Raw genomic sequence first — 72,089 nt, forward strand, 5'->3', positions numbered from 1 at the left:
CACTCACTCTTATCCCCTTTGCCTTTGTACAATGGCACTATGCACGCATTCCGCCAATCCTCAGGCACCTCACCAAATGAGTGGGAGATGTATAAAAGAAAGAGACAGGAGGTCAAGAGAAAGGTGCAAGAGATGAAAAAGAGGGGAAGTGAGAGTTGGGGTGAGAGATTATCATTAATTTTAGGGAGAATAAAAAGATGTTCTGGAAGGAGGTATATAAAGTGCGTAAGACAAGGGAGCAAATGGGAACTTCAGTGAAGGGAGCTAATGGGGAGGTGATAACAAGTAGTGGTGATGTGAGAAGGAGATGGAGTGAGTATTTTGAAGGTTTGTTGAATGTGTTTGATGATAGATTGGCAGGTATAGTGTGTTTTGGTCAAGGTGGTGTGCAAAGTGAGAGGGTTAGAGAAAATGATTTGGTAAACAGAGAAAAGGTAGTAAAAGCTTTGCGGAAGATGAAAGCCGGCAAGGCAGCAGGTTTGGATGGTATTGCAGTGGAATTTATTAAAAAAGGGGGTGACTCTATTGTCCAAGCTTCGTCCCTTCGATGTATATCAACTGACTGTTATATTTCTCTCTTGTGTCTCCCCTGATGATATTATTATTACACGAAAGTGCACTTGGGAACTTTTCGTGTTTCATTTTCCCTGTGGACTCACAGGAATATCATGATCACGCGCAAAATTGTTGTTTGCTGATGATACAGCGCTGGTGGCTGATTCATGTGAGAAACTGCAGAAGCTGGTGACTGAGTTTGGTAAAGTGTGTTAAGAGTAAATGTGAATAAGAGCAAGGTTATTAGGTATAGTAGGGTTGAGGGTCAAGTCAATTGGGAGGTAAGTTTGAAGGGAGAAAAACTGGAGGAAGTAAAGTATTTTAGATATCTGGGAGTGGATCTGGCAGTGGATGGAACCATGGAAGCGGAAGTGAATCATAGGGTGGGGGAGGGGGCGAAAATCCTGGGAGCCTTGAAGAATGTGTGGAAGTCGAGAACATTATCTCGGAAAGCAAAAATGGGTATGTTTGAAGGAATAGTGGTTCCAACAATGTTGTATGGTTGCGAGGCGTGGGCTATGGATAGAGTAGTGCGCAGGAGGGTGGATGTGCTGGAAATGAGATGTATGAGGACAATATGTGGTGTGAGGTGGTTTGATCGAGTAAGTAATGTAAGGGTAAGAGAGATGTGTGGAAATAAGAAGATCGTGGTTAAGAGAGCAGAAGAGGGTATTTTGAAATGGTTTCGGCACATGGAGAGAATGAGTGAGGAAAGATTGACCAAAAGGATATATGTGTCGGAGGCGGAGACAACGAGGAGAAGTGGGAGACCAAATTGGAGGTGGAAAGATGGAGTGAAAAAGATTTTGAGTGATCGGGGCCTGAACATGCAGGAGGGTGAAAGGCGGGCAAGGAATAGAGTGAATCGGATCGATGTGGTATACCGGGGTCGACGTGCTGTCAATGGATTGAATCAGGGCATGTGAAGCGTCTGGGGTAAACCATGGAAAGTTCTGTGGCGCCTGGATGTGGAAAGGGAGCTGTGGTTTCGGGCATTATTGCATGACAGCTAGAGACTGAGTATGAACGAATGGGGCCTTTGTTGTCTTTTCCTAGCGCTACCTCGCACACATGTAGGGGGAGGGGGATGTTATTCCATGTGTGGCGAGGTGGCGATGGGAATGAATAAAGGCAGACAGTGTGAATTGTGTGCATGTGTTTATATGTATATGTCTGTGTGGGTATAGATATGTGTACATTGAGATGTATGGGTATGTATATTTGCGTGTGGGGACGTGTATGTATATACATGTGTATGGGGGTGGGTTGGGCCATTTCTTTCGTCTGTTTCCTTGCGCTACCTCGCAAACGTGGGAGACAGCGACAAAGCAAAATAGAAAATAAAAAAAAAAGGGAGCGGGGGGCTGGAAGTCCTCCCCTCTCGTTTTTTTTTTTTTTTTTCCAAAAGAAGGAACAGAGAAGAGGGCCAGGTGAGGATATTCCCTCAAAGGCCCAGTCCTCTGTTCTTAACGCTACCTCGCTATCGCGGGAAATAGCGAATAGTATGAAAAAAAAAAGAAAAAAAAAAGAAATATATGTATATATATATATATATATATATATATATATATATATATATATATATATATATATATATATATATATATATATATATATGTGTGTGTGTGTGTGTGTTTGTGTGTATGTGTTTGTGTGTGTGTGTTCGTGTGTGTGTGTTTGTGTGTGTGTTTGTGCGTGTGTTTGTGTGTGTGTTTGTGTGTGTGTTTGTGTGTGTGTTTGTGTGAGTATTTGTGTGTGTGTGTGTGTGTGTGTGTGTGTGTGTGTGTGTGTGTGTGTGTGTGTGTGTGCGGGCTCTAATTCTTTGCACCATGGGGGTACTAAGAATCTCCGGGTTCCTACTTTATTTTGTTGCCATGAAGAGGAAGGTTCAGACTAGCAGTAACGGCCCCTCCCACAGCCTTTCTGTGATAGAGCAGCCTTTATTTTTCTATTAACTGTACCAATATGTTTCATCTCTCTAGTAAGGTTTCTTCTGTTGAGCCCCATCTGTCTCGTACCTCTGCTGTTTTAGTTCCCTCTGAGACCGACTTTGTCTAACGGTGTTCTCACTTGCCCTTTTTTTAATTTGCAGCTATAATCTTCACTCACAATTTCGGTTCAGAGGTGGTGTCTGTGTTTATATCAACATTAACACACCTGTTGCACGCCTCGAGGACCTTGAGTTCCCAAACTATGATGTAATATGGCTCAAGGTCTGTTTCCCAACTAGCACACTTTTCCTTTGTTTCGCCTCCTGCTCTCCTAATTGTACAAAATTCATATCTTTCTCCAATTATGTAAACTCTGGCCATGAGACAGTGGCATCCCCCAGCCGCAAGCTGGGATTCTCTACTTTGGGGATTAGAATTTTTACGAAAGAGATTGGTTGAATAACTCTCATACGGATAGTGAGGGTACTGAAGCCCTCACTCCAATCTCAGTGATCTAATGCAAATCATCTCTTACTACACCCATATTCTGACCGCTGTGACTACTTTCCTAATATTCCGGGTGTTTTTCACCTCTAATTCTGGGGCTTCGTTCAACTGACCACAATCTCTTAAGAGTATTCTTACAATACCTTTCCCTCTAGCAGCCCCTTTTAAACGTAAATATTGGCATCTCAACAAAGATGACTAGAATGAAATTTTTTTTTCTGACTAGAGTACGGTCTCTTATACAGTGATACTTATGTTTCCCCAAAACGCATAACAAATGTTATTGTTGCAAGAATGGAAGCATTTGTCCCCTTCCTCCTCCAAGACGACCTCTTCATCCAATCCATGGTTCAACCGTCCCTGTTCTGAGGCCGTTCGAGCAAGGGATCAGGAATGCTGGGCTTGGAAAAACTCTCCTTCCCCGTCTCCCATTCAGTATTTACCACTGCTTGTAATCATTGCGAGTGCGTTATCTGTGAGGCCGTGGGCGTGCTGGTGGCAATCCTTGAGATATGGGGGTGGCAACCCTGGGGATGTGGGCGTGCTGGTGGCAGCCCTGGGGAAGTGGGCGTGTTGATGGCAAACTTGGGGATGTGAGTGTGCTGGTTGCAGCCCTAGAGATGAGGGTGTACTGGTGGCAGTTCTGGGGATGTAGGTGTACTAGTGGCAGTCCTTGGGATGTGATTGAGTCAGTGGCAACCCTGGGGATGTGGGCGTGCTGCTGGGATCCCTAAAGATGTGAGTGCGCTGGAGGCATCCCTTAGGACGTGGAAGTGCTGGTGGCAGCTCTGAGGATGTGGACGTGTTGAGGGCAGCCCTGGGTATATGGGCGTGCTGGTAGCAGCCCTGGAGATGTGGGTGTGAGTGTGGCAGTCCAGAGGATGTTAGGGATGTGGGTGTGCTGGTGGCAGCCCTGGGGATGTGGGAGTTTTGCCAGCAGCCCTGGGATGTGGCCTTTATGGTGGCATCCTTGAGGATGTGAGCGTGTTTGGTGACAGCCTTAGCGATGTGGACGTGTTGGTAGCAATTCTGGAGATGTAGGGTAATGATATAATCAACTTTCAAAAGGTTATTTATTTGTATCACATAATTCCATTAACCAGTATGAGGCTGAACCTAACATTAGGACAAGACAATGGTCATGCATTAAATAGTCTCTATGTGATCTATAGTACACTATATACACTGTACACTCGTTTAACTCGCCATCATCACAGCTGCTGCTGCTTCTTCCATATATTTTGGTGCTACAGCTGTATGATACACATCTACTCCTTCAACCGCTGCAGCTGTTGCTGCTACAGTTACAGCTGGCGCTCCTTTGTACACTGTATGGGCATAACGCCCATGATACCCGTTGTGGGCGTGGTCATGAAGTTGTGAAGCTCAGCAACCGAAGTTCTCTCTCTTGGGGCTTGAGGCCCAGCAGCTTATGTCCTCTCCCCTGAGGTGTGAGGTTCAGCAGCTGATGTCCTTTCCTCTGGAATGTGAGGGTCAGCAGCTGATATCCTCTCCCTTGGTGTGAGGCTCAGCAGCTGAGGCCCTCTCCCTTCGGGTCACAGCCCTGGGAGAGCTCTCACGCGGCCACGGTGCAGAAGCCTGAGCTGAGGCCAAGGGAAGCGGCAGAAGCGGCAGCGGCCGAGGACAGCCCTAGGCTGCCCAGGCTGCCAGACATGGCTGACATGCCGTGCATGGGCGGCGCAGACATGAAGCCGCCCGCCATGGAGGAGCCGTGCATCTGCCCGCCGTACATGTAGTGTGACATGGAGCCAAACCCGGATCCTCCAGTACCGAAGCCCGTGAAGCCGCCCTTGTCCAGCGGTTTCAACATATCCGGGAAGCCCAGCATCCCCTTCTTCTTCTTGGACTTAGAACTCAGCTTGCGGTTGCGGGTCTGGATGCCTTCCTTCTTCATGGACAGCGGGCGAGCAACCTGATGGAAACAGAAAATGGGTTCTTAAAATGAAGAATACAGTTGCAGTCAAAGAAATCATCTTTTGGCAGAAGCAGGCTATTTGTTCCACCACATTCCAAGTTCTAAAGCTAAATGAAACCCAGCCATATGCCCGAATCCCGTCTACACCTCTCCGGCTGGAGGCTTCACCCCCTGTATCAACCATATAACTATATTTAGTGAAATAATGTGACCAAAACTTTTAATCATACTGGAATCATATACGAGTTGTGAGTGTTGCGTGAGGTCCTATTGTAGAATACGTGGGGCTATGGGCGTGGGCGGGCAGCAGGCGTGGGGGTCAAGGCAGGACTCTCCATCAGTGTCAAGTTAGCGGCCACGGGGCGCCTACTTGTCCCCTTGCCAGAGGCCCCTCCCCCTCATCTTATGTCAAGATTAACTTCCAGCCGGCATCTACGCCAACGCTAATAACGTCCTTACTACCGGTAGCAACAAGGGCCATAACACCGGGCCTTCAACCCCACTGGGTGACCATACAGGCGTCAGGTAGAAGTGGGCATCATTTGAGAGTATTGTGGTGGTGTGTGTTGAGGTGGGCCCCCTACAGCGGGGTCGCGGCTCCCCCCCTGGGGAGGACCTATTGTGTCTCGAATGACCCCCCGACAGGGTCCCACCCGCTTCCACGCCCACACGCACCTGAGCAGCTACCTGTGCCTCGTCCGCCGCACTCGGCTACGTCCGCGTCCCACCCACAGACTTCAAGCTTTAATCTACCCACATAAAAGCAGCGTGTCATTTCTCACGTCGAGATGGCCGCAGTACGAAAGATGATGTCATGGATGGACTGCCGGTCGTGCATAGGAGGTGCTTGTGCGGTTGAGAGGAGTACCTACCTATGAGTACCTGAGATAGATATAGAGATAGATAGATAAATAGATAGATAGATAAACAGATAGATAGATAGATAGACAGATGAGAGAGAGAGAGAGAGAGAGAGAGAGAGAGAGAGAGAGAGAGAGAGAGAGAGAGAGAGAGAGAGAGAGAGAGAGAGAGAGAGAGAGAGAGTTATTCACATTACTTAGAGATAATGTTATTCACATTAGTTTACAATGAATTTTAGTTGCCATTTACTGGTAGACCAGCTAGATAATTTTTGGATATTTCTTCATCAACTCTCGAATATTTTCCTGCGTGGAGCTTATGTATCTCAGTAGATTTACTAATATGTTATGCAAATAAAAAGAAATAAACCAGAAATGAGCCTTGCATCACACCAGGTTACTTTTAGGAATAATTTTTTTCCATTCGGTATTATTCGATAACTTCTGTCAGTAACCCAGTCCTTTATCAGCTTGTATATTTCAATACAAATAAAATGGATGCTATCATGCATATCAATTTTTCGTGCTCGACCCCATCAAAGTTCTTGTAGTCTGATCATATGACATCAGTAAATTGGTAGGGAAGATCACTTGCTAAGACAACCATGCTGACTATCAACATTTCTTCTTTTCCTAAAATTATGTAAATTTTTATCGACTGACGGTTTCTATCTCCCGTTGTACTGCCGCGTTGGCAGCCCAACTGGACGGTAAATTATTGCACATTTCTTATTACCTTTCAGAAATATTGCAGTAACATAGAATAGCTTCTGTTTCTCAAGCAAAGAGAGAGAGAGAGAGAGAGAGAGAGAGAGAGAGAGAGAGAGAGAGAGAGAGAGAGAGAGAGAGAGAGAGAGAGAGAGAGTTCAGTACCGTCAGAGGTAAATCGAACAGGTACGTTAATTAGCCCAGTAGCCACACGGACATTGAGTTGGAGGCTTTCTGGGCGGAGGGTCGGTATTGTGAGGGCGTGAGGCGTTGGACGGGCATTGTATTGACCTGTCTACGTCTGTCTGTCAGCTTTACGACCCACCACACCCTAGTTTTGTCATCCACCATTCCCGTGTCCGCTCGGCTCGCTTCCAGGCCGCTGAGCCTTCTTTGTTGGCTAGAACCAAGTCAGAATGAGTCGTTACTCGGCCGCTAATCTCCAGCCGGGTTAAGGTGGGCGGAGGAGACTGGGAGAGGTTAACTTTGCCAGGAATGGAGGGACCATGAGGTGACAGGGTATGTGGAAGGTTCTTATGGAAAGGGGTCAAGTGAGCCAACCACAGGTGTAGGGTTGAAACATTTGTGGATGACCCCGAAATGGTTACCTATAAGAAATATACTGCTGAAAGGTTGCCTGAAGGAAGCAATTCATGAGGAAAGTTGGATCATTGGGGTGATTACAATGTCGAGAAAAGTCATCTAACTTTTACCTTCACGGTGTAACTTGAGAGGATATACTTCCAGTAGGATAAAACGCTTAAAAGATATCTGGGAACCCAATGATATAGAGGGGATGGTGGTTGCAGGGTTCACTATACACCAGATATATGGCTTTAAAGCGAGAACTTCAGGATTGCTTTACAGTGAGGTCAACGGTCATCCCACTGATGCCCACACCGGGAGTTTCGGAGGCCATTCGTACCTTACCACCATAACGGAAAAGACATATCATTTTTTAAACGATGTACACCTGTAGATTCTTAAGAAAAGTCTTCCTTAATGCAAAGTATATAACTATCTCCAACAAGAGATAAATGAACATAAAAAGTGTCTAAATATCCGAGTCTAGCCCCTTGAAGACTCTTGCGTCGTACTGCAGAATGTATCAGACGTTTGTACAAATGGAGACAATACTAAACACTCGTATACTTTGTAGGAAAATACACGATCGCTATAAAGTCGATACCTTTAGAACTCAAATCAGAATATTCCCGTCATACGATGAAACTTACTGACCCCCCCCCCCCCCCATCCCTTCCAAAAACAGATATACATTTTATCAGCTGAAATATATTCCCATAGAAAATTATAATCTATAAATTAAGAACGTTAATACCAGGAGTGGTCAGCAGTATCAGGAATCATTGGCTGTTTCTGTTACGACTTTCATGTACCATATATGATTCACTGAAAAAAATGAAAATGTCTAAATGCCGTGGGACCGGGCGGCAAGCACATTAAAACGCATCCTGCTTCTTCCTCATTTTCTTTGATCAGTCTTGTGGCTAATTAGGAGTGGAGGCTGAAAGGCCAGCGAAGAATGCAGGTGGGAGATGCCTCGATAAAGAGAAAAGATAAGAGAGGGACGCCAATGTGAGAGACGTGACTAATATGAATCTTGTTGGTGAGAAATTATAGTAACCTGTTCAGCAGGTTGCCTAGAGAGGGCGAGGGCAGCAAGGCGGGAAAGGTTGCGCGAGGGGTGGTGGGAGAGGAGCACGCAGAGGGTGCTGGGCTATAACAGGATACTATGTTATGATGATTATATTTCTGTGTTTTTTCACAACTGAGACGTGGCGGTAATTTCATTATATCATTTCAAGTAAACATCTTGATAGTCTGACGGCAAATAAATTTCTCAGACTAGATGCATCATACAGATTATTTTTTTCTAATGCTAGGCGTTAAAAAGAAAAAAAATATATATTACTGGCTTTTTACTCATCCTCTGGGCGGACTTAATGATAAACAGACGGACCGAGAGCCATTACAATCTTTTTGCAGGAATTTCGTGCACCATTTCAAGTGCGCAGAAGAGCGCCGTATCAGAAAAGGGGCTGACGGAAAGCCGTACAAAAAGGTAAGCAGGAAGGAGACATCAGATCATCCGTGCATAATGCGTCCCTCTGTGAGCGAATAAGCCTCGCTAAACATCGCGGCCAGTAAACTCCTCGACAAACTGACTACTTGCTTCCCTATTTCACCTTGGAGAAAAAAATGACAAAAAACGCGTCTCCACCTTTTCCGTTGATTCCCGGTAATGGAGTTTTCCTTATGGTATTTTTCTTTCTTTCTAGGGTCACTTTATTATCAGGCCTCGTGGACTTACAACCTGCTCGGCATCCGAACAACACGACAGGAAATACGAATGTAAACAAGATAAAATGAGTAAAAAGTCAAGACGCAAACTCTCCTCGACTTCAACAGAGCCGACGTCAAAGAGAGATAGATTGTCCCATTTCAATAGCCATCTCACAACGCTAATTATTTGACTAGCAAATATCCAGTAAAACTCGATTCATACCACTACTAAAGTAAATGAATACATTCTTCGCTTGTATATACTTTTCACGAAGGTACAATATATGGTCATAAAGTAAGAGAAGGAAAAATAAATGCGACGGAGCCTAAGCCTTTGCCATGAGCATGGATGAGGAGGCAAGAGCGTGGCGCCAGGGCGGTGCGAGCATCGCCAGACTTACCAGAAGCATGACGGGTAGGTACGTTCCTCAGTGATGCCACACCACTTTCCTGCTACACTTCACATTTGCAATACGTCATGCTTTGTAGGATTAACTAAATTCGCTGATGGTCTGTTTTAGTACCACTTATTTTGCAGTAATCTTACGGACAAAATGTCTTCTTACGTAAAAACTCTGGTTCGGTACCATACAACTATAGAAGCATAACTGGATGTATTTTCCCATTGGGCGCCGCACTTCAAGTCTCTGGTAACACTGCAGGTGCGAAAGTCTTACCAACGTGGTTTTTCCTGAACAAAGTCACCTTGAGCAGTGTGGCATTACTACGGATGCAGCTTTTACCGGATGTGTCGCCCGGGAAGAAATGCTGTTATTGAATGAAACGAGAATGATAGTTATTTACATAAAACAACTGTAAACTAACAAAGAAGAAAGCCATTAAGAATATTCTCAACAAGGAATAAAATTAGAACTCAGATCTAAAAACGGGGAATAAGGTATGATCCTTGACGAATCAGGTGAAATGACATGAACACATAAATAAGCAGAAAGCAAACACATGGTGTTTCTGCCGCCGTTGCGATCACTGGGTTGATCTCGGATATACTCCAGGGTCAGAGAGAAGTATCACGTGCCGCGGTCAAGGGACACACAGAAGCCTATACCAATAAAGACATTTAATCATAGTGTCACTGGGCCGAGGTCTCCCTCCTTGTGTAACACATACTTCCTCTCTATAAGTCCAGAACACGTTTTAACGTCCTAGACCAGTGTCACAGTAACGATTAAACAAATGTTTCGGGATTAATAAGTGAGTTATCAGGGTTTAAGCGCGGGTCCCAGGACACCAAAAACCGTAGCTGTAAACAAGAGGTACTGAGCAGCTCGTCTCGACTAGACCCAACAATGTTGTTCTGCGTCATTTTCAACGTAGACATTTACATTTATTGCTGTAAAAGCCAACCTAAAGTGTTGGGGACATGAGATAGAAAAGGGAAACAATGAGGCAAGAGAATGGAAGGCAGAGGATGAAAATCTGATAGCAACTGATGTTTTGATAGAGGTGAAGTTTAGACTCATCCAAGACTCAACGACGGACACTCAGAGCTCGAAGACATTATGTGAATACTTACATGGATCCATTTCCAGTCAGAGGTGGACAATAGGTCAATTTTTTCTTCTTCAAGTGATTGAATTTAAAAATTCCCAACCGCAGCAGTGAGAGTAGCAAGACAAGCAGCAGTAATATCGAGTTTCAGACCGGGCGCCACAACTTCTGCGGGCCTGCCTCCTCCCATCCTGATTTTTTTCGGCATTTTAGCTTCCCCTTTGAAGTCAGTCTCGCATTTTGTTCCGTTACTTTACGGACGCTGTTTTCATCTGCTACGTATGATAACAACTGACCATAATTCCCGATATATTTCATCCATAATATAAAACGGGAAAAGATAATACATTTCTTTTTGACAAAAAGTAATAATTTTCACCCAACCTTACCGAGAAATTTGTCACAAATAATAAGAATAATAATGCTAATGATAATAATAATCATAATAATAATAATAATAATAATAATAATAATAATAATGATAATAATAATAATAATAATAATGATAATAGACTAACGTTTCTACACTTCCAGGTTCATTCATATCCGTGACTCCTGTCAGTAACCCGAGGCCCAAAATGAGGGGTTTTGGCCATGATAATTACTGGAGAAAGAGGGGTTAAGAAGGGGAAACGAAGGCACATTAGGAGAAAGGGGAAACGCTGACGCCAATGTTTTGCGGTCTGTCTCAGCGAGGGGAGGAAAATAATGAAAAAGTGAAATGGTCGAGGGCAAGACATCAGAACCAGTTGTGAGAGATAAGTCTGACAGCCGTGAGAGAATATAATGATTCCGTGTGAAATTATTCCAGTTAACCTAATAACAGAATTAAATAGAAATCAAACTTAGAGAGGAAAGCTCGGACGTGGAGTGAGAAGCTGTGGGTTCAACAGGGCATGTGTCGGGCGGGAGGAGCTTCACCACTTATCAATATACGGACACCTCACTAATACATTGACTGTTATGCGCAGCGCACTACTGACAGGCACGGAGAAAACGGCTGCTGGAGACGAGATGGGCGACCTGAGGCGACACTAGTGCCGTGAGAGTTGATAACACACGTAGCAAAGTGGTGAAACGTCTAGAAGCCTATACACGAGTAAAGGCGACCAGACAACCTGCAGCTGATACTCATGAATGGATACAATTAGAAGTGAAGACGATCAGCGACATCCCTTACCTTACCGAAGCCAAGGGAAACGACCCGAAAAGATTCACAGCAAGTCGAAATTACAGGATGATTTAATCTGACCAAGACTCACCGATACCAGCAGGACGTTGGACACTCGCACAAGATCGCTAGAAAATGTGTGTGTGTGTGTGTGTGTGTGTGTGTGTGTGTGTATGTGTGTGTGTGTGTGTGTGTATGTATGTGTGTGTGCGTGTGTGTGTGTGTGTGTGTGTGTGTGTGTGTGTGTGTGTGTGTGTGTGTGTGTATGTGTGTGTGTATGTATGTATGTGTGTGTGTGTGTGTGTGTGTGTGTGTGTGTGTGTGTGTGTGTGTGTGTGTGTGTGTGTGTGTGTGTGTGTGCGTATGTATGTGTGTGTGCGTGTGTGTGTATGTATGTGTGTGTGTGTGTGTGTGTGTGTGTGTGTGTGTGTGTATGTGTGTGTGTGTGTGTGTGTGTGTGTGTGTGTGTGTGTGTGTGTGTGCAAGGAGAGGCGCGAGCGATCGACGTGAGAAGTATGTTAAGTCTAACCGTGGACAGATGTTTGACGGCAGACGTTATGTTTTACATTGCTCAGGAATGATTACGTCCTATACGACAGCCAACCTCGTTCAAGAAACCTGAGTCTTCTGGTAGGAGACATGAAGGGTGGAAGTGGATTACCATTTGACGAGTCACATGGAAGCTTCTGGTTTTCAAGGAACATGTTTTTGAAGGGCGGTGATGTATCTTCCATTTCTTCTGAATAATTATGCAGTGGGTGCCGCTTCTCTCGGTAAACTATATTAGTCTTAATAACGGGAGTCTATTGTGTCGAAGATTCATACGAAAGTAGGCCATTCACAGAGCTTTATGGTAGCAAACACTCATAATTTGTAAGAATGGGGCGATGACAACTGTGAGCCACAACGCACAAAAGGCTTAGTTTTGTACAGACTGTCAGAGAGAAACTCACACTTAACGACTGCTGGTAGACGAGTCGGGGGCGTGGCATGCACACATGACTCACTTGTCTGCACCGTGGTGGTGGGAAGCAAGATGGTGTCGTGTCGCAGCTCCGCGCCAGGTGGCCATCTCCACCTCCCTGGCTAGTCACGCCGCCCGATACTTTTTGTCTTGCCACAGGTGCCTCACTTCCCTGGGTATCCAGCAGGTGCCTCACTTCCCTGGGTATCCAGCAGGTGCCTCACTTCCCTGGGTATCCAGCAGGTGCCTCACTTCCCTGGGTATCCAGCAGGTGCCTCACTTCCCTGGGTATCCAGCAGGTGCCTCACTTCCCTGGGTATCCAGCAGGTGCCTCACTTCCCTGGGTATCCAGCAGGTGCCTCACTTCCCCTGGGTATCCAGCAGGTGCCTCACTTCCCTGGGTATCCAGCAGGTGCCTCACTTCCCCTGGGTATCCAGCAGGTGCCTCACTTCCCTGGGTATCCAGCAGGTGCCTCACTTCCCTGGGTATCCAGCAGGTGCCTCACTTCCCCTGGGTATCCAGCAGGTGCCTCGCTTCCCTTGGGTATCCAGCAGGTGCCTCACTTCCCTGGGTATCCAGCAGGTGCCTCACTTCCCTGGGTATCCAGCAGGTGCCTCACTTCCCCTGGGTATCCAGCAGGTGCCTCACTTCCCTGGGTATCCAGCAGGTGCCTCACTTCCCTGGGTATCCAGCAGGTGCCTCACTTCCCCTGGGTATCCAGCAGGTGCCTCACTTCCCCTGGGTATCCAGCAGGTGCCTCACTTCCCTGGGTATCCAGCAGGTGCCTCACTTCCCCTGGGTATCCAGCAGGTGCCTCACTTCCCCTGGGTATCCAGCAGGTGCCTCACTTCCCTGGGTATCCAGCAGGTGCCTCACTTCCCCTGGGTATCCAGCAAGTGCCTCACTTCCCCTGGGTATCCAGCAGGTGCCTCACTTCCCTGGGTATCCAGCAGGTGCCTCACTTCCCCTGGGTATCCAGCAGGTGCCTCACTTCCCCTGGGTATCCAGCAGGTGCCTCACTTCCCTGGGTATCCAGCAGGTGCCTCACTTCCCCTGGGTATCCAGCAGGTGCCTCACTTCCCCTGGGTATCCAGCAGGTGCCTCACTTCCCTGGGTATCCAGCAGCTGCCTCACTTCCCCTGGGTATCCAGCAGGTGCCTCACTTCCCCTGGGTATCCAGCAGGTGCCTCACTTCCCTGAATATCCAGCAGGTGCCTCACTTCCCTGGGTATCCAGCAGGTGCCTCACTTCCCCTGGGTATCCAGCAGGTGCCTCACTTCCCCTGGGTATCCAGCAGTTGCCTCACTTCTCTGGGTATCCAGCAGGTGCCTCACTTCCCTGGGTATCCAGCAGGTGCCTCACTTCCCCTGGGTATCCAGCTGGTGCCTCACTTCCCCTGGGTATCCAGCAGGTGCCTCACTTCCCTGGGTATCCAGCAGGTGCCTCACTTCCCCTGGGTATCCAGCAGGTGCCTCACTTCCCCTGGGTATCCAGCAGGTACCTCACTTCCCTGGGTATCCAGCAGGTGCCTCACTTCCCCTGGGTATCCAGCAGGTGCCTCACTTCCCCTGGGTATCCAGCAGGTGCATCACTTCCCTGGGTATCCAGCAGGTGTCTCCCTTGGGTATCCAGCAGGTGCCTCACTTCCCTGGGTATCCAGCAGGTGCCTCACTTTCCTGGGTATCCAGCAGGTGTCTCACTTCCCTGGGTATCCAGCAGGTGCCTCACTTCCCTGGGTATCCAGCAGGTGCCTCACTTCCCCTGGGTATCCAGCAGGTGCCTCACTTCCCCTGGGTATCCAGCAGGTGCCTCACTTCCCCTGGGTATCCAGCAAGTCCCTTACTTCCTCTGGGTATCCAGCAGGTGCCTCACTTCTCCTGGGTATCCAACAGGCGCCTCACTTCCCTGGGTATCCAGCAGGTGCCTCACTTCCCCTGGGTATCCAGCAGGTGCCTCACTTCCCTGGGTATCCAGCAGGTGCCTCACTTCCCCTGGGTATCCAGCAGGTGCCTCACTTCCCTGGGTATCCAGCAAGTGCCTCGCTTCCCCTGGGTATCCAGCAGGTGCCTCACTTCCCTGAGTATTCAGCAGGTGCCTCACTTCCCTTGGGTATCCAGTAGGTGCCTCACTTCCCCTGGGTATCCAGCAGGTGCCTCACTTCCCCTGGGTATCCAGCAGGTGCCTCACTTCCCCTGGGTATCCAGCAGGTGCCTCACTTCCCCTGGGTATCCAGCAGGTGCCTCACTTCCCCTGGGTATCCAGCAGGTGCCTCACTTCCCCTGGGTATCCAGCAAGTGCCTCGCTTCCCCTGGGTATCCAGCAGGTGCCTCACTTCCCCTGGGTATCCAGCAGGTGCCTCACTTCCTCTGAGTGTCCAGCAGGTGCCTCACTTCCTCCGGGTATCCAGCGGGTGCTCCACTTCTTCTGGGTGTCCAGCAGGTGCTCCACTTCTGGGTGTCCAGCAGGTGCCTCACTTCTTCCGGGTATCCAGCGGGTGCTCCACTTCTTCTGGGTGTCTAGCAGGTGCTCCATTTCTGGGTGTCCAGCAGGTGCTCCACTTCTGGGTGTACAGCAGGTGCTCCAATTCTCCTGGGTGTCCAGCAGGTGCTCCACTTCTTCTGGGTGTCTAGCAGGTGCTCCACTTCCCCTGGGTGTCCAGCAGGTGCTCCACTTCTACTGGGTGTCCAGCAGGTACTCCACTTCCTCTGGGTGTCCAGCAGGTGTTCCACTTCTACTGGGTGTCCAGCAGGTGCTCCACTTCCTCTGGGTGTCCAGCAGATGTTCCACTTCCTCTGGATGTCCAGCAGGTGCTCCACTTCTTCTGGGTGTCCAGCAGGTGCTCCATTTCCCCTGGGTGTCCAGCAGGTGTTCCACTTCCTCTGGATGTCCAGCAGGTGCTCACTTCTTCTGGGTGTCTAGCAGGTGCTCCACTTCTGGGTTTCCAGCAGGTAGGTGCTCCACTTCTTCTGGGTGTCCAGCAGGTGCTCCATTTCTTCTGGGTGTCCAGAAGGTGCTCCACTTCTTCTGGGTGTCCAGCAGGTACTCCATATCCTCTGGGCGTCCAGCAGGTGCTCCACTTTCTCTGGGTGTCCAGCAAGTTTATGGACAACTTTTAAGTTCTTTCGTAATCCCTTTGAACTTGTTCAGACTCTTTGTGAAGTCATTATAGGTGTTAGATGCCTTGCGTCGACTTTCACCAGCGATATCATCCTCTAGGTAAACTTCTCAGTCCTCGAGCTACTTTCCCATCTTGTTCATCTTGAGGATAAAAGAATATCGGGCATGGGAAGGAATTGACGAACTTCTTCCCAAACTCACACACAAGCTTTCCACACAGAGAACCACTTTTTACACATGCCCCAACCGAGATTACCATAATTTCTTACTGAAGGTAAATATAGGCAATCTTTCAAGGTTTGTTGGATGGCACTGAATCACCTAGACACACGTGATGATAGGTGCATAATCACCAAATTCCAGCAAAGCGGGAACTCCCAACCTTAATGTGCTGTTTATCAAATTCCATGGTTAGCGCTCCTGACCGGGACCAGCCCGGTTTGGTTCGAATCCTGGTTACGGCAGTGTACTCACTCAACAGAGCTGTTCAACCTTCTTACGATTTGGTCGATAAATCTGGTATCTGGCTTGGGCCAAGATACGTGTATCCGGGAGTACGCCTTTTGCGTTGCGGGAGTGTACTAGGTGACCTTCAAGTTGGGAAGTACACGGATGTACCGCGGGTCATGATTCTGTAAGGTGAGCATGATACTGTGTTCAGGATGACAATTGGATCTTCGGTCACAGGTACTAGGGGGTGGGGGACGTACATTGGTCTAGGGTCACAGGTACTAGGAGTAGACTTCCGCTGGTCTCGGGTCACAGGTACCAGGTAAAGACCTGCACTGGTCTTGGGTCACAGGCATTGGAAGACCTGGTACATATCGGGAAGATTTTAGTACAGTGCTAATCTATGTATTGCGTCTGTAGAATCACATCAACGCATTTCTTGAAACTTGTAGAGAAATACAAAGTGAATAGATAGAAATGAAAGCTTAAATTAGGACTATCTTAAAGCAAAGCTTAACAGAGGCAAATGCTAAAGTCTATTGAAGCGTATACTACTGTGCTTAAGTCCATCAAAGTATGTACTTCCATAATAAAGTTCATCAAAGTGCATGCTTTTATACTAAGTCCACAAAAGCATATACTATTGTACTAAAATCCATGAAAGCGTATGCTTCTGTACTACAGTCCATTATAGCGTATGATACTCTAGCAAAGTCTTTCAAACGTACACTGCTATATTCAAGTCAATTAGAGAGTAAAGTTCCATATCAAAATATATAGAGAATATATAGCACCTTATCAAACAGAACGATTTATAAAGATGCCATGAGAATTTTTTTAGGACTATATCATACAACACGCGACATAAGATCAAGAGGCGACGTGACGTACTTAAGCGGGTGTGGTAGGAGTTGAAGTCGTGTGAAGGGTTACAGTCTGCCAGGTCTGCTATTGTAGCCCAGTGAGGCTCCCCCCCTTCCTACTGCTCTCCACAACATCCTAAATCCTGTTGTTCTTACCCAGCCTTTTTCCTCTGGAGGATCTAGGGAAGTGTTGAAGGGCTAGGAACCTCGATATTGGTTCAGCTCATTTGGATACTGAAACTTCCAGGAGGTTCACTGAGCAAGTTGATGACCTTAATACAATTCATAAGTGAGGGAGGCAACAACAGAAGTGATCAGAGGTGTTTTGGTGGGCGAAAAAACAGTTTGTTTGGCTCAAGATATCTCGGGTTGGTCAGAGGTGTTCACTACGGGACCAAAAGGATAAGTTGGTAGGATTCAGGCGGATATATGGGAACTGACTCACAAGTAAGCATGGGCACCTCTATATGACTCAGACCTTCCCAGTCTCATCACCTAACCAAATGATACTTACTCATGTGAACGCTTGTCACACACACACGTCTTGCTAAACACCATGAAAAATAGAACAATGATAATAATAATAATGATAATGATAATTAATAATAAAGATAATAATGATATAATAATGATGATCATAATAATAATAATAATGATAATGATAATAATAATAATAATAATAATAATAATAATAATAATAATAATAATAATAATTTTTTTTTTTTTTTGCTTTGTCGCTGTCTCCCGCGTTTGCGAGGTAGCGCAAGGAGTTTATCATAAATATTATTATTATTATTATCATTATTTTTTGTTATTATCATTATTATTATTATTATCATTATTATTTTATTATTATTATTATTATTATTATTATTATTATTATTATTATGCGCTAATAATAATAATAATAATAATAATAATAATAATAATAATAATAATAATAATGATAATAATAATAATAATGATAATAACAAAAATAATGATAATAATAATAATAATATTTATGATAATGACTGGGAGGGAAAGGGATTCATGGAATCTCTACACTCATGAATTCAGTAGGTTCTAATGAGAGGCGAAACTTACGTTGTGGAGCTTGAAGTATAGACCACAGGCGTTACACACAGACTCTCCATTCTGGTTGCGTCGCCATAGCGTTGTGGTCTGTGTTTTGCAATTGACGCAAGACGTTCCCTCGCGACGGTTAGCGGACTGTGAGGAAGAGATAACTACTTGAAGGAAGACTAGGCACAGCTATGACGGTGTTGTTGGTAACAGTGATCGCATGACAAAGGGAAAGAGCTGATAACAGTGACGATATGACACAGGCAAATATGACAATTGACATGAGGCGAAGTGACAATAGAGAATTGCCGGCGGCCGGTCATGTGTTCGTCAAGAGAGGCGGCACACGAAGGCACGCAGGCGTTAAATAAGTTCTGACTAAGTCATTCCCACTCCGGTACTCGGGAATCTTGGTACCAAAAAGGGTCTATCTTCAGCCGCCTGCCCTTCCTGAGGGCCAAGGTAAATCAATGGCGGTGAGAGCCGATGGTCCGATAGGGAAAGCGACCAATGATTCAAGGGGATAAAACGTGATTAAGGAGGATAACACAAGACTGGGTAGATTAGACACAATTCTCTTGATTTCGACCTACCGTTCGTTGCTTGGGCTTGATGAGGGGTCGGTTCTGGCCGTTCATCTTGTAGTAAAGACCGCAGGCGTTGCACAAGTAGTGACCGTTACCATCGCGTCGCCACAACGGCGTGGACGTGGCGCCGCAGTTGACGCACTCCCGGCCCTCTGGCGGCAGAGCAAAAGACATACTTCTCAGCATTGTCACCAGAATAAAAAAGAATCAACTGGTCATCAGAACACGATCCGTACTCTTCACGCTGACAGCATAATAGTTAGACAGCTTAACATGAAACTACCTTATTAACCTATATACCTATATTCAGATTCAAGTACGATAAACAAGATATCAGTATAATAAGGCGAGAGTTCCATATAGTGTATCGTATCTAATGATGGACGTTAATGAAATGATTATAAGAAAATTTCTTGGTTTAAGGTTAAAAAGAAGAATGACACATGAGAGCTAATGGCTGACTTTCAACTGTAAATGAAAATAAAAACTGCGTACAAGAGTATCATTTTGGAATACAGACGAACCATTGCCACTCTTCAGTAGCAGCCATAGACAAAGACACCCACACGCTGGCCATTATGAAAATCTGGCCACAGCTACTGCAACTGTCGAGTTAAGAAGTGTCGTCATACCTGTCATGTTTCGGGGTGTCAGTTCTATTGTGTTGAGTGGCGTCATAACCGTCGTGTTTCAGGGAATCAACTGTCGTGTTGAGGGGTGTTATTAATGTCGTAATGAAAGGTGTCATGACTGTTGTGTTGGTGTCGTAACAGTCGTGTTTCGGGCGTCATAAGTGTCATGTTGAGGGGTATCAGAGCTAACGTGTTAAGGGATGTCATAACTGTTGTGTTGAGGGGTGTCAACCATCGTGTTAATGGATGCCATAGCTGTCATGTTTTGAGATGGCAATTCTGTTGTGTTGAGTGGTGTCATAACTGTCGTGATCTGGGGTATCATAAGTGTCGTGTTTCAGGGTGTTATAACTGTCGTGTCCCGGGGACACACAACTGTCTTGTTGAGTGTGTCACGACTATCATGGTTCGGGGTGTTATTCTTTACCAGTTACCACCTAAATAATGGTCTGCGCCTCTCAATACCAATATAACGGGTCTATACCCCTCATTAGCAGTATAACGGGTCTGTGTCTCTCATTATCCATATAATGGGTCTGTCTCTTTTTACCGATATAACGGGTCTATGTTTCTCATTTCTGATATAATGGGTCTATGGCTCTCATGACCACTTGACTGAGTATGTGCCACTCATTGGCATTATATTGGGTCTCTGCGTCTCATTACTAATAAAATAAGCATCTTCTGTAATGTGTTAATGAATGCCATGTTAATGGTGCCAGGATCCCTGTATGTCATCGCACAAGTTCAGAATCATGTTATATCTCTGGCCTCACTACTGTTGTGTTCTTGCTGCCACATCCATATTTTTGTAGTGGCTCTTTTGTTTGCTTGAACTTATTACAATCATTATCATCAATTAACAATTGTTAGCATTATCATTATCATTATCTTTGATATCATTATCACTGATGTCTTTATGACCAAATCTATTTAGCAGTAGCAATAGTAGCAGCAGCAGCGGCAGCTGCAGAAGCAGTGATGATACCTCTTATGAAAATTGATTATGGAATTTATGTGCACTATCATGATTATAAAGATTATCACTATAATGATTATTCTTTCAGTTGCTGTCACTAATAGCACTGTCATTCATCGTTACTAGAAAACTAACAATATTTTCAAATTAATGAAAAGCCTATACATACGGATGCACCTCATGACGATATTACGGGTGGCCAGGGTAAGCTTCTATACTCATGACGACTGGTGACCATGGCAAGCCTCTGCCTCAGGACAATGTTAGCGATGTCGTAAGAACTTTTGAACGACATCGCTGGTTGTCACTCTATCCTCATGTTGGCGTGAATGTTCATGGTATCAGCCTCACACGGAACAGTCCAGCCAACTTCGCGTAAGAACGCGATTTTGGTGGAAAACCGAGCTAAGGTTATCGGTAGTTGAGATATTTTTTCTACTTACGAATAACGCGATAAGATTATGCCAATATATAGGGCTAACTGGTAGTGATCACCCTATGTGAGAGCATGTGGTGGTGATGCACTCGCTCCAGAGGTGAACTTACTTTTAAGAACACTAACTGGTCGGCAGGATGCTTGGCAATGTCATCAGACAGACTGGAGATTTGATATGACTGATCAAAACAGCAATAGAAATGGGAGATTTAACAGGCTTAAGAAGTAATTAAAGAAAAAAAAATTCTAAACGGCTAGAAGATTACCGAGATAATGATATGATAAACTGACCTTCCAAATAGTGACTAATTGGTATGACTGGCTGCACTAGTGTTAGAGACGGTGATCTAAGTGGCTGTTGTTGTTGATGATTAGACTGATGGAAAAATTTGGACGTAATATCAACTTGAAGAAGGTGGAAGAATGTTGAGGGAATTGCTATCACCACACCGAGGACTGATAGGAGAGCCTCCAGCTCCCCGGTAAGGCTAACTATGGCGGGAGACACCTCGACACTCCTAGCCACAAGATGAATTTACAGATATTACAAGACACGTTACACAACACACTACAGAAGGCTATACACCGGACTACCAGGACTAAACCTCACTAGACCCGCTACATAACATACTAGAGGAGGCGATACCCAAACCCTACAAGAATATCAATCTGCTCACCTGTACTGGATCTCTTGGTGTTCTTGGACTTCTCTTGGGAGGGTGAAATGGCTGTGGAGGGCACGGTGGAGAAGGGCTTGCTGAACATGGAAGGCATGCCTGAGGATGGGTAGAAGCCGGAGTAGCTTGTGTGTGCGAAGTCCATGGAAGAATGGGCGGGATATCCTGCATAGCCCGTTGGATGGGCAGTGGAGTGGGCAGGCGAGAGCGAGAGGGAAGGCTTGGAGGGGAACGAGGAACTGAAGACGGGCGTGTATGAGGAGTCAGATTTGATGTCGGTGACGCTGGCGCCGCCTCCTCCTGGCGAGGCTGTGACTCGGTCTGGGGTCATGCGCGCTGTGGCTGTGTCTGGTTGAGGCTGTGGCTGTGGCATGGGACTGGTGCTCATGGGTTGTTCCTGGGGCTGGGCTTGCTGTGCTGGTGGCGGGCCTTGCTGGGGGGCACCCGCTGTGGGGGTCTCCTCTGGTGGTGTGGGTGGGTACCCGTAGGCGCCATACCCTTGGGTGGGCTGGTGGGTTTGATGGGCGGGCGTAGGAGTGGGCTGGTAAGTTTTAGCAAAGGGCGTGTGCCAGGAGGTGGCAGATGTATTGTAGGCAGAGGGAGCAGCGGCGGCCATCTTGTCAGTGCCCAGCCAAGAGTGGAGGGGGGTGGGGAAGTGCGGGTGAGTGCGGTACATCCCGCCCTGGGCGAACCGGCCTGGCGGGGAACAAGCAAAGATGCCGATTAAAAACAAGCCTTCCATAACAACAACCATTACACGTTAAATTCCCTGACACACGCACTAATACGTTCCCGGAGACATACACTTATGTGTTTCCTGATATACAGGGATAAGTTTCCGACACATACTATTCTATGTTTCCTGATATAAAGTCATATGTTCCCTGATACAGGCAATATTATGTTTTTTGTCATAGAGCTGTCTTTGTTGACACAAATACATACACGTACATGTATGTGTTTCCCAGTACATAAATCCTTCTGATTCCTTGGGTACACTTACCCGTTTCGTGATGCATGCTCTCATGTGTTCCCGAAGCATAATACACTAATGGGTAATGAGGCAGATGCTCTCATCTATTTCCTGACACACGTAATGCGCTTAGCCGTCAGCAGTATGGGTCATACCTCACTGCATCCTAGGACCAGGTACAAGTATGTTCTTTTATTGCCACACTCTACTACCTTCTTCGATTTTTAAAAGTAAATGTTACTACGGCTACCAATTATTTCCAGTAACAGCACCGTCGGTTACTAGGTGGCTGGATATTTCGGCTTTAAACCAATCGACTGTAACGTAATTCAAGCCAACAACGTAAATTTGTAACCACCAGTCAAAACAAAAACATTTTCCTCAGGTGTTCAAAATAATTATACTACCATACATACACTCTCACTGCATTTATGGCCCTTGTCTCATTGTCATTAAGACTGTCCCCACGTGTACCCAAATTCCCTTGAGTCGAATGGAAAGATCCATTATATATATATATATATATATATATATTCTACGTATTCCCTGCGTGTCGTAGAAGGCGACTAAAAGGGGAGGGAGCGGGGGGCTGGAAATCCTCCCCTCTCAATTTTTTTTAATTTTCCAAAAGAAGGAACAGAGAAGGGGGACAGGTGAGGATATTCCCTCAGTGGCCCAGTTCTCTGTTCTTAACGCTACCTCGCTAACGCGGGAAATGGCGAATAGTTTGAAAAAAAAAAAAAAATATATATATATATATATATATATATATATATATATATATATATATATATATATATATATATATATATATATATATATGGTGTGGGAGGCAAGTTGTTAGAAGCAGTGAAAAGTTTTTATCGAGGATGTAAGGCATGTGTACGTGTAGGAAGAGAGGAAAGTGATTGGTTCTCAGTGAATGTAGGTTTGCGGCAGGGGTGTGTGATGTCTCCATGGTTGTTTAATTTGTTTATGGATGGGGTTGTTAGGGAGGTAAATGCAAGAGTCCTGGAAAGAGGGGCAAGTATGAAGTCTGTTGGGGATGAGAGAGCTTGGGAAGTGAGTCAGTTGTTGTTCGCTGATGATACAGCGCTGGTGGCTGATTCATGTGAGAAACTGCAGAAGCTGGTGACTGAGTTTGGTAAAGTGTGTGGAAGAAGAAAGTTAAGAGTAAATGTGAATAAGAGCAAGGTTATTAGGTACAGTAGGGTTGAGGGTCAAGTCAATTGGGAGGTGAGTTTGAATGGAGAAAAACTGGAGGAAGTGAAGTGTTTTAGATATCTGGGAGTGGATCTGTCAGCGGATGGAACCATGGAAGCGGAAGTGGATCATAGGGTGGGGGAGGGGGCGAAAATTTTGGGAGCCTTGAAAAATGTGTGGAAGTCGAGAACATTATCTCGGAAAGCAAAAATGGGTATGTTTGAAGGAATAGTGGTTCCAACAATGTTGTATGGTTGCGAGGCGTGGGCTATGGATAGAGTTGTGCGCAGGAGGATGGATGTGCTGGAAATGAGATGTTTGAGGACAATGTGTGGTGTGAGGTGGTTTGATCGAGTAAGTAACGTAAGGGTAAGAGAGATGTGTGGAAATAAAAAGAGCGTGGTTGAGAGAGCAGAAGAGGGTGTTTTGAAATGGTTTGGGCACATGGAGAGAATGAGTGAGGAAAGATTGACCAAGAGGATATATGTGTCGGAGGTGGAGGGAACGAGGAGAAGAGGGAGACCAAATTGGAGGTGGAAAGATGGAGTGAAAAAGATTTTGTGTGATCGGGGCCTGAACATGCAGGAGGGTGTAAGGAGGGCAAGGAATAGAGTGAATTGGAGCGATGTGGTATACAGGGGTTGACGTGCTGTCAGTGGAGTGAATCAAGGCATGTGAGGCGTCTGGGGTGGACCATGGAAAGCTGTGTAGGTATGTATACACGTGTGTGGACATGTGTATGTACATGTGTATGGGGGGGGGTGGGCCATTTCTTTCGTCTGTTTCCTTGCGCTACCTCGCAGACGCGGGAGACAGCGACAAAGTATAAAAAAAAAAAAAAAATATATATATATATATATATATATATATATATATATATATTTATATCCCTGGGGATAAGGGAGAAACAATACTTCCCACGTATTCCCTGCGTGTCATAGAAGGTGATTAAAAGGGGAGGAAGCGGGGGGGCTGGAAATCCTCCCCTCCCGTTTTTTTTAATTTCCAAAAATAGGAACAGAGAAGGGGACCAAGTGACGATTTTTCCCTCTGAGGCTCAGTCTTCTGTTCTTAACGCTACCTCGCTAACGCGGGAATGGCGAATAAGTATGAAAAAAGATTATATATATATATATATATATATATATATATATATATATATATATATATGCATCATATCCTTACGTGGCGAGGTGCGAGGTTTGGGACACAGATACAGTATCTGGATTACCGGAGCTGTGGCTCGCTCGCCCCAGCCATTCTTTCTTCCTGCCTTCAGCAATTTCACAAAGAATGGAGGTTGACAGTCAATTGACGGGCTGATTGACAGGTAAGTGGAAGTGGTGTGAAGCAGGAGTGTGGCTGTTGTTGGGCGGTTAGTGGGACTATTGTCTGATATTGTTTAGTAACGCGTGGTTAGTTGGACGACGATGTGGGTTTGCTATGCTTGTTTCGCTCTTTGTCAGGCAGCCGCTAACTTCTACTTGTAATCGATGTCATTGTTTGTCTAGTAACTCGGAGGCGGGGAGAGAGAGAGGGTTGGGATGACAGTGAGCCTATTTTTCTTTTTTTTTTTTTTGCTTCTTTCTTTTGTCGAATGGTAGGTAGAGTATTTGGCTTTCACATCATCGATCTGATCTAAATTTGCCCTTACAAATTCAAAAATGTGGCAAAGAAAAACGTTCCTAAAATGACGAGAACTGTAAAAAGGAGGAAAATAAGCTTTTTAACACGAGAGAGAGAGAGAGAGAGAGAGAGAGAGAGAGAGAGAGAGAGAGAGAGAGAGAGAGAGAGAGAGTCTTGGCCTCACGTGCCGGGCGAGGCCACAAGAGGGTGCTAATGCGAAGGTAATGTTGGTGGGTCATTAAAGGGGGACGAGATGAGCGCCTTTACATGTGATTGGTGCCTCCCACGTGAACCAGGTGTCAACAGGGGTGTTAGCCAGTCTGCCTCTTATCTCCCCCCTCTAGCGCCTTGTGATATCATCCCTGCTCAGGTCTGTGACGGTACACATACCATAGGCAGAACCAACTGTGCTTTAACTTATACTCCAGTGGGAATTAGTCCATCAAACCTTCTGAGCGGAGGACCGTCAGCCTCCCTATCAGGAGGGTGAGGACGTGGTCGCCAGCCAGCCCACGTAAGGACACAGCCGCCAGCATCCACAGCAGGAGGGTGAGGGTGAGACCGCCAGCCTTCTAAACAGGAGGGTGAAGACAAGGCTTCTAGTCTCCCCCGCAGGAGGGTGCGGACGTGGGAGACATTCTCTCCGGCCAGAGCCTGCCTGGCTGTCCTCCTGTGGCTCCCAGACCTCCCCTCGTAGAGTAGCCGCTCTCGCCAAAAACATCCGCCAAACATTTATTTCCCTCAGACACATTTACTTTTTCCACGAGGGGAGCCCAGCTGAGGGTAATGGGGCATGACAGTTAACATCTGTATTAGGCAATCACTGTGGTGGGAGGCTTTCAGAGCTAATAGGTTTAAGTTGAAGTTATGGGTCACAAACCCTTGAGAGACGTGGGCCCGCGCGAGAAATGGGCTGAACAACTTTTATTTTCATCCCTTGTGTTTCCTTTTTTAAAGAACGATGTCTGTCCTGCATGGCTGTAAAATATACTTATGGTTAAGCCACCTACTGATACCAGTATGTTTCACCTACTGATACCAATGTTGTTTCACCTACTGATACCAATGTTGTTTCACCTACTGATACCAATGTTGTTTCACCTACTGATACCAATGTGTTTCACCAACTGATACCAATGTTGTTTCACCTACTGATACCAATGTAGTTTCACCTACTGATACCAATGTTGTTTCACCTACTGATACCAATGTAGTTTCACCTACTGATACCAATGTTGTTTCACCTACTGATACCAATGTTGTTTCACATACTGATACCAATGTTATTTCACCTACTGATACGAATGTTGTTTCACTTACTGATACCAATGTTGTTTCACCTACTGATACGAATGTTGTTTCACCTACTGATACCAATGTTGTTTCACCTACTGATACCAATGTTGTTTCACGTACTGATACCAATGTTGTTTCATCTACTGATACCAATGTTGTTTCACCTACTGATACGAATGTTGTTTCACGTACTGATACCAATGTTGTTTCACCTACTGATACCAATGTTGTTTCACCTACTGATACCAATGTTGTTTCACCTACTGATACTAATGTTGTTTCACCTACTGATACCAATGTTGTTTCACGTACTAATACCAATGTTGTTTCACCTACTGATACCAATGTTGTTTCACCTACTGATACCAATGTTGTTTCACCTACTGATACCAATGTTGTTTCACCTACTGAACCAATGTTGTTTCACCTACTGATACCAATGTTGTTTCACCTTGTTTTAAAGGGAATCCATTATCATTACTGGTGAAGAACCTCATTTTCACAGTAAGAATAACTGTATAAACCATCAAGCGACATCAGCAATATGGATCTAAACAGAAAAAACAAAAGAGAAACGTCATCAATAAACAATCCTGTGGCGAACATAAAGAATACAAAAGATAATCTAATTCTTAGGTCTTGGACCAGTCTCCTCGCGCCGCGGAGCTTCGCGACCTAATACGACCTACTGCCGCCGCACCCGTACATACAGCACAATTTGATTTTACGAGAATTCCGAGGAACTCAAGTCTGTCACACATGGTGACGACGTTGGGTTCGTTGTCTACGTCTCCCCACTCTTCATTTTTTCTTTACAATCTTCTCTCTTGTTTTTCTCTGATATAATCTTCTGCTCCTTTTACACTGATCTTTACCACTTTCTTTTCTGTATGCTCGCTTTCATATGGTCTTCCCCGCCTTCGTTTTCAGGTTTCAAAACAAACGATCTTCTGAATGGAAGAAAGTTATGTGCCTGCACACATAACTACTAAGCCTAAAAATTCTTTTAACTCGTCCGAAATTCAGAAATGGCGAGGATTAGTACGGACGGAGGTGTGGATTAAGGGACGAGTAAAGCGAGGGCAGACTGTCTGGCCCCGGACTCACCCTCACTGCCCGGTCCCGGGTTCACTTTCACCTCCTAGCTCTGGGGTCACCTTCACTGCTCGGCTCTGGGGTCTTCTTCACAGTCTAGCAGTGGGCTCACCTTCATTGCCCGTCAAAGATTATCATTAAGTTGTAGGAATGAGCTCCCGGGTGTGGATCTCCGGAGCCACCACTGTGTTGACCACTGCTGTAGTAACAAATCACGGATGGTGCACACTACCTCGTGTCCTCCCTCACTTCCTGGCATCTTCATTCCTCTTATATCCTCCCACAGATAATAATAATGATCACGATATCATTGATCATAATATTAGTAATGATAATAATAACAATTATAATAATTTTGATAATAATGATAATAATGATAATAATGATAATGATAATGATAATGATAATAATGATGATAATAATAATAACAAGAATAATACTAATGTATGTACAGAATGGAAAAAGGTGAGAACAATGGAAGTAAGGGGAGTGGGGGAGGAATGGGATGTATTTAGGGAATCAGTGATGGATTGCGCAAAAGATGCTTGTGGCATGAGAAGAGTGGGAGGTGGGTTGATTAGAAAGGGTAGTGAGTGGTGGGATGAAGAAGTAAGAGTATTAGTGAAAGAGAAGAGAGAGGCATTTGGACGATTTTTGCAGGGAAAAAATGCAATTGAGTGGGAGATGTATAAAAGAAAGAGACAGGAGGTCAAGAGAAAGGTGCAAGAGGTGAAAAAAAGGGCAAATGAGAGTTGGGGTGAGAGAGTATCATTAAATTTTAGGGAGAATAAAAAGATGTTCTGGAAGGAGGTAAATAAAGTGCGTAAGACAAGGGAGCAAATGGGAACTTCAGTGAAGGGCGCAAATGGGGAGGTGATAACAAGTAGTGGTGATGTGAGAAGGAGATGGAGTGATTATTTTGAAGGTTTGTTGAATGTGTTTGATGATAGAGTGGCAGATATAGGGTGTTTTGGTCGAGGTGGTGTGCAAAGTGAGAGGGTTAGGGAAGATGATTTGGTAAACAGAGAAGAGGTAGTAAAAGCTTTGCGGAAGATGAAAGCCGGCAAGGCAGCAGGTTTGGATGGTATTGCAGTGGAATTTATTAAAAAAGGGGGTGACTGTATTGTTGACTGGTTGGTAAGGTTATTTAATGTATGTATGACTCATGGTGAGGTGCCTGAGGATTGGCGGAATGCGTGCATAGTGCCATTGTACAAAGGCATAGGGGATAAGAGTGAGTGCTCAAAGTACAGAGGTATAAGTTTGTTGAGTATTCCTGGTAAATTATATGGGAGGATATTGATTGAGAGGGTGAAGGCATGTACAGAGCATCAGATTGGGGAAGAGCAGTGTGGTTTCAGAAGTGGTAGAGGATGTGTGGATCAGGTGTTTGCTTTGAAGAATGTATGTGAGAAATACTTAGAAAAGCAAATGGATTTGTATGTAGCATTTATGGATCTGGAGAAGGCATATGATAGAGTTGATAGAGATGCTCTGTGGAAGGTATTAAGAATATATGGTGTGGGAGGCAAGTTGTTAGAAGCAGTGAAAAGTTTTTATCGAGGATGTAAGGCATGTGTACGTGTAGGAAGAGAGGAAAGTGATTGGTTCTCAGTGAATGTAGGTTTGCGGTAGGGGTGTGTGATGTCTCCATGGTTGTTTAATTTGTTTATGGATGGGGTTGTTAGGGAGGTGAATGCAAGAGTTTTGGAAAGAGGGGCAAGTATGAAGTCTGTTGGGGATGAGAGAGCTTGGGAAGTGAGTCAGTTGTTGTTCGCTGATGATACAGCGCTGGTGGCTGATTCATGTGAGAAACTGCAGAAGCTGGTGACTGAGTTTGGTAAAGTGTGTGAAAGAAGAAAGTTAAGAGTAAATGTGAATAAGAGCAAGGTTATTAGGTACAGTAGGGTTGAGGGTCAAGTCAATTGGGAGGTGAGTTTGAATGGAGAAAAACTGGAGGAAGTGAAGTGTTTTAGATATCTGGGAGTGGATCTGGCAGCGGATGGAACCATGGAAGCGGAAGTGGATCATAGGGTGGGGGAGGGGGCGAAAATTCTGGGAGCCTTGAAGAATGTGTGGAAGTCGAGAACATTATCTCGGAAAGCAAAAATGGGTATGTTTGAAGGAATAGTGGTTCCAACAATGTTGTATGGTTGCGAGACGTGGGCTATGGATAGAGTTGTGCGCAGGAGGATGGATGTGCTGGAAATGAGATGTTTGAGGACAATATGTGGTGTGAGGCGGTTTGATCGAGTAAGTAACGTAAGGGTAAGAGAGATCTGTGGAAATAAAAAGAGCGTGGTTGAGAGAGCAGAAGAGGGTGTTTTGAAATGGTTCGGGCACATGGAGAGAATGAGTGAGGAAAGATTGACCAAGAGAATATATGTGTCGGAGGTGGAGGGAACGAGGAGAAGAGGGAGACCAAATTGGAGGTGGAAAGATGGAGTGAAAAAGATTTTGTGTGATCGGGGCCTGAACATGCAGGAGGGTGAAAGGAGGGCAAGGAATAGAGTGAATTGGAGCGATGTGGTATACCGGGGTTGACGTGCTGTCAGTGGATTGAATCAAGGCATGTGAGGCGTCTGGGGTAAACCATGGAAAGCTGTGTAGGTATGTATATTTGCGTGTGTGAACGTATGTATATACATGTGTATGGGGGTGGGTTGGGCCATTTTCTTTCGTCTGTTTCCTTGCGCTACCTCGCAAACGCAGGAGACAGCGACAAAGAAAAAAAAAAAAATACTAATGTTCATATTTCTAGTCTTATCTCATATGTCAATATTCACAAGATAAATTACATCTAAGTTTAACTACAACAAACTCGATATGCCGTAAAAACCTCAAAAGAAGAAGAAGAAAAAGAAAAGAAAACTAAGGTATCAAAACATATGTGGGACCAGCTCATATATCTAACATTGGGTTTGACATCCCCTGACTATTCTTCCCTTCAGTTCTCTTCTTTCGTGTCTCCTACCGCAGGGGAAATACCTGTGGTGCCATTTTCCCATATTTACTATCTCCGTCAGGAGAGATCCTCATCTTAGGGCTTTCTATGGATACTGTTCGTCGGGGTACCAAAATGTTTCTTCCCTCTTCGTCCAAGAGACAGATTAAGTTAACATAACTGAAGTCAGTTGGTCATTTCAGAACGACATTGGCGCTGAGTGTGGCGTTTCGGGCTACAGTGTTTACAATTGAGTGTGAAATGAGTAAATTTGCTAGAATACATATTCCTGTTGGATGGTATGCGGGTCCTGTGCCTAGTCACACGTAAGGATAGACTCATGAGCAAAATAAGCTGACTTCTGTCACCGAACCCGTCAGCAGTTGTCCAGCGGTGAAGTGCGCAGTCAACATTACTGACTAAAAGTTGATAGTTTTATTGTTTCTAAGAACAGGGAGCGAGGATCAATAACTGGGTATCTATACTCCACACTAAAGCGTGCTATCCTTATGGCCCTTAAGTCTGTTAATGGCTAAAAGACAGGCAGTCTGATTGTGATTCTCTTTCTTCAATAACAGCGGTGAACTCACTTCAGCATGACCAACATTCTTGCATGTGAACAATGGCAGAGATATAACAATATCATCTATGATGGAATTAGAATCCAATAATGCATGGTTCCATTAACAGGATCAATAGACAACTTGTTTGTCTCAGCTCGAACTGGGCTATAAACACTCACGAAAGTTTCCCCCTCCTGTTGATAATGAGCAGACCACAGTGCACTTTCTCAGCAAAGCTACTTTCACATATTGCAACAGTCGTATTTGACCGTTTTAAAATTAGTGAGTTCAGAGAAATTTTCTACCGAACGTTACAAGCATTACATCCATAACAATGTTCTGTCTCAGGTACTTGAAAAGTATCCCAACTACCTACTATAACCAGTTCATTTATTGTATACCTTGCTATACAATCCAATGATTGTTGCGTAACATGCGTGAACGTTTCACTTACTATGTATACTGCTGAATATCTCATTCACTGCTAAGTCTTGCTAACATTAATCGCATAACATAACTTTTCACTCAGTTATTAAAGCCTAGCTCCTGGACCTTTGGAAATCTTGTATCTTCTTTTGCTCAACCACTCACAGGTTGGTTAGAAATGTAAGTTCAACGCTCTTGCAGAAAAAAATGAAAATCATCGAGTTTTCCGAATGATAAAACCATTTACGCATCCTCTGCGACAGCTCCACCTACCTCAAAATATGGAGAGTACTTAGACTTATCCACAAAACTTTCAGATGTGCTTAAGGTTCACAGCTGACGTAAGACACTGTAAATCATGATATCGATACCTACAACATGCAATATTTCTTCTCTTACTCCAACAGCTGTGTGGCCGTACACTCTGAACACTTGACTTTCGCCTGCATTGCTTTACACTTGGCCGGCCTTCCCAGTGTATACTGCACTCGCCAACCCCTACAGAAAGAGCGTCCGTGATCCATCAGAGTGACTCGCCTACGGACTTGCCGCTGGCTGTGGTGCTGACTAGACATTGTTACTATCACCGAAGTACTCTAGTCTCTTGCCTGCTACCATCAGCCAAGGTACTCTGGCCTAGTAGCCTGCCAATACTAGTCCCATTCACCCTCACCTCTAACCGTGTAGTCCACTACACGTTAAACGCCGGTCGTCCTGTACATGGATAGTCTTGTATGTGAGTAGTCCTATGCCAATACATTTATCCAGACAAGCAGCCCGCTTCAATGTGCTATACAGTGCAGTCCCAAATTTTGGTCGTACTCATCATGGATGGTACTGTAAACAAGTATTGTACATTGGTAGGTCTGAGCAAAGCAGTTTTGTATATGGGTAATCCTATAGACGAGTAGTCATATACGTGGGTAGTTTATACACTTGCACATGGGACGTGCAGGCACCTAGAGAATTACACATGTAGTACAGGTAGTCAGAAAACTACAATAGTGTAGGTGATCAGGGAAGTAAACAAGTAGTGTAGGTGGTCATGGAGGTATACATGTAGTGTAGGTGGTCATGGAAGTATACAAGTAGTGTAGGTGGTCATGGAAGTATACAAGTAGTGAAGGTGGTCAGGGAAGTATACAAGCAGTGGAGGTGGTCAGGGAAGTATACGAGTAGTATAGGAGGTCAGGGAAGTGTACAAGTAGTGTAGGAGGTCATGGAAGTATACAAGTAGTGTAGGTGGTCATGGAAGTATACAAGTAGTGTAGGTGGTCATGGAAGTATACAAGTAGTGTAGGTGGTCAGGAAGGTATACAAGTAGTGTGGGTGGTAAGGAAGGTATAAAAGTAGTGTAGGTGGTGATGGAAGTATACAAGTAGTGTAGGTGGTGATGGAAGTATACGAGTAGTGTACGTGGTCAGGAAGGTATACAAGTAGTGCAGGTGGTGATGGAAGTATACAAGTAGTGTAAGTGGTCATGAAAGTATACATGTAGTGTAGGTGATCTGTAAGGTATACAGGTAGTGTAGGTGGTCATGGAGGCATACAAGTAGTGTAGGTTGTCATGGAAGTATACAAGTAGTGTAGGTTGTCATGGAAGTATACAAGTAGTGTAGGTGGTCATGGAAGTATACAAGTAGTGTAGGTGGTCAGGGAAGTATACAAGTAGTGTAGGTGGTCAGGGAAGTATACAAGTAGTGTAGGTGGTCAGGGAAGTATACAAGTAGTGTAGGTGGTCAGGGAAGTATAAAAGTAGTGTAGGTGGTCATGGAAGTATACAAGTAGTGTAGGTGGTCAGGGAAGTATACAAGTAGTGTAGGTGGTCAGGGAAGTATACAAGTAGTGTAGGTGGTCATGGAAGTATACAAGTAGTGTAGGTGGTCATGGACGTAGACGAGTAGTGTAGGTGGTCAGGGAGGTATACAAGTAGTGTAGGTGGTCATTGATGTATACAAGTAGTGTAGGTGGTCAGGGAAGTATACAAGTAGTGTAGGTGGTCAGGGAGGTATACAAGTAGTGTAGGTGATCAGGAAGGTATGCAAGTAGTGTAGGTGATCTGGAAGGTATACAAGTAGTGTAGGTGGTCAGGGAGGTATACAAGTAGTGTAGGTGGTCATGGATGTATACAAGTAGTGTAGGTGGTCAGGGAAGTATACAAGTAGTGTAGGTGGTCAGGGAAGTATACAAGTAGTGTAGGTGGTCATGGATGTATACAAGTAGTGTAGGTTGTCATGGAAGCATACAAGTAGTGTAGGTGGTCAGGGAGGTATACAAGTAGTGTGGGTGGTCATGGATGTATACAAGTAGTGTAGGTGGTCAAGGAAGTATACAAGTAGTGTAGGTGGTCATGGATGTATACAAGTAGTGTAGGTGGTCAGGGAAGTATACAAGTAGTGTAGGTTGTCATGGAAGCATACAAGTAGTGTAGGTGGTCATGGATGTATACAAGTAGTGTAGGTGGTCAGGGAAGTATACAAGTAGTGTAGGTGGTCAGGGAGGTATACAAGTAGTATAGGTGGTCATGGATGTATACAAGTAGTGTAGGTGGTCATGGATGTATACAAGTAGTGTAGGTGGTCAGGGAGGTATACAAGTAGTGTAGGTGGTCAGGGAGGTATACAAGTAGTGTAGGTGGTCATGGATGTATACAAGTAGTGTAGGTGGTCATGGATGTATACAAGTAGTGTAGGTGGTCAAGGAAGTATACAAGTAGTGTAGGTGGTCAGGGAGGTATACAAGTAGTGTAGGTGGTCAGGGAAGTATACAAGTAGTGTAGGTGGTCAGGGAGGTATACAAGTAGTATAGGTGGTCATGGATGTATACAAGTAGTGTAGGTGGTCAGGGAAGTATACAAGTAGTGTAGGTGGTCAGGGAGGTATACAAGTAGTATAGGTGGTCATGGATGTATACAAGTAGTGTAGGTGGTCAGGGAACGTAGTAATTGTAGAGTAGGTCGAGCTTCACCTCGGATGTCTTGAGCATGAGAAAAAGAATCCATTAAAACTTCAAGCAGGCATATTCCGTGAGCAGGACAGACAGCAAGATTTCTCTCGACCTACGTCGTTAGGTGACCAGATGAATCTCAGGTACGAAAGTATGATATATTGCTACTGTGATTCTTCCATTAGCCAAATGTACCAACACTCTATCTGTAGTTAGTTACGAAGAAACAATGCAATTAAATAGTTCTTGGACGAATCAACTAGTTTTCCATAATTACAGGGGGAGTGGCAGTACTCAGGTCCTGCAAGCTATGAGGCCACTCCTGAGATCTTCAACTTCTCCAGAGGGTACTGCTATCCCCAGAATGATTAGTCTTTGATACTGAAAATATTGGTAACTTTAATACTGAAAATATTGGTAACTTTAATACTGAAAATATTGGTAACTTTAATGCTGAAAATATTGGTAACTTTGCAGCTTGTGCAAAACAAATTCCTCTACTTATCATTGTGAACGTCATAAAAAAATCTATGAACAAGTGCATAGCTAAGCAAGTGTAAAGCTTAGTTTTCTCTTAGTTAAGTTGTGTGCAATGTCAGCTATTATATCACTAACTATTCATCACATAATGTTCAACTAATTATCACTAAGCGCACAGTGTATAAACCTTATATATATATATATATATATATATATATATATATATATATATATATATATATATATATATATATATATATATATATATATATAACGCAAGGAAACAGACGAAAGAATGGCCCAACCCACCCACATACACATGTATATACATACACGTCCACACACGCAAATATACATACCTATACATCTCAACGTATACATATACATATACACACACAGACATATACATATATACACATGTACATAATTCATACTGTCTGCCCTTATTAATTCCCACCGCCAACCAACCACACATGAAATAACAACCCTCTCCTCCCGCATGTGTGCGAGGTAGCGCTAGGAAAAGACAATAAAGTCCACATTCGTTCACACTCAGTCTCTAGCTGTCATGTAATAATGCACCGAAACCACAGCACCCTTTCCACATCCAGTCCCCACAGAATTTTCCATGGTTTACCCCAGACGCTTCACACGCCCTGGTTCAATCCATTGACAGCACGTCGACCCCGGTATACCACATCGTTCCAATTCACTCTATTCTTTGCACGCTTTTCACCCTCCTGCATGTTCAGGCCCCGATCACTCAAAATCTTTTTCACTCCATCCTTCCACCTCCAATTTGGTCTCCCACTTCTCCTCGTTCCCTCCACCTCTGACACATATATCCTCTTTGTCAATCTCTCCTCACTCATTCTCTCCATGTGACCAAACCATTTCAAAACACCCTTTTCTGCTCTCTCAACCACACTCTTTTTATTACCGCACATCTCTCTTACCCTATTATTACTTACTCGATCGAACCACCTCACACCACATATTATCCTCAAACATCTCATTTCCAGCACGTCCACCCTCCTGCGCACAACTCTATCCATAGCCCACGCCTCGCAACCATACAACATTGTTGGAACCACTATTCCTTCAAACATACCCATTTTTGCTTTCCGAGATAATGTTCTCGACTTCCACACATTCTTCAAGGCTCCCAGAATTTTCGCCCCCTCCCCCACCCTATGATCCACTTCCGCTTCCATGGTTCCATCCGCTGCCAGATCCACTCCCAGATATCTAAAACACTTTACTTCCTCCAGTTTTTCTCCATTCAAACTTACCTCCCAATTGACTTGACCCTCAACCCTACTGTACCTAATAACCTTGCTCTTATTCACATTTACTCTTAACTTTCTTCTTTCACACACTTTACCAAACTCAGTCACCAGCTTCTGCAGTTTCTCACATGAATCAGCCACCAGGGCTGTATCATCAGTGAACAACAACTGAATCACTTCCCAAGCTCTCTCATCCACAACAGACTTCATACTTGCCCCTCTTTCCAAAACTCTTGCATTCACCTCCCTAACAACCCCATCCATAAACAAATTAAACAACCATGGAGACATCACACACCCCTGCCGCAAACCTACATTCACTGAGAACCAATCACTTTCCTCTCTTCCTACACGTACACATGCCTTACATCCTCGATAAAAACTTTTCACTGCTTCTAACAACTTGCCTCCAACACCATATATTCTTAATACCTTCCACAGAGCATCTCTATCAACTCTATCATATGCCTTCTCCAGATCTATAAATGCTACATACAAATCCATTTGCTTTTCTAAGTATTTCTAAGTATTTCTCACATACATTCTTCAAAGCAAACACCTGATCCACACATCCTCTACCACTTCTAAAACCACACTGCTCTTCCCCAATCTGATGCTCTGTACATGCCTTCACCCTCTCAATCAATACCCTCCCATATAATTTACCAGGAATACTCAACAAACTTATACCTCTGTAATTTGAGCACTCACTCTTATCCCCTTTGCCTTTGTACAATGGCACTATGCACGCATTCCGCTAATCCTCAGGCACCTCACCATGAGTCATACATACATTAAATAACCTTACCAACCAGTCAACAATACAGTCACCCCCTTTTTTAATGAATTCCACTGCAATACCATCCAAACCTGCTGCCTTGCCGGCTTTCATCTTCCGCAAAGCTTTTACTACCTCTTCTCTGTTTACCAAATCATTTTCCCTAACCCTCTCACTTGGCACACCACCTCGACCAAAACACCCTATATCTGCCACTCTATCATCAAACACATTCAACAAACCTTCAAAATACTCACTCCATCTCCTTCTCACATCACCACTGCTTGTTATCACCTCCCCATTTGCGCCTTTCTCTCCATGTGCCCAAACCATTTCAAAACACCCTTTTCTGCTCTCTCAACCGCGCTCTTTTTATTTCCACACATCTCTCTTACCCTTACATTACTTACTCGATCAAACCACCTCACACCACACATTGTCCTCATATATATATATATACATATATATATATATATATATATATATATATATATATATATATATATATATATATATATATATATATAGATTTATATATATAGATTTATATATATAGATATATATAAATATACATAAATATATATTTTTTTTTTTTTCAAACTATTCGCCATTTCCCGCGTTAGTGAGGTAGCGTTAAGAACAGAGGACTGGGCCTTGGAGGGAATATCCTCACCTGGCCCCCTTCTCTATTCCTTGTTTTGGAAAATTAAAAAAAAAAACGAGAGGGGAAGATTTCCAGCCCCCCGCTCCCTTCCCTTTTAGTCGCCTTCTACGACACGCAGGGAATACGTGGGAAGTATTCTTTCTCCCCTATCCCCAGGGATATATATATATATATATATATATATATATATATATATATATATATATATATATATATATATATATATATATATATATATATATATATATATTTCCCGCATTAGCAAGGTAGCGTTAAGAACAGAAGACTGGGCCTCTGAGGGAATATCCTCACCTGGCCCCCTTCTCTGTTCCTTCTTTTGGAGAGAGAGAAAAAGAAAAAAAAAAAAGAAACAAGAGGGGAGGATTTCCAGCCCCCCGCTCCCTCCCCTTTTAGTCGCCTTCTACGACACGCAGGGAATACGTGGGAAGTATTCTTTCTCCCCTATCCCCAGGGAGCTTAAGTTCGTCAGTCCACTACATACTACCCATATATATATATATATATACGTATATATACATATATATATATATATATATATATATATATATATATATATATATATATATATATATATATATATATATATATGGGTAGTATGTAGTGGACTGACGAACTTGAGTTCATAGTGAAAGTGGAAAGAAAGGTATCTAGGTAGTACTTACTAGAAATAGTGCAAATGAATGGGAGATTTACAAGAGAACATGGCAAAAGGTCCAAAAGATGTTGCAGGGGGCAGAAAAATAGGGCAAATGAGAGCTTGGGGTGAGCAAGTAACAATAAACTGTAGGGAAAATAAATAAATATTTTAGAAGGAGGTTAATGGTGTCAAAAAACAAGAGAAATTATGGAAACATCAGCAATGAGGGCAAATAGGGAAGTGGTAACAGGCAGTGATGAGGTGAAGAGGAGATGGGGTGAGTACTTTAAGGAGTTGTTGAATGAGCTTGATGACAGGTGACTGATGTACGGTGATTGGATCGGGGAGGTGTGCTAAGTTATAGTTATAACAATGTATTTTCATAAGTTGTAGAAGATGTAAGGATCAGGTGTTTGTTTTGAAGAATGAGTGCAAGAAATACTTAGAAAAACAAGACTTATATGTGGTATTCATAGATCTGGAGAAAGCTTACGACAGGGTTGATAGAGATGTATTGTCGAAGGTATTGCGAGTATATGGTTTGGGGAAAAGCTATTAGAAGGAGCATAGAGTTTCTATCATGAGAGTAAGACGTGTGTGCACGTGGGTAGAGAGAAGGGTGAGTGTTTGGTCTGTGGCAGGGGTGTGTGATGCCAACATGGATGTTTAATTTGTTTATGGATGGGGTGGTGAGGGAGGGAAATGGAAGTCTTGGAGAGTGGAGAAGGTATACAATCTGCTTGAGGGGGCTGGAAGGCGAGTCAGATATTATGTGCTGACGACAAGGCGCTGGTAGCAGATTCGAGTGAGAAATTGCAAAGTTGGTGTTTGCGTTTGGGAGAGTGTGTGAAAGTCGAGAGTAAAAGTGCATAAAAGTAAGGTTATTAGATTTACCTGTGCAAAGAGACCCGCTAGTTCGGGTTTGACTTTAAACGAATAGAAGCGAACAGAACTACTGAAGCAGTCATATTGGGTGGGTGAGGGATAGAAGGATCTGGAAGCGTTGGGAAATATGTGGAAAGAGAGATCACTCACTATCTGGGAGGGCAAAAAAGGGTAGGTTTGAAAATACAGTAGTCCAGACGGTGTTGTATGGGCTCTAGGCATAGGCTTATGATAGGTGAGAATATATCAAATAGGGCGATTGTGTACGAAATGATATATTTGTAAGACAACATGTGGTTTTAGGAGGGTTTAATGAGAAAGTAATGATAGAGTAAGAGAGGGGTGTAGCAGAAAGAAGAGTAAGATTAAGAGAGCTAAAGAGGGCGTGCTGAAACAGTTTGGACACATGGAGAGAATGAATAAGGAGAGGTTTAAAAGGAAGATATATGTGTCAGAAGGTGGAGTGAACAACGAGGAGGGAGATACCGAATTGGAAATAGAATGATGAAAAGAATATGATTTTGAATGCTCAGGGCCTGAACACACAAGGTGAACGGCGTGCACGGGATGAAGTGAAATGGAGCGATGTGGCATACAGGGGGCGATGAGCTGTCAATGAACTGAACCATGGCATTTGAAGCAGCCGGGCGAAACCAAGGAAAGGTTCGTGGGGCTTGGTGTTGGACAGGGAGCTGTGTTTTCGGTACATCGCACAACCCACAACAAATACAACACTGACAATAAACATAGACATCAAACTAACCGGCAAGCACCAAACAACTATCTTCCCAACTTCGTTCTATGCTCCAACCCAACAGACATTCATCTGTTGAAGGCCACACTACCAAGACAAACACGAGTCACACTTTCCCGTCTACGCTCTGGACATAACCCACCTCAACAACGCTACAAATACCATTTCAATATATTCCGAGACCCTTCCTACCCAAGATGCAATTGTCATAACGAGGAAAAAGAGTACTGCCATTGTACTTTCCTGCATTCTCTGCATATGGACCTACACACAATATCACTTCACTTTAGGACCGATGGTCACGACAGGTGGACGTGACCGGCTTCCTGAGCACTGCACAAGTCTCAACAAGACAGCAGGCACTTCTGAGACAGGAAATTAGTATATATATATATATATATATATATATATATATATATATATATATATATATATATATATATATATGAATATATATATATATATATATATATATATATATATATATATATATATATATATATATATATATATATATATATATATATACTTGTATTAGAAGGCGCCAAAGAGAAGCAGGAGCAGGAGGCTAGAAATCCCTCTTCCCTGTATTATTTCCAAAAAGGAAGGACAGAGCAAGGAGCCTAGTTATGATTTTCCTCTCAGGCTCTGTCATCTCTTCTTGACGCAACTTCGCTATCCCGGAAAATGGCGAGCATGTATTAATGAATATATATATATATATATATATATATATATATATATACATATCTTTTTATGATAGTCGCTGTCTCCCGCGTTAGCGAGGTAGCGCAAGGAAGCAGACGAAAGAATGGCCCAACCCACCCACATACACATGTATATATATAAGTGTCCACACACACACACACACACACACACACACACACACACACATATACATACCAATACATTTCAACGTATACATACATATACATACACAGACATATACATATATACACATGTACATATCTATACTTGCTGCCACCACGCCACACATGAAATGGCACCCATTCTTTCCTTGCGCGCGCGAGGTAGAGCTAGGAAAAGACAACAAAGGCCACATTCGTTCATACTCAGTCTCTAGCTGTCATGTGTAAAGCACCAAAACCACGGCTCCCTTTCCACATCCAGGCCCCACAAAACCTTTCAAGGTTTACCCCAGACGCTGCATATGCCCTGGTTCAATCCACTGACAGCACGTCGACCAAAGTATACCACATCGTTCCAATTCACTCTATTCCTTGCACGCCTTTTACCCTCCTGCATGTTTAGGCCCCGATCGCGAAAAATCCTTTTAACTCCATCCTTCCACCTCCGATTTGGTCTCCCACTTCTCCTCGTTCCCTCCACCTTTGACACATATATCCTCTCTGTCAATCTTTCCTCACTCATTCTTTCCATGTGACCAAACCATTTCAATACACCTTCCTCTGCTCTCTCAATCACACTCTATTACCACACATCTCTCTTACCCTTTCATTACTTACTCGATCAAACCACCTCAAAACACATACTGTCCTCAAACATCTCATTTCCAACACATCAACCCTCCTTTGCACAACCCTATCTATAACCCACGCCTCGCAACCATATAACATTGTTGGAACTACTATTCCTTCAAACATAACCATTTTCGCTCTCCGAGATAACGTTCACTCCTTCCACACATTTTCTTCGTTCCCAGAGACTTCGCCCCCTACCCCACCCTGTGACTCACTTCTGGTTCCATGGTTTCATTCGCTGCTAAGTCCACTTCCAGATATCTAAAACACTTCACTTATTCCAATTTTTCTCCATTCAAATTCACATCCATACTAACTTGTCTCTCATCCCAGCTGAACCTTGCTCTTATTCGCGTTCACTTTCAACTTTCTCCTTTCACACGTTTTTCCAAACTCAGTCACATACTTCAGCAGTTTCTCGCTAGAATCAGCCTCTATGATTGTAGACACCAGATGACTCTTCTGTTTTGATGTTAGGATTAAAATAACTTCATTAATCATTGGTACCTGGGGAGGTGGATTGTCCCCACGAAACAAGTTGTCTCAATGTATAGAAAAATTACATGTTAGATAAACTTATATGAACTGCTACTGAACTACGATTTCACCGTCATACATATCATCACGGACTGATATATATATATATATATATATATATATATATATATATATATATATATATATATATATATATATATATATATATATTTTTTTTTGCTTTGTCGCTGTCTCCCGCGTTTGCGAGGTAGCGCAAGGAAACAGACGAAAGAAATGGCCCAACCCACCCCCATACACATGTATATACATACGTCCACACACGCAAATATACATACCTACACAGCTTTCCATGGTTTACCCCAGACGCTTCACATGCCTTGATTCAATCCACTGACAGCACGTCAACCCCGGTATACAACATCGCTCCAATTCACTCTATTCCTTGCCCTCCTTTCACCCTCCTGCATGTTCAGGCCCCGATCACACAAAATCTTTTTCACTACATCTTTCCACCTCCAATTTGGTCTCCCTCTTCTCCTCGTTCCCTCCACCTCCGACACATATATTCTCTTGGTCAATCTTTCCTCACTCATTCTCTCCATGTGCCCGAACCATTTCAAAACACCCTCTTCTGCTCTCTCAACCACGCTCTTTTTATTTCCACACATCTCTCTTACCCTTACGTTACTTACTCGATCAAACCACCTCATACCACACATTGTCCTCAAACATCTCATTTCCAGCACATCCATCCTCCTGCGCACAAATCTATCCATAGCCCACGCCTCGCAACCATACAACATTGTTGGAACCACTATTCCTTCAAACATACCCATTTTTGCTTTCCGAGATAATGTTCTCGACTTCCACACATTCTTCAAGGCTCCCAGGATTTTCGGCCCCTCCCCACCCTATGATCCAATTCCGCTTCCATGGTTCCATCCGCTGCCAGATCCACTCCCAGATATCTAAAACACTTTACTTCCTCCAGTTTTTCTCCATTCAAACTTACCTCCCAATTGACTTGACCCTCAACCCTACTGTACCTAATAACCTTGCTCTTATTCACATTTACTCTTAACTTTCTTCTTTCACACACTTCACCAAACTCAGTCACCAGCTTCTGCAGTTTCTCACATGAATCAGCCACCAGCGCTGTATCATCAGCGAACAACAACTGACTCACTTCCCAAGCTCTCTCATCCCCAACAGACTTCATACTTGCCCCTCTTTCCAAAACTCTTGCATTCACCTCCCTAACAACCCCATCCATAAACAAATTAAACAACCATGGAGACATCACACACCCCTGCCGCAAACCTACATTCACTGAGAACCAATCACTTTCCTCTCTTCCTACACGTATATATATATATATATATATATATATATATATATGTTTTTCTTTTTTGTTTTTTTGCTTTGTCGCTGTCTCCCGCGTTTGCGAGGTAGCGCAAGGAAACAGACGAAAGAAATGGCCCAACACACCCCCATACACATGCATATACATACACGTCCACACACGCAAATATACATACCTACACAGCTTTCCATGGTTTACCCCAGACGCTTCACATGCCCTGATTCAATCCACTGACAGCACGTCAACCCCGGTATACCAAATCGATCCAATTCACTCTATTCCTTGCCCTCCTTTCACCCTCCTGCATGTTCAGGCCCCGATCACACAAAATCTTTTTCACTCCATCTTTCCACCTCCAATTTGGTCTCCCACTTCTCCTCGTTCCCTCCACCTCCGACACATATATCCTCTTGGTCAATCTTTCCTCACTCATTCTCTCCATGTGCCCTAACCATTTCAAAACACCCTCTTCTGCTCTCTCAACCACGCTCTTTTTATTTCCACACATCTCTCTTACCCTTACGTTACTTACTCGATCAAACCACCTCATACCACACATTGTCCTCAAACATCTCATTTCCAGCACATCCATCCTCCTGCGCACAAATCTATCCATAGCCCACGCCTCGCAACCATACAACATTGTTGGAACCACTATTCCTTCAAACATACCCATTTTTGCTTTCCGAGATAATGTTCTCGACTTCCACACATTCTTCAAGGCTCCCAGGATTTTCGGCCCCTCCCCACCCTATGATCCACTTCCGCTTCCATGGTTCCATCCGCTGCCAGATCCACTCCCAGATATCTAAAACACTTTACTTCCTCCAGTTTTTCTCCATTCAAACTTACCTCCCAATTGACTTGACCCTCAACCCTACTCTACCTAATAACCTTGCTCTTATTCACATTTACTCTTAACTTTCTTCTTTCACACACACACACACACACATATATATATATATATATATATATATATATATATATATATATATATATATATATATATATATATACATATATATATATATATATATATATATATATATATATATATATATAAATATATATATATATATATATATATATATATATATATATATATATATATATATATATATATATATATATATATATATATATGTATGTGAGAATGTATGTAAGAAATACTTAGAAAAGGAAATGGATTTGTATGTAGCATTTATGGATCTGGAGAAGGCATATGATAGACTTGATAGAGATGCTCTGTGGAAGGTATTAAGAACATATGGTGTGGGAGGCAAGTTGTTAGAAGCAGCGAAAAGTTTTCATCGAGAATGTAAGGCATGTGTACGTGTCGGAAGAGAGGAAAGTGATTGGTTCTCAGTGAATGTAGGTTTGCGGCAGGGGTGTGTGATGTCTCCATAGTTGTTTAATTTGTTTATGGATGGGGTCGTTAGGGCGGTGAATGCAAGAGTTTTGGAGAGAGGGGCAAGTATGCAGTCTGCTGTGGTTGAGAGAGCTTGGGAAGTGAGTCAGTTGTTGTTCGCTGATGATACAGCGCTGGTGGCTGATTCATGTGAGAAACTGCAGAAGCTGGTGACTGAGTTTGGTGAAGTGTGTGAAAGAAGAAAGTTAAGAGTAAATGTGAATAAGAGCAAGGTTATTAGGTACAGTAGGGTTGAGGGTCAATTCAATTGGGAGGTAAGTTTGAATGGAGAAAAACTGGAGGAAGTAAAGAGTTTTAGATATCTGGGAGTGGATCTGGCAGCGGATGGAAGCATGGAAGCGGAAGTGAATCACAGGGTGGGGAGGGGGCGAAAGTTCTGGGAGCCTTGAAGAATGTTTGGAAGTCGAGAACATTATCTCGGAAAGCAAAAATGGGTATGTTTGAAGGAATAGTGGTTCCAGCAATGTTGTATGGTTGCGAGGCGTGGGCTATGGATAGAGTTGTGCGCAGGAGGGTGGATGTGCTGGAAATGAGATGTTTGAGGACAATATGTGGCGTGAGGTGGTTTGATCGAGTAAGTAATGTAAGGGTAAGAGAGATGTGTGGAAATAAAAAGAGCGTGGTTGATAGAGCAGAAGAGGGTGTTTTGAAATGGTTTGGTCACATGGAGAGAATGAGTGAGGAAAGATTGACCAAGAGGATATATGTGTCAGAGGTGGAGGGAACGAGGAGAAGTGGGAGACCGAACTGGAGGTGGAAAGATGGAGTGAAAAAGATTTTGAGTGATCGGGGCCTAAACATGCAGGAGGGTGAAAGGCGTGCAAGGAATAGAGTGAATTGGAACGATGCGGTATACCGGGGTCGACGCGCTGTCAATGGATTGAACCAGGGCATGTGAAGAGTCTGGGGTAAACCACAGAAAATTCTGTGGGGCCTGGATGTGGAAAGGGAGCTATGGTTTCGGTGCATTATTACATGACAGCTAGAGACTGAGTGTGAATGAATGGGGCCTTTGTTGTCTTTTCCTAGCGCTACCTCGCACATATGAGGGGGGAGGGGGTTGTTATTCCATGTGTGGCGGGGTGGCGATGGGAATGAATAAAGGCAGACAGTATGAATTGTGTACATGTGTATATATGTATATGTCTGTGTGTGTATATGTAAGTGTACATTGAGATGTATAGGTATGTATATTTGCGTGTGGGGACGTGTATGTATATACATGTGTATGTGGGTGTGTTGGGCCATCCTTTCGTCTGTTTCCTTGCGCTACCTCGCTAACGCGGGAGACAGCGACAAAGCAAAATAAAATAAATAAAATGTATATATATTTATATATATATATATATATATATATATATATATATATATATATATATATATATATATATATATACGATTGGCGGAATGCCTGCATAGTGCCATCGTATAAAGGCAAAGACGATAAAGGTGAGTGTTCAAATTACTGAGGTATGAATCTGTTGAATGTATGTTGAAGACTAAATGTGGGAAATAGAAAAACGTGGATTTGTTGATAGCATTTATGGATCCGGAGAAGGTAAACGATAGAGTTGATAGAGATGCTTTGTGGAAGGTATTAAGAGTATATGGTCTGGGAGGTAAGTTGCTAGAAGCAGTGAAAAGATTTTATCGAGGATGTAGTGCATGTGTATAAGTGGGAAGAGAGGAGAGCGATTGGTTCTCAGTGAATGCTGGTTTGTGGCAGGGTTGTGTGATGTTTCCATGGTTGCTTAAAATGTTTATTAATGGGGATGTTAGGGAGGTGATTGCAAGAGTTTTGGAGAAAGGGGCAGGTATGCAGTCTGTTGTGGATGGGAGGGTTTGGGAAATGAGTCAGTTGTTCACTGATGATACAGCGCTGGTGGCTGATTCAGGTGAGAAACTGCAGAAGCTGGTGACTGAGTTTGGTAAAGTGTGTGAAAGAAGAAAGCTGAGAGTAAATGTGAATAAGAGCAAGGTTATCAGGTACAGTAGGGCTGTGGGACAAGTCAATTGGGAGGTAAGTTTTAATGGAGAAAAACTGGAGCAGGTGAAGTGTTTTAGATATCGGGGGTTGGATTTAGCAGAGGATGGAACCATGGAGGCGAAAGTGAGTCACAGGATGGGGGAGGGGTCGTAGGTTCTGGGAGCGTTGAAGGATGTGTGGAAGGTGAGAACTTTATCTCGGAGAGCAAAAATGGGTATGTTTGAAGGAATGAAGGAATAGTGGTTCCTACAATGTTATATGGTTGTGAGGCATGGGATATAGATAGGGTTATGCGTATGTGTTGTGTGTACGTGTGGATGTGCTGGAAATGAGATGTTTGAAGACAACATGTGGTGTGAGGTGGTTTGATCGAGTAAGTAATGAAAGGGTAAGAGAGATGTGTAGTAATATAAAGAGTGTGGTTGAGAGAGGAGAAGAGGGTGGATTGAAATGATTTGGCCATATGGAGAGAATGAGTAAGAAAAGATTGACAAAGAGGATATATGTGTCAGAGGTGGAGGGAACGAGAAGTGGGAGACCAAATTGGAGGTGGAAAGATGGAGTGAAAAAGATTTTGAGCGATCGGGTGAAAGGCGTGCAAGGAATAGAGTGAATTGGAACGATGTGGTATACCGGGGTCGACGTGCTGTCAATGGATTGAACCAGGTATGTGAAGCGTCTGGTGTAAACCATGGAAAGTTCTGTGGGGCCTGGATGTGGAAAGGGAGGTGTGGTTTCGGTGTATTTCACATGACAGCTAGAGACTGAGTGTGAACGAATGTGACCTTCGTTGTCTTTTCCTAGCGATACCTCGCACGCGCACGGAGGGAGGGGGGTGCCATTTTATGTGTGCCGGGGTGGCGACGAGAATCGATGAAGGCATTAAGTACGAATATGTACATGTGTATATATGTATATATCTGTGTATGTATATATATGTATACGTTGAAATGTATAGGTAAAGTATATGTGCGCATGTGGGCGTTTATGTATATACATGTGTATAGGGGTGGGTTGGGCCATTCTTTCGTCTGTTTCTTGCGCTAACTCGCTATCGCGGGAGACAGCGACAAAGTATAAAAAAAAGACAATATATACATATATATTTATATAAGAATGTGTGGAAGTCGAGAACATTATCTCGGAAAGCAAAAATGGGTATGTTTGAAGGAATAGTGGTTCCAACAATGTTGTATGGTTGCGAGGCGTGGGCTATGGATAGAGTTGTGCGCAGGAGGATGGATGTGCTGGAAATGAGATGTTTGAAGACAATGTGTGGTGTGAGGTGGTTTGATCGAGTAAGTAACGTAAGGGTAAGAGAGATGTGTGGAAATAAAAAGAGCGTGGTTGAGAGAGCAGAAGAGGGTGTTTTGAAATGGTTTGGGCACATGAAGAGAATGAGTGAGGAAAGATTGACCAAGAGGATATATGTGTCGGAGGTGGAGGGAACGAGGAGAAGAGGGAGACCAAATTGGAGGTGGAAAGATGGAGTGAAAAAGATTCTGTGTGATCGGGGCCTGAACATGCAGAAGGTTGAAAGGAGGGCAAGGAATAGAGTGAATTGGATCGATGTGGTATACCGGGGTTGACGTGCTGTCAGTGGATTGAATCAGGGCATGTGAAGCGTCTGGGGTAAACCATGGAAAGCTGTGTAGGTATGTATATTTGCGTGTGTGGACGTATGTATATTCATGTGTATGGGGGTGGGTTGGGCCATTTCTTTCGTCTGTTTCCTTGCGCTACCTCGCAAACGCGGGAGACAGCGGCAAAAAAAAAAAAAAAAAAAAAAAAAAAATATATATATATATATATATATATATATATATATATATATATATATATATATATATATATACCCTAGCTTAAACCCGGTACCTAGTTCATCGACTAATTCCTAAAACTGATAAACAGTTAGGTTGGCAGTGTACCGATCGCCGCAACTGAGATATGAACCCATGTGCTCGACCCCGGGTGGCACCTTAATACATCATTGATAACAACGCTAAACTGCTGCACCACGGAGCAGTTGTTCACATTAAAAGTTACTGTTGTAAATTTGTTGTTTTCCTCAAAGTATTCAGATACTGCTTATGTGTCTTGGTATTTGCCACGTAAGCCGTTCATTCAGCAGTTGTTGGTAGCCAAGTGTGTTAGAAATCTAGTGTTGTAAGAAAATGTTTGAGGATAGTGCGTGGTAAAATATACATGATGTGATTCTTAGTTAACGAGAAATGTTTCTTGCACTAGGTATATAATGTCGCAGAATTCTAAAGTGTACATGTATGTATTTTTCCCTTTGTCGAAAGTAGTTGACTGAATGCAGGTACATATATGAAAGCTGTTTAGAATGCTTGCTTTGGTTTGGATTTTTTCTGAGTGTTGTACAAGGTCCAAGTTATTTTTCTATTTGCTTGCGAAAGCTGCTTTTTATATTTTCTTTACTCAGCAATGTTTATGACAGATATATGTGATATCTACGTGAATCATTTGAAACAGTGGGTAACCTAAACACTGTTTGTGACAAAGGTTAACACGAGAACTGCTTGTGATACTGGTTTACACTACACTTCGTTAGTAACTGATTCACGTGACAGTGGTTTACACAAGATAACGTGACCTGCAGGAGACGAGGCCCTTCCCACCACGGCTGACACGACTGGTACGCTGTTGTCTTGTGTGTGTGTGATTACTACCTCTGTTTACCATGTGCATTATAGAGAGAGATTTCAACACTGCTGTTTATACGTTTTTAAGCTTATGCGTGCATTATTGCGTATGTAAGAATATGCCTCTGTAAGTGAACATAAATGCATATATATATGCTTTGGGGTAAATTTCTATTTTTTTTTCCTATAGGAAGGCGGATGTACACTCATGGAGCCCCATCTCTTGAACTTTATCTCCTCTATCATACAACTTTTTGGAGTTCTGTATGTTGTCAGCTTCCACTTTTTCTTCGTGTTTGTGTTACGATAGCAGCATGCGTGGCACAAAGATTAATATAGGTATCTTTAGACTCCGTCATACACACCAGCTACATAAGCAGCCATGTCATCCCACATACTCGCACTCCTTGCCACATCAAACTACAGGTATAGTCGTTACCAATACAAGGATCGGTATTGTTTCTACATTTCACAGACCTTCGAACAATTTACCAGTAAATTCACATAGACTCACACAAATCTGAAAAAACTCAAAACCATATGACGTTTGTAGGACAAAATCCTCCCATGTCAGCTCTCAGCAACACCTTCCCGAGCGTAGGGGAGCGAGTAGTTGTCTCCTCCCTTAGTGATATACCACTGCACAATTCATACATCATAATTCCTGCGACTGCCTGGTAAAATCTGGTGGACCTGGCGTGAGGCATTGTGTCGGGTCTCGTCCTGACGCCCGGAGGCTGCGGCACGTCACATGGCGCGCTCACTTACAATTTACTGTGGGTGCATCTTGGGCCCTGTGTACGCTCCTCACGTTACACAGCTTTTTGTCTAGCCAGTACGTGTGTGTGTGTGTGTGTGTGTGTGAGTGTGTGTGTGTGTGAGAGAGAGCTACCACCACCATCATCATCCCATACGCTTGAGACATGGCCTCACCGCCTTCCGTCTCTACTGCAGAGCTACAAGAGGTCGGTTCAGTGTACACTTTGATCGCGGATGGTTGAACGGCGGTCCTTACCAACGCTCACACTTCGTGGTATGTAAAAGCTTGTAATTGATAAGTATGTTACACGTCCAGAGATTACAATGTTTCCAGATCCCATAACAATAACATGATATATAGATGGTGATCCGTGACCTTACTTGGAGTCATAATTAGGACTTTGTTATGCCCTTGTTTATCACGGCAGTCTACGTCACACCGTCAGCACCTCTTGCTAAGCATTACGGCCAGAGAAGACATTCAGTCAATTAAGTGACCACTTGTGGGAGAAGACATAAAGAGGCACTTGAAGCTAGCGCTACCAGTTTGCTACATTATTGTTAGGAGACGCTATTACGATAATCACGCCGCAGGAGGATTTTACTTGAGCCACACGATAGTTGGAGTCGTGAAGCACTGGCAACAATAGCTGACACCATGTAATGACAGTAGTTGCGGATCGTAAGCACAGGCATAAATGTAATCGCTGACACAGAAGTTGAGCATTAATTACAACTGATGCCCCACATAACTACAATACTTATGACGCACATATACATTACCTGCCCGCCGTAATTACTAGAGGTGTACCTTTAATGACGCTCGTTAGCTACACATTATATCCAAGAGGCGCCATATACAAGTCATCTAGCCGCAACTCACGGTAAAGATAATGCCGAACATAACTTCAATACTTGCGGCGCATAACTGCGATACTTGCGGCACATAAACACAATAGCTGGTGCGCGTAACTGTGGCAGAGTTCGGCGGGCGGGACCCGGTTGCCGCGGCCGCCGTACACTTGTTGGCCCACTGGGTGTGGAAGCCATTAACTCCCTTTTTTCTTTTTTACGTGACGGAGCTAATTCGCCACATTAATTCCCTTTTGTAATTATATGTCTGAATTAAGGAGCTTAGTGTCTCCTTGTGGGATAGAGAGGGAGGGGGTGGTTTGTTGGCCGGGGGGGGGGGGGGGGGGGGGATGAAGGAGCCTGTGTCTGGTTTGATGAGGGCGAGGTGCCGCCTTGGACGATCTATCGTATGGAGATACACTATTCATGACGATAGGTTATGCCTCAACCTACTCAGTCTTATGCACGTCTAAATTTACTTTGAAAATTACGGATGAAGGTGTCGGAAGTTGCCACCAAATCATAGTTTCTGTACATACGGCCCGCTGCGCTACCTGTTAGTGGTATAGGCTCAATAAGAAAAACCCAGCGGCGTCCTCAGTGTGTAAAAGATAGATCTTCCCAACCGTATCTAATACCTTCATTCAGTTAGAAGTATACCCTATAAAATCATCTTAATATCTGTGCAGATCATAAGAACTTGTCTCTCTCATAAACGTGAAACAAAAATATTTGTGTACAGGCGGTATGTCATATTCTTATACACAAGTAATGTAGTTGTATGTAGCATGCTGTCATCACACTACGGCTACAGCATGGACGGCAATAGATTATGACTGAATTAATATCAAATGATAAAGGTTCTTTTGAAAATTGAAGAAATGATCATCCATCCACCTCTGTCATTTATTGGCATTAATTCATTAGAACAAGGTACTGTGTATCTATCTGTGTTTACCAAGCTAACATAGTTTTATTCATTACACAAGCCATCTGCAACACAGGGAGGACTGTAAGTTACGATACAAAAGCTAAGTTGTATGTGGTCAACATTCACAAAAGCTAAGTTGTATGTAGTCAACATTTACACAATGAACAACATGCTGTAAATGAAAATTAAAGGCTACATAGTGAGCAGAACGAAGGCTGATGACTCACTAGGATTAGTGTAGGAGCAATGCTGGGAGTTGGAGTAGAAGTCCTGCAGCGACGACATAGGGGCGTAGCTGGTGGGGTACTGGGCGACCTGACCGCCCTCCACACCGCTGCCTACTTCCATCATCTGAGGGGACACACAAGTGAGTCAAGGATGGCTAGGGTTATCACTAAACAATAAGTCAGTATATTATACACAAAAATAGTGTGATATGAGGTACGCTGAAGCCCTATATGTATCTGTACAGAAGCGGGGTTGATATCAATTTAGGCAGCTCAACATAGCCTATCGGTTTCCTACAACACGACAGGGAATTTGCTATGATATTATCTTAGACTGTGCTCCGTCAATACTATCGTTAGATCACCGGGAATTTATACCATTATAATGTATACAAGCTAGTGTTAATAAAGAGTATGTTCATGCGTCTCACGATGAACACAACATTCTGTATGTCCGGTAATAGCCCACATAGCGTGTAATAACGCCCGGCAAGGTGGCCACACCTTCATGGGCTCACTGCACATCTGTGGTCGATTGAACACGTGTTCCCGCCTAAACACAGTATGTATCACTCATATGTTTGCGGCCTGGCAGACCCACGGAAGCAGCGGTGCATATTGTTACCATCTGCCCTCTTGATGCTCAAAAATTGAGAAATGATAAAGCATAGTCATATCTGCGTAAAACTAGAGAAAATGAATTGTGAACGTCTTTGACGACTAAAGTATGTTCAGTTTGGGAGGTGGGGGTAAGACTAGGATTTCATTGAATCGGGATCCGGTGATCTGCCGCTCATCTCACTGCTGGAGTATAATCATCTACATGAAATTCATCAACTCGGTTTAGAGAAGGTTACGTAGCATGTATGCCAAACGTGCCATGAAAAGCAGTAGTGTAATCTTGAGAGACGAACGACTAAGAACTGTGGTGCCACCATGAACTCATGACAGCAGACACACCTATTAAGAAATACAATAAAACTATGCATGAAGCTGTCAGTTTTCTAAAATCGACAGGTTAATTTTGTTTCGTATATGGTGCTGACTGACGGAGTATTCGAAATGTCCGGACAAGGAGCAATTTTCACCTTATACGCTCCTGGTCTCTAATGTAAACTTTGTTGGGTATTGTCTCACCATGATCATACGAATAAGCGCTGCCCTAGACCAGGAGGCTGTCAAATTATAAACTTGCTATAACAATTTGGGTATCGCTAAAGAGACAAATAATAACAAAAAGTATAATATCATAATATGTATAACCAGTTAAACAGAGAATACCGACAATGCCGGTATAATTCAAAGGAGAATTTCCACGAATACAGACGGACAGCACTAGCTACAAGGTTCAGAGTACCCTGTTACTTACTGTACCAAAAGCATCTGCAGCAGCACCTAGTTTTTCCAAGACCACAAGTGCCTCCAGTACACTATAAAACACTTCACCAGTAAATATTATCTCCACTGTCCGCAGAATAATTTACCTTTATTTCTTCCTGATCCAAGCTGAGAAATACTATTAAGGAAAGGACACACAACGATTCAATCTGCTCTATCCACTTGCAGATATTCAACTAACGTGGTGAGGGTATCGTGTGTGTGTCTTTGTAGTCCAAAGGACACGCCCACCACTTATCCTCGTCCAATCGTCGATACCTGTAGTGAACAAAGAATAGTTCAATATAGCATTTTAATTTTCAATTATCATATGCATCATTTAAAACAATTCATGTGTATGATATCAGAGTATACGTAAGATAAACTTAGGTATTAGAATCTTTTGTATTTTACTCACAAAGCCTATTAGGACACTCAAATAGATCACAAAAGGGTATTGACTCACGTGGCAGTCCATGTCAGATCCCTGTAGACTCCGCCTACAAAAGCAAAACTCCTCCCCCAGCAACACATGGTGCTGCCCTCACGCGGCCAACCGCCACACCTCGCGTAGGATGCCCAGTTGATCACAAGCCTCGTCTTCGGAGAATTCTCGGAGACGTTAAGAACGTAAGCAAGATTTACCCCTACTCTTGGTAGGAAAACCGGATAGATAGAGACTGAACGACAGAAAGAAGCTGGTTTACGATTTTAGGCTTGATTGCGTTGGGTGGAAGGTTTGGGAATACCGTGTCACTGGTCACTGGGTGTTTGTTTATTGGTGGTTGTGGTCTCGGTCACAAATCACACTTTCGGCCATGAGTCCTGAGTGTGTTGCAGGACATACAGGTATGGGAAACATATTCTTGGACGATATTCAGGCTCCTGGGACACGGAGAGGCAATAAAGGTCACATGTTATATTAGTAGGTTTGAGAACAGGCACAAGGGAAGTCTGCGAAAGCCCAAGTTTGGCGTCGCAGGGGAGACCCTGTCTTGTGGTAGCTTTGTGGAACAGCCAGCTATAGCTTTCTCTTCCTTGTGGCAGCTCCATCATACAACCAGTTATGGTGAATTGGAGCTCTGCTGTACATCCAACTACAACAACCCCCCGTACCCAGTGACACTGTTAGCAGCGGCCTGCAAAATCTTGCTGGAGTTCTTCGGTACAGTCTGTTGTACCTTATGGAAGCCACCCATTCCATCATGCCGTACCTTATGATAAGTCCCTGGTGGCATCTTCTACAGCAAGCCCCTGTCTACCATACCTTCTGGTAGGTCTATAGTACAGCTAGCAAAAGTCTGCACCTTGTGATACCTCCATGTTACAGCCTGATGAACCTTGTACCCCCCTCGGTATATCAAGCTACAGATTGTCTCACCGGGTAGCAAATTTACGGTACAGCTACATACAATCTGTCGTGTCTTGTGGCAGTCACGTGGTACCTGTCATAGCCGCAGGACAGTGAGTGACCTGAGGGATCTGACAAGCTGAAGAAAAAAGTTGAGGGATAGAGAGCTGGGTCAGCATACAGTAGCCTCCTACAGCATACAAAAGATTCCCCGGCTCTAGTGTCAACTACACTTTGATGCACACACACACTGGTTATATGTATACCTCGACTTTACACATGGTAGTATAATGCTCTCACCTGGTGGTACAGTTATGTCACATGATTGTGTAACACTCACGTGGTGGTGCAACACGCACTTGGTAGCACAGTTATATCACAAAATGATGTAACACTCACCTGGTGGTATACAACAACCACATTGTGGCACAGTGAGGCTACATGATGGTGTAACACTCATCTGGTGGTGCAAGACCAACCTGGTGATAAGATTTCGTGGCAGCGTTGTAACACTCGCCTGGTGGTATGACGCTCACCTAATGGTATATTTCTGTCACCTGGTGGTGTAACACTCGCCTGGTAGTGCAACACCCACTTGTTGGTGCAGTACTTACCTGTTGGTACAACATTCACCTGGTGGTGTAACATTCGATTGGTAGAAAAACACTCACCTGGTGGTACAGTTTTGCCGCAGTAGTGTAACACTCATCTAGTGGTATAACATTCACCTAGAGATACAGCTCTATCGCAGAGGTATAGCACTCACCAGTTGTTACATTTCTGTCGTATTGGTATATCTCTCACCTTGTAGTATATCACTCACCTAGTGGTATAACACTCACCTGGTGGTATATCCCTTACCTAGTGGTATGTCACTCACCTAGCAGTATATCACTCACCTAGTAGTATATTATCACCTTGCGGTATGTCACTCACCTAGTGGTATGTCACTCACCTAATGGTATAACACTCACTCAGTGGTATATCACTCACCTAGTGGTATATCAATCACCTAGTGGTTTATCACTCACCTAGTGGTATAACACTCATCTAATGGTATAACACTCACCTAGAGTATATCATTTACCTAGTGGTATATCGCTCACCTAGTGGTGTAACACTCACCTGGTGGTACAGCCATGTCATCTAGTGGTGTGACAATCACCTGATGGGACAACACTCACCTGGTGGGATAACCCTAACGTAGTTGTACAACACCCAACAGCTCTCACCTAATGGTACAACACCCACTTGGTGGCATGGCTATGTCACCTAGTGGTGTAACACTACCTGGTGGAACAACACTCACCCATTGGAACAACACTCACCTGGTGGTAAAACTCCCGCTTGGTGTTAAAGCTCTCACCTGGTGGCACAGTCTCACCTGGTTGTTCACTGCTCACCTGATGGGACAACACTTACCTGGTGGTACAGCTCTCACCTGGGGGAACAACAGTTACCCAGAGAGAAAGCTAGTACAGTATAATTGTCTAATGGTACAACACTGGTGGTACAACACTTACATGGTGGTAAAAGACTCTCCTCGTATTGCAAACTATCTTGATGGTACAATACTTACCTGGTGGTACAATATTCACCTGGTGAATCAGTTGTTGTTTGCTAATGATACAGCACTGGTAACAGATTCAAGTGAGAAACTGCAGAAGTTGGTGACTGAGTTTGGAAGAGTGTGTAAAAGGAGGAAGTTGAGAGTCAACGTAAATAAAAGTAAGATTATTAGGTTTAGAGAAGATGAGGGACAAGTTAGTTGGGGTGTGAGTTTGAACGGAGAAAAACTGGATGAAATGGAGGTTTTATATGTTTGGGGGAGGATAGGGCAGTGAATGGAAGTGAGTTATAGGGAAGGGGAGGGATGAAGTTTCAGGAAGCACTGAATTATTTGTGGAAAGAAAGAACGTTATTTCGGAGAACAAAAATGGGTATGTTTGAAGGAATAATACTTCTAACAATATTATATGGTTGCGAGGCATGGGCTATAGATAGGGTTGTACGGAGGAGGGTGGATGTGTTGGGAATGAAATGTTTGAGGACAATATGTGGTGTAAGGTGGTTCGATCGAGTAAGTAATGAAAGGTTAAGTGAGATGTGTGGTATTAAAAAGAGAAGCTGAGAGAGCAGAAGAGGGTGTGTTGAAATGGTTTGGACATATGGAAAAAATGAGTGCGGAAAGATCGACAAAGAGGATATATTGCCAGAGGTGGAGGGAACTGGAGAAGCGGGAGACCAAATTGGAGATGGAGGGATGGAGTGAAAAAGAGTTTAAGTGATTGAAGTCTGAACACACAGGAGGGTGAGCGGCGTGCAAGGAATAGAGTGAAATGGAACGATGTGGTATACCGGGGTCGACGTGCTGTCAATGGACTAAACCAGGGCATGTGAAACGTCTGGGGTAAACCATGGAAAGGTTTGTGGGGCCTGGATGCGGATAGAGAGCTGTGGTTTCAGTGCATTACTCATGACAGCTAGGACTGAGTGCGAACGAATGTGGCTTTTTTTTTTTAACTGTTTTCCTGGCGATACCTCGCTGAAGCGGCGCACAGCGAAGCTGTTTCCTGTGGGGAGGAGTGTCGCCGGGAATGTATTGAAGGCTAGCATGTATGAATATGTATATATGTATATACTTGTGTATGTGTATATGTTGATATGCATATGTATGTGTATGTAAATGTTCATGTATGGGCTTTTATATATATATATATATATATATATATATATATATATATATATATATATATATATATATATATATATATATATATATATATATATATATATATATATATATATATATTTATATATTTATATTTTATTTATTATACTTTGTCGCTGTCTCCCGCGTTTGCGAGGTAGCGCAAGGAAACAGAAGAAAGAAATGGCCCCCCCCCCCATACACATGTATATACATACGTCCACACACGCAAATATACATACCTACACAGCTTTCCATGGTTTACCCCAGACGCTTCACATGCCTTGATTCAATCCACTGACAGCACGTCAACCCCGGTATACCACATCGCTCCAATTCACTCTATTCCTTGCCCTCCTTTCACCCTCCTGCATGTTCAGGCCCCGATCACACAAAATCTTTTTCACTCCATCTTTCCACCTCCAATTTGGTCTCCCTCTTCTCCTCGTTCCCTCCACCTCCGACACATATATCCTCTTGGTCAATCTTTCCTCACTCATTCTCTCCATGTGCCCAAACCACTTCAAAACACCCTCTTCTGCTCTCTCAACCACGCTCTTTTTATTTCCACACATCTCTCTTACCCTTACGTTACTCACTCGATCAAACAACCTCACACCACACATTGTCCTCAAACATCTCATTTCCAGCACATCCATCCTCCTGCGCACAACTCTATCCATAGCCCACGCCTCGCAACCATACAACATTGTTGGAACCACTATTCCTTCAAATTACCCATTTTTGCTTTCCGAGATAATGTTCTCGACTTCCACACATTCTTCAAGGCCCCCAGAATTTTCGCCCCCTCCCCCACCCTATGATCCACTTCCGCTTCCATGGTTCCATCCGCTGCCAGATCCACTCCCAGATATCTAAAACACTTCACTTCCTCCAGTTTTTCTCCATTCAAACTCACCTCCCAATTGACTTGACCCTCAGCCCTACTGTACCTAATAACCTTGCTCTTATTCACATTTACTCTTAACTTTCTTCTTCCACACACTTTACCAAACTCAGTCACCAGCTTCTGCAGTTTCTCACATGAATCAGCCACCAGCGCTGTATCATCAGCGAACAACAACTGACTCACTTCCCAAGCTCTCTCATCCCCAACAGACTTCATACTTGCCCCTCTTTCCAAAACTCTTGCATTTACCTCCCTAATAACCCCATCCATAAACAAATTAAACAACCATGGAGACATCACACACCCCTGCCGCAAACCTACATTCACTGAGAACCAATCACTTTCCTCTCTTCCTACACGTACACATGCCTTACATCCTCGATAAAAACTTTTCACTGCTTCTAACAACTTTCCTCCCACACCATATATTCTTAATACCTTCCACAGAGCATCTCTATCAACTCTATCATATGCCTTCTCCAGATCCATAAATGGTACATACAAATCCATTTGCTTTTCTAAGTATTTCTCACATACATTCTTCAAAGCAAACACCTGATCCACACATCCTCTACCACTTCTGAAACCACACTGCTCTTCCCCAATCTGATGCTCTGTACATGCCTTCACCCTCTCAATCAATACCCTCCCATATAATTTACCAGGAATACTCAACAAACTTATACCTCTGTAATTTGAGCACTCACTCTTATCCCCTATGCCTTTGTACAATGGCACTATGCACGCATTCCGCCAATCCTCAGGCATCTCACCATGAGTCATACATACATTAAATAACCTTACCAACCAGTCAACAATACAGTCACCCCCTTTTTTAATAAATTCCACTGCAATACCATCCAAACCTGCTGCCTTGCCGGCTTTCATCTTCCGCAAAGCTTTCACTACCTCTTCTCTGTTTACCAAATCATTTTCCCTAACCCTCTCACTTTGCACACCACCTCGACCAAAACACCCTATATCTGCCACTCTATCATCAAACACATTCAACAAACCTTCAAAATACTCACTCCATCTCCTTCTCACATCACCACTATTTGTTTTCACCTCCCCATTTGCGCCCTTCACTGAAGTTCCCATTTGCTCCCTTGTCTTACGCACTTTATTTACCTCCTTCCAGAGCATCTTTTTATTCTCTCTAAAATTTAATGATACTCTCTCACCCCAACTCTCATTTGCCCTTTTTTTCACCTCTTGCACCTTTCTCTTGACCTCCTGTCTCTTTCTTTTATACCTCTCCCACTCAATTGCATTTTTTCCCTTCAAAAATCGTCCAAATGCCTCTCTCTTCTCTTTCACTAATACTCTTACTTCTTCATCCCACCACTCACTACCCTTTCTAATCAACCCACCTCCCACTCTTCTCATGCCACAAGCATCTTTTGCGCAATCCATCACTGATTCCCTAAATACATCCCATTCCTCCCCCACTCCCCTTACTTCCATTGTTCTCACCTTTTTCCATTCTGTACTCAGAATATATATATATATATATATATATATATATATATATATATATATATATATATATATATATATATATATATATATATATATATATATATATATATATACTATCCCTGGGGATGGGGGATTAAGAATACTTCCCACGTATTCCCTGCGTGTCGTAGAAGGCGACTAAAAGGGGAGGGAGCGGGAGGCTGGAAATCCTCCCCTCTCGTTTTTTTTTTTTAATTTTCCAAAAGAAGGAACAGAGGGGGGCCAGGTGAGGATATTCCACAAAGGCCCAGTCCTCTGTTCTTAAACGCTACCTCGCTAACGCGGGAAATGGCGAATAGTTAAAAAAAAAAAGATATATATATATATATATATATATATATATATATATATATATATATATATATATATATATATATATATATATATATATCCCTGGGGATAGGGGATTAAGAATACTTCCCACGTATTCCCTGCGTGTCGTAGAAGGCGACTAAAAGGGGAGGGAGCGGGGGGCTGGAAATCCTCCCCTCTCGTTTTTTTTTTAATTTTCCAAAAGAAGGAACAGAGGGGGCCAGGTGAGGATATTCCAAAAAAGGCCCAGTCCTCTGTTCCTAACGCTACCTCGCTAATGCGGGAAATGGCGAATAGTTTGAAAAAAAAAAATATATATATATATATATATATATATATATATTTTCTTTTCTTTCATACTATTCGCCATTTCCCGCATTAGCGAGGTAGCGTTAAGAACAGAGGACTGGGCCTTAGAGGGAATATCCTCACCTGGCCCCCTTCTCTGTTCCTTCTTTTGGAAAATTAAAAAAAAAACGAGAGGGGAGGATTTCCAGCCACCCGCTCCCTCCCCTTTTAGTCGCCTTCTACGACACGCAGGGAATATGTGGGAAGTATTCTTTCTCCCCTATCCCATATATATATATATATATATATATATATATATATATATATATATATATATATATATATATATATATATATATATATATATATATATATATATATATATATGGAGCAGGTGGCTGGAAATCTTCCCCTCTCTTTTTTTTTTTGATTTTCCAAAAGAAGGAGCAGAGAAGGGGGCCAGGTGAGGATATTCCCTCAAAGGCCCAGTCCTCTGTTCTTAACGCTACCTCGCTAACGCGGGAAATGGCGAATAGTATGAAAGAAAAGAAAAAGATATATATATATATATATATACCATACAATCCTCCAACAGCCAGGATCGAACCCGGGACCCCTGTGCAACAGGCGGGAGCGCTTCCGCTAGGCTATGATCGCCCCTATAGGGAAATGACTATTCGAATACTATGTACTCGAATACCCTTCGTCTCACGTTGGTGAGCAACGGGGTCTACAACGGGGTCTACAACGGGGTCTAGCATAGTATGAAAACACAAACACATGATCAGGAAAGATAAATAGTTAACTGATACCGTGAATGAAAGCTAATATGCTGATGAATGCGCAAGATATTGAGGAAATATCTTCTAAGAACAATACACATGCACAGACTCATCAGTCAATATACACACACACCAACACACCGTCATGGCACGTCAGCCAGGCAAACTTCACCTAGGTCAGGAGCACAAACAACCTGTACGACTTCAAAATTCTTCCCGTAACTCAGGGACCCAACATATCAGTAAGTGTTCTTTATAGAGTCAACCACACTCAACACCCAGCCAAAATAGACACTTAAGTGAGACATGGCTCCCGATGTAGAGTCAATCTCCCTTACACCACCACCAGCGTGTCCCTCAGCCTCTCACACTCTCACATCACATCCACACAGTTCTATAATTCCACAGCTACAAGTAGGCACGGGGATGATACTCCTATAATCTGGAATTATAGAAGATTATACAGAGCACACAATGAGCCGGGGAATCCCACCAGGAGACATTATCACATAAATTGGTTCAAACATTGATTTATTTGTACAAGGACTGAGGCAGATTATAACTGTGCGTGTCTCTGTATATCACTTGAACGTAATATATATATATATATATATATATATATATATATATATATATATATATATATATATATATATATATATATATATATATATATATATATATATATATATATATTATTTTATATTTATTATTTATTATACTTTGTCGCTGTCTCCCGCGTTAGCGAGGTAGCGGAAGGAGACAGACGAATACATATACATATACATGTATATACATACACGTCCACACACGCATATATACATACCTATACATCTCAACGTATACATACATATATATATATATATATATATATATATATATATATATACACAGACATATGCATATATACACATGTACATAATTCATGCTGTCTGCCCTTATTCATTCCTGTCGCCACCCCACCACACATGAAATGACAACCCCCTTCGCACGTATGTGCGCGAGGTAGCGCTAGGAAATGACAACAAAGACCACATTTGTTCATACTCAGTCTCTAGTCGTCATGTGTAATGCACCGAAACCACAGCTCCCTTTCCACATCTAGGCCCCACAAAACTTTCCATGGTTTACCCTAGACGCTTCACATACTCTGGTTCAATCCATTGATAGCACGTCGACTCCGTTATACCACATCGTTCCAATTCACTCTTTTCCTTGCACGCCTTTCACCATCCTGTGTGTTCAGGCCTCGGTCGCTCAAAATCTTTTTTCACCCCATCTTTCCAGCTCCAATTTGGTTTCCCACTTCTCGTTCCCTCCACTAGTGACATATATATCCTCTTTGTCAATCTTTCCTCGCTCATTCTCACCATGTGACCAAACCATTTCAATACACTTTCTGCTCTCTCAACCACACTCATTTTATTACCACACATCTCTCTTACCCTTTCATTACTTACTCGATCAAACCACCTCACACCACATATTGTCCTCAGATATTTAATTTCCAACACATCCACCCTCCTCCGCACAACCCCATCTATAGCCCATGCTTCACAACCATATAACATGGTTGGAATCACTGTTCCTTCAAACATACCCATTTTTGCTCTCCAAGATAACGTTCTCGCCTTCCATTCATTCTTCCACGCTCCCAGAACCTTCGACTCCTCCCCTACCCTGTGACTCACTTCCGCTTCCATGATTTCATCCGCTGCTAAATCCACTCCCAGACATCTAAAACACTTCACTTCCTCCAGTTTTTCTCCATTCAAACTTACCTCCCAATTGACTATGTCCCACAACCCTACTGTACCTCATAACCTTGCTCTTATTCACATTTACTCTCAACTTTCTTCTTTCACACACTTTACCAAACTCAGTCACCAACTTCTGCAGTTTCTCACATGAATCAGCCACCAGCGCTGTATCATCAGCGAACAACAACTGACTCATTTCCCAAGCCTTCTCATCGAAGACAGACTGCATACTTGCCCCTCTCTCCAAAACTCTTGCATTGACATCCCTAACAACCCCATCCATAAACAAATTAAACAAGCATGGAGACATCACTCACCCTTAACGCAAACCGACATTCACTGGGAGCCAATTATTTTCCTATCTTCCTACTCATGCACATGCCTTACATCCTCGACAAAAACTTTTCACCGCTCCTATCAACTTACCTCCCACACCATATACTCTCAATACTATAAATATATATATATATATATATATATATATATATATATATATATATATATATATATATATATATATATATATATATATATATATATATATATATATATATATATATATATATATATACATATATATATATATATATATATATATATATTATCCCTGGGGATAGGGGAGAAAGAATACTTCCCACGTATTCTCTGCGTGTCGTAGAAGGCGACTAAAAGGGGAGGCAGCGGGGGGCTGGAAATCCTCCCCGCTCATTATTTTTTTTTTAATTTTCCAAAAGAAGAAACAGAGAAGGGGGCCAGGTGAGGATATTCCCTTAAAGGCCCAGTTCTCTGTTCTTAACGCTACCTCGCTAACGCGGGAAATGGCGAATAGTTTGAAAGAAAGAAAAGATATATATATATATATATATATATATATATATATATATATATATATATATATATATATATATATATATATATATATATATATATATATATATATATATATATATATACACATATATATATATACTTAGAAAAACAAATGGATTTGTATGTAGCATTTATGGATCTAGAGAAGGCATATGATAGAGTTGATAGAGATGCTCTTTGGAAGGTATTAAGAATATATGGTGTAAGAGGCAAGTTGCTAGAAGCAGTGAGAAGTTTTTATCCAGGATGTAAGGCATGTGTACGAGTAAGAAGAGAGGAAGGTGACTGGTTCTCAGCGAATGTCGGTTTGCGGCAGGGGTGCGTGATGTCTCATGGTTCTTTGATTTATTTATGGATAGGGTTGTTAGGGAAGTGAATGCAAGAGTTTTGGAGAGAGGGGCAAGTATGCAGTCTGTTGTGGATGAGAGGGCTTGGGAAGTGAGTTAGTTGTTGTTCGCTGATGATACGGCGCTGGTGGCTGATTCGGGTGAGAAACTGCAAGAGCTGATGACTGAGTTTGGTTAAGTGTGGGAAAGAAGAAAGCTGACAGTGAATATGAATAAGAGCAAGGTCATTAGGTACAGTAGGGTTGAGGAACAAGTCAATTGGGAGGTAAGTTTGAATGGAGAAAAACTGGAGGAAGTAAAGTGTTTTAGGTATCTGGGAGTGGATTTGGCAGCGGATGGAACCATGGAAGCGGAAGTGAGTCACAGGGTGGGGAAGGGGGCGAAAGTTCTGGGAATACATGGTTTAAAAAGAGAGATATACATAAGTATACTTATGTGAGTAGGAAAGATGGTCAAAGGTCATTATTGTATTACTTATTAATTGATGGCGTGTAAAAGAGAGAATTTCGGATGGTGCTGAGAGGCACAGCTGGAGGGATGTCTGATTACTATCTTGTGGAGGTGAAGGTAAAGATTTAAAAAGGTTTCCAGAAAAGAAAAGTGAATATTGGGGAGAAAAGTGTGGTGAGAGTAAGTGAGCTTGGAAAGGAGACCTGTGTGAGGAAGTACAAGGCAAATGACGTGAGGGGAGTGGGTGAAGAATGGGATGTATCTAGGGAAGCAGTGATGACTTGCTCAAAAGATGCATGAGGCATGAGGAAGGCGGGAGGTGGGCAGATAAGAAAGGGTTGTGAGTAGCGGGATGAAGAAGTAAGATTTTTTGTGAAAGAGGAAAGAGAGGCTCTGTACCATACTTTCAGAGAAATAGTGCAAATGACTGGAAGATGTATTTAAGAAAGAGGCAGGAGGTCAAGAGAAAGGTGCAAATGAGAGTTGGGGTGAGAGAATATAGTTAAACCTTAGGGAGAATAAAAAGATGTTTTGGAAGGAAGTGATTAACGTGCGTAAGACAAAAGAACAAATGGGAACATCGGTGAAGAAGGCAAGTGGGGAGGTAATAACAGGTAGTGATGAAGTGAGGAGGTAAAGTGAGTATTTTGGAGGTTTGTTAAATGTGTTTGATGATTGAGTGGCAGATATAGAGTATTTTGGTCGGGGTGGTGTGCAAAGTGAGACGGTCTGGGGGAATGATTTGGTGAAGAGAGTTGAGGTGGTGAAAGCTTTACAGAAGATGAAATCCAGCAAGGCGGTGGGTTTTGATGGTATTGTAGTGAAATCTATCAAAAAAAAAAAAGGGGGGGGGGTGACTGTGTTATTGATTTGTTGGTAAGGATATTCAATGTATTTATGGACTATGGTGAAATGACTGAGGGTCGGCGGAATGCATGCATAGTGCCATTGTACAAAGGCAAAGAGGATAAAGGTGAGTGTTCAAACTACAGAGGTATAAGTTTGTTGAGTATTCCTGGGAAATCATATGAGAGGGTATTGACTGAGAGGGTGAAGGCATGTACAGAGCATCAGATTGCGGAAACGCAGTGTGGTTTTAAAAGTGGTAGAGGATGTGTAGATCAGGTGTTTGCTATGAAGAATGTATGTGAGAAATACTTGGAAAAACAGATGGATTTGTATGTGGCTTTTATGGATCTGAAGAAGGCATATGACAAGGTTGATAGAGATGCTTTGTGGAAGGTTTTAAGAGTATACGGTGCGGGAGGTAAGTTGCTAAAAGCAGTGAAAAGTTTTTATCAAGTATGTAAGTCATGTGCACGAGTAGTGAAAGAAGAGAGTGATACGTTCCCAGTGAATGTCGGTATGCGGCAGGGGTGCGTCATGTTCCCATGGTTGTTTGATTTGTTTATGGATGGGATGGTTAGGGAGGTAAATGCAAGAGTTTTGGAAAGAGGGCCGAATATGCAGTCTGTTGTGGGTCAGAAGGCCTGGGAAGTGTCAGTTGTTTGCCGATGATATAGCTCTAGTGGCTGATTCGTGTGAGAAACTACAGAGGCTGGTGACTGAGTTTGGAAAAAGTGTATGAGAGGAGAAAGTTGAGAGTAGATGTGAATAAGAGTAAGGTTATTAGGTACAGTAGGGTGGAGGGACAAGGCAATTGGGAGGTAAGTTTGAAAGGAAAAAAAACTGGAGGAAGTGAAGTGTTTTAGGTATCTGGGAATGGCTTTGGGAGCGGATGGAACCATGGAAGTGGAAGTGAGTCATAGGGTGGGGAAGGGGGTAAAGGTTTTGGGAGCGATGAAGAATGTGTGGAAAGAGAGAACGTTATCCCGGAGATCAAAAATGGGTATGTTTGTAAGGAGTAGTAGTTCCAACAATGTTATGTGGTGGCGAGGGATGGGCTATAGATAGGGTTGTGCGGAGGAAGGTGCATGTGTTAGAAATGAAATGTTTGAGGACAAAATGTGTTATGAGGTGGTTTGATCGAGTAAGTAATGAAAGGGTAACAAAGATGTGTGGATATAAAAAGAGTACGGTTGAGAGAGCAGAAGAGAGTGTGTTGAAATGGTTTGGGCAGATGGAGAGAATGAGTGAGGAAAGATTGACAAAGAGGATATATTTGTCAGAGGTGGAAGGAACATGGAGAAGCGGGAGATCAATTGGAGGTGGAAGGATGGAGTGAAAAAGACTTTGAGTGAATCGGGGCCTGAACATACAGGAGGGTGAAAGGCGTGCAAGGAATAGAGTGAACTGGAACGATGTGGTATACCGGGGTCGATCAGCTATCAGTGGATTGATCCAGGGCATGTGAAGCGTCTGGGGTAAACCATGGAAAGGTCCTCAGGGCCAGGATGTGGATAGGGAGCTGTGGTTTCGGTGCATTACACATGACAGCTAGAGACTGAGCGTGAACGAATGTGGACTTCTTTATCTGTAATGCCTGGCGCTACCTCGCTGAAGCAGGGGATAGCGATGCATTTTGCTGTGGGGCTTCGTGACGACAGAAATGGATGAAGGCAAGCAAGTATGAATATGTACGTGTGTATGTATGTAATGTCTGCGTATGTGCATGTGTATGTTTGCATATGTTAGTATGTATATGTATGTATATGTGCGTATTATGTGATTATGTGTAATATATATATATATATATATATATATATATATATATATATATATATATATATATATATATATATATATATATATATATATATATTTCTTTTTTTTTTTCTTTTAACTATTCGCCATTTCCCGCGTTAGCGAGGTAGCGTTAAGAACAGAGGACTGGGCCTTTTTTGGAATATCCTCACCCGGCCCCCTCTGTTCCTTCTTTTGGAAAATTAAAAAAAAAAGAGAGGGGAGGATTTCCAGCCCCCCGCTCCCTCCCCTTTTAGTCGCCTTCTACGACACGCAGGGAATACGTGGGAAGTATTCTTAATCCCCTATCCCCAGGGATAATATATGTATATATATATATATATATATATATATATATATATATATATATATATATATATATATATATATATATATATATATATATATATATATATATATATATATATATATATATATATGTTAGGGAGGTGAATGCAAGAGTTTTGGAAAGAGTGGCAAGTATGAAGTCTGTTGGGGATGAGAGAGCTTGGGAAGTGAGTCAGTTGTTGTTCGCTGATGATACAGCGCTGGTGGCTGACTCGGGTGAGAAACTGCAGAAGCTGGTGACTGAGTTTGGTAAAGTGTGTGAAAGAAGAAAGTTAAGAGTAAATGTGAATAAGAGCAAGGTTATTAGGTACAGTAGGGTTGAGAGTCAAGTCAATTGGGAGGTAAGTTTGAATGGGGAAAACTGGAGGAAGTAAAGTGTTTTAGATATCTGGGAGTGGATCTGGCAGCGGATGGAACCATGGAAGCGGAAGTGAATCATAGGGTGGGGGAGGGGGCGAAAATCCTGGGAGCCTTGAAGAAAGTGTGGAAGTCGAGAACATTATCTCGGAAAGCAAAAATGGGTATGTTTGAAGGAATAGTGGTTCCAACAATGTTGTATGGTTGCGAGGCGTGGGCTATGGATAGAGTTGTGCGCAGGAGGGTGGATGTGCTGGAAATGAGATGTTTGAGGACAATGTGTGGTGTTAGGTGGTTTGATCGAGTAAGTGATGTAAGGGTAAGAGAGATGTGTGGAAATAAAAAAAGCGTGGTTGAGAGAGCAGAAGAGGGTGTTTTGAAATGGTTTGGGCACATGGAGAGAATGAGTGAGGAAAGATTGACCAAGAGGATATATTTGTCAGAGGTGGAGGGAACGAGGAGAAGTGGGAGACCAAATTGGAGGTGGAAAGATGGAGTGAAAAAGATTTTGAGTGATCGGGGCCTGAACATGCAGGAGGGTGAAAGGAGGGCAAAGAATAGAGTGAATTGGATCGATGTGGTATACCGGGGTCGACGTGCTGTCAATGGATTGAATCAGGGCATGTGAAGCGTCTGGGGTAAACCATGGAAAGTTCTGTGGGGCCTGGATGTGGAAAGGAAGCTGTGGTTTCGGGCATTATTGCATGACAGCTAGAGACTGAGTGTGAACGAATGGGGCCTTTGTTGTCTTTTCCTAGCACTACCTCGCACACATGAGGGGGAGGGGGATGTTATTCCATTGTGTGGCGGGGTGGCGATGGGAATGAATAAAGGCAGACAGTGTGAATTGTGTGCACGTGTATATATGTATGTGTCTGTGTGTGTATATATATGTGTACATTGAGATGTATGGGTATGTATATTTGCGTGTGTGGACGTGTATGTATGTACATGTGTATGGGGGTGGGTTGGGCCATTTCTTTCGTCTGTTTCCTTGTGCTACCTCGCAAACGCGAGAGACAGCGACAAAGCAAAATAAATGTAAATATATATATGTATATATACATATATATATATATATATATATATATATATATATATATATATATATATATATATATATATATATATATATATATATATATATATATATATATATATATATATATATATATATATATGTTCATACAATCGCCATTTCCCGCGTTAGCGAGGTAGCGTTAAGAACAGAGGACTGGGCCTTTGAGGGAATATCCTCATTTGGTTCTCTTCTCTGTTCCTTCTTTTGGAAAATCAAAAAAGAGAGGGGAGGGTTCATAAAGCTTCGAAGTTGCTTTCCATGAAGGAGCAAGTTGAGGTGGGCTCCGAGCCTTTCTGCCCTAATTGTTACCACCTGCGGGCATAATCTAGTAACACCTTGATTGGACAACCACTCCCATTCAATATAACACCAACCATACTTGGAATCACATGTAGCACATACATATGATGGTAACCTCCCGCGCTATAAACATCTACACAAAAGGCCATAAGCAAACAAAATACCCTTCGAGAGCCCACCAGGACTAGACTTGGACAAGAAAAAGAAAATATCAGTTTTCTTTACAAACAATTTATCTGTCCCACCTAAATTAAGCCTCTCCTGTCAGGCCACTCATCCTACCTAAACCCAATATATAAAAGCAGCAAAACACTTAAAACAGAACACTCAGAATAGTCACCGAACCTAGGCAGTACAAACGTACAACTCACACACAACAGGTCAATAATACTTCCAGTAATCTTATCTAAATATGCTCGGCATTCAAATCTGCAACAGTACTGGAGCCTTTCATATAAACCTGTCCATAACTAACCACCAAGTAAAAGTAAAATCCTACTCCAGATTCACTTTTCAATGATACCTATAAATACCCCTTCCCAACCTGCACGACACCAAAAGAAAATAATCCGACAATTACTAAACTGCCTCATCTCGACCCAATATTAGTCTCAATGTCACCAGACATACATCTACATGAAACTAAACTCCCGAGACATGTGGCAAATTTATCCCTTCCAGTCAGCTCATACCCCAGCACCTTAAAGACTCTTCCACCATTACTTTATCTTCTTGCTTTTCTCCTACCTCTAACTCCCTCGAATTTTGTGAGTAGACACTCCATATGTCCAGACTGTTTCAGCACACCATGGTCAACTCCACAAATACTTCTTTCTTACACTTTCAGTTATTGCAAGATCACGCCACGTTTTGTCTTTAGGGATCTAATTTCCAACATCCTTCCCTGTGCTTTTGCATTTAAGGCCCAAGACTCGCATCCATATGACACTGTCAAGACTAGGACACCTTCAAATATATCCATCTTTGCCCCAGAGGACAATGTACGTTCCTTTCACACATTCATTGCATTCAGAACCTTTGCCCTCACCCACCCCATGACTCAGTTCAGCTCCCATCTTTCCATCTGTAGGCTCCGGCAAGTCGGTGTCACTCAGCTCTACCAACTTCCACAGGAGCCACACGGAGAACCCCGTAACAACCACCTCGTCTGGTAGGTACTGGCTCAATAGATTCTTAAGAGTGTGGACGAGTGTCCCGACATGCTGACAGTACTGACGCAGGCAGCCTTGCGCCAGCACGTTCCAAAGAAGCGTATATATCAGTCAACACAACGCTATTGTCAGGGATCTCCTCCGTCGGAAACTCCAGGGGCCCCTATGAAATCATTCCGCGAAACGGCCTGTGTAGTTATAATAGTGCCGCTGCTGTAAATAGTAGGCAGCCGTTCCTCTGCTGTCAAAATTGGAGTAATGATGGTTAGAACCCTCATCTCTCGAAACAAACACATCCGCAAACTCGAATACCCAGATCACTTGGTTGACCAATTCTATGTAAACTATTTTTCTTTATCAGTTTGGAGTCAGTCATTGTGTGCAACATGTCGGTGGCAGAAAGCTTTGAGTCCAGTCCTTCTTTAGAACTGTTACAGGACTCTACAACTTAGCAGGATTGGATTAGTTTGCATTGCGACGAGTAGACAAACATTAAACAACCATCTTCCAATGCAGTCGTAAACACCACCTCACCAGACATAAACCCATCTGAAATTACACTCGCCAAACACCATCACCACCCCATCTGGATTCAATCCCACCTCATATGACAGATCACCACCTCACTACCATTCGGCAAGCAATGCAATCAAACCCCTCCTCTCCTCAACTCCCCCCCCCACTACACACACACACACACACACACACACATACGTGACACACCACCACCCTCCTTCGTGCGACACAACCGTTCCTCTCCTCACCACCCAAAGTGACACTTCACCACCCTCTTTCGAGTGACACAACCGTTCCTACTCCTCTTCACTCCGTGTGACACATTGCCACCCTCTCGTAACCCAGCCCCTCCCCTACCACCAAGCCACACCATCTCACGCTCCTGCGTCACAACCAGAGATAAAAACACCATGAATAGCAAACCCTGGGGATCCCTTCATCCGCAAATCCCTTCATAAAAAATCATTATTTCTTTCCAGGGTGTTTCCATAATCCAGGCAGCTGAGGTTCTCTCCTAGCGCTGCCAAGTCTACTGGAAGCGTCTTCCCGGGAACTCGCAGATTTACTCGGCTTTGCCAGACTACAAAAAGATGAAATACTTAATCTATTACACCTTTTATTTTTTGAACATTGAAGTATCTACGGTGAGGATTCCCCAGATATCCTAGAATCACTGTATATTTTCGTTTTTATTCATACGCTTCCCTAATTTACTGCGATCTAATTTTCTCCACATTTGGATGAGACCAGGCTTTCTGAAGCTCACCAGTTGCCGAAGTATAGAAGTCTTCAAGTTGTTAATAGTTCTATTGTTCAAAGCCCATGTTATACAAGGTTGCTTGATAGATTTTCTGCAGCTTAAGATATTATTTCTTCTAGCTTTATGTGAGCTGATAATTTCATGTCAATTAGCGTAGCATCATGCTATTTAAAGTAGCTCTATATCAA

At 43.2% G+C, this 72,089-nt stretch overlaps 1 protein-coding gene across 2 annotated transcripts; it reads right to left on the minus strand.

Moving 5' to 3' along the window:
* Nucleotides 1–4,052: 4,052 nt before the first annotated feature.
* LOC139752655 (uncharacterized) lies at nt 4,053–53,681 on the minus strand. 2 transcript variants are annotated; one of them, XM_071668410.1, is made up of 6 exons: nt 53,531–53,681; nt 52,047–52,170; nt 21,253–21,948; nt 18,535–18,680; nt 17,963–18,088; nt 4,053–4,926 (listed from the first exon to the last, which is right to left on the minus strand). In XM_071668410.1, exons 2-6 carry the CDS (start codon nt 52,168–52,170, stop codon nt 4,570–4,572), a joined length of 1,449 nt encoding a protein of 482 aa, XP_071524511.1. In that variant the 5' UTR covers nt 53,531–53,681; the 3' UTR covers nt 4,053–4,569. The 2 variants fall into 2 exon arrangements, with proteins under 2 accessions (XP_071524511.1, XP_071524512.1); XM_071668411.1 differs by having other exon boundaries at nt 53,416–53,545.
* Between the last annotated feature and the right edge of the window lie 18,408 nt (nt 53,682–72,089).

The sequence above is a fragment of the Panulirus ornatus genome, chromosome 13, assembly GCF_036320965.1.
Source record: "Panulirus ornatus isolate Po-2019 chromosome 13, ASM3632096v1, whole genome shotgun sequence".
NCBI classification, from domain to species: Eukaryota; Metazoa; Arthropoda; class Malacostraca; order Decapoda; family Palinuridae; genus Panulirus; species Panulirus ornatus.

Coding starts and splice junctions, on each gene's coding strand:
- LOC139752655 (XM_071668410.1), bottom strand. CDS start 52,170: ATGATGGAAGTAGGCAGCGGTGTGGAGGGCGGTCAGGTCGCCCAGTAC. Junction 18,089..18,534: donor TCAAGCCCAAGCAACGAACG/GTAGGTCGAAAT, acceptor TCTTCCTCACAG/TCCGCTAACCGTCGCGAGGG. Junction 4,927..17,962: donor TATACTTCAAGCTCCACAAC/GTAAGTTTCGCC, acceptor TGTTTCCATCAG/GTTGCTCGCCCGCTGTCCAT.